This window comes from Euprymna scolopes, chromosome 15 (assembly GCF_053919585.1).
Source record: "Euprymna scolopes isolate OS-2025 chromosome 15, ASM5391958v1, whole genome shotgun sequence".
NCBI lineage: Eukaryota > Metazoa > Mollusca > Cephalopoda > Sepiida > Sepiolidae > Euprymna > Euprymna scolopes.
The window spans coordinates 130,521,566-130,593,654 of NC_136496.1; the positions used below are offsets into that span (position 1 = coordinate 130,521,566).

At 38.4% G+C, this 72,089-nt stretch overlaps 2 protein-coding genes and 1 long non-coding RNA gene across 3 annotated transcripts; all 3 read right to left on the bottom strand.

The window, feature by feature from the left end:
* Positions 1-10,168: 10,168 nt before the first annotated feature.
* LOC145294146 (general transcription factor II-I repeat domain-containing protein 2B-like) lies at positions 10,169-45,604 on the bottom strand. Its single transcript, XM_080141251.1, has 2 exons — positions 45,528-45,604; positions 10,169-13,071 (listed from the first exon to the last, which is right to left on the bottom strand). Exon 2 carries the CDS (start codon positions 12,321-12,323, stop codon positions 11,337-11,339), a length of 987 nt encoding a protein of 328 aa, XP_079997377.1. The 5' UTR covers positions 12,324-13,071; positions 45,528-45,604; the 3' UTR covers positions 10,169-11,336.
* Positions 21,913-25,648, bottom strand: LOC145294144 (general transcription factor II-I repeat domain-containing protein 2-like). The gene is made up of 2 exons (XM_080141250.1): positions 25,229-25,648; positions 21,913-23,969 (listed from the first exon to the last, which is right to left on the bottom strand). The coding sequence occupies exon 2, from the start codon at positions 23,948-23,950 to the stop codon at positions 22,094-22,096; it is 1,857 nt and encodes a 618-aa protein (XP_079997376.1). The 5' UTR covers positions 23,951-23,969; positions 25,229-25,648; the 3' UTR covers positions 21,913-22,093.
* LOC145294145 (uncharacterized) lies at positions 28,689-31,720 on the bottom strand. The gene is made up of 2 exons (XR_013869828.1): positions 31,073-31,720; positions 28,689-30,961 (listed from the first exon to the last, which is right to left on the bottom strand). It is a non-coding gene; the product is annotated as an uncharacterized LOC145294145 (long non-coding RNA).
* Positions 45,605-72,089: the final 26,485 nt, after the last annotated feature.

The window sequence follows — 72,089 nt, forward strand, 5'->3', positions numbered from 1 at the left end:
AGGCTGGACAAAACTTTAGAAACTAAATAAAAAATAAAAATAAAAATAAAAAAATTTTTTTTTAAAAAGTAAAAGTAATTACACACTTTTCTAAGACATTTATTTTGAATAGAATTTAAAGATAATTTACAAAACTTTAAACGTCATGAAATGATAAAATCTTTTTTTTTTCTTTTTTTTTTTTTTTTACTATGTTGATGTTTCATTCCAATATTTCGCTAAAAAATTAACCTCATCAGGGTTCTAGGTCTAGTCCGTTTTTTTTTTTTTTCTTCATTTTGTTATGAAGGAGATAAGTCCAGTCTGTTTTTTTTTTTTTGTTTTTTTTTTTGTTTTTTTTTTTTCATTTTGTTGAAGGAGATAATTCTCTGGAGAAGAAGAAAAAAATGTTTTCCAAACAAAATTATCGACACAAATTTACTCTAATAATATGTTGCTCTCCCCATTTGTTAATTAGAACTTCACCAATTCTGCCTTTCATACTGGAAACCAGACTTGCAAGGTAATTCGTTGGCATGCTCTTCCATGCATCAAATATTGCCTTAGTTAGGTAATCAATGGAATCGTATTGTTTTCCATTTTCATAAACAATTCTTACTAGATATCCCCACAAATTTCTGATGACATTCAAGTCGGGTGAACATGCTGGCCAAAGCAAAACTGGGATCTCTTCATCATGAGCAGTGTGGCTTGGGGCATTATCCTGCTGATAAATCCAGTTTTCTCAACATAACCTTTCTCCTTCATCTTTAAGAGATGCATCGTATCCAAATGCATGAAGGTGTATCAGGAAGATAGTTTTGCAAGGAAAAATATTAATTCTTGTTTGCGTGAGTTTCATTGGTAAAAGAACGAGTAATTTATCCGGTGCAGTTTTACATCTTTTAGATGGCGTCAGATACGTGTGATAATCACGGGCAGTGGCAAAGTAACTTACGGAAACGTTGTCTGGAACTGATTTGTTTTTGGCACGTCGGGCCTTTTATATTGGTTTTCTAGAATGTTCCAGCCTGTTCGCTGTCTATAGGCACAAATAGACAAAAATATAACCCTATGGTTTTGTGTATAACAAGGTTGTTACAACGACGATTCTATAGCGCTGATAGAATTGCGTGGCCGTATGGTGACCAAACCAAATTGTTTCTGAAATGAATACATTCCGGTCAAATACATTCCCCTGATTATTTGGTAAGCGATTTAGTTCAGCTGGTCACTACAACACTTTCAAAGCCTATAAAATATGGAGTAGACTAATGGACAGCACAGTGAAAAAAAACGGAATGCAAGCGTGAAAGTTAAAGTTTATAGCAACTTTATTATAAAAAGAGGGGGCAGTGAGATAAAAAAAAAATCATGGGAATGGAAAGAATCTTACGATAATGTTTTTAAAAAAAAAAAAAAGGTTGAGCGAAAAATATCAACAAACAAAAAAGGCAAAACAAAATGAAAGTGAGGAGGGGGGGGTTAGATCTACAATTAATTTCTCTTTGTTTGCATTTGCGTTTGTTTGATTTTGATCATTTTTTTTTTTTTTCGGTACTTGTGCAGTTTACCAAAGACATTAAACAATGAAAATATAGAAATAATAAATTTGAAATAAAAAATATATTGTATGTACTTTTGGTCAAAACTACCCGCAGGAGAGAATTATTTTTTTTCCTTTCTTTGTTTCGCCCCTTGATTCTAAAAATAAAATTGACGAAATCGTATTCTAATTTTTTTTAATTATGTGTCAACGGTCTAATAGAATATCATTAAAGAAGGAATTCTTAAAAAATTATAAAAATTTAACATTTTAGAAGGGGGATCAATTTCGTATATAAATTTATGGTAAAATGAGCACCTAGTTCTTGGCCACCTAGCGGTCAACGACACATGTAATTCGTTAGCATTTTTTTTTAATTATGGCAGAGGTTTGGAGGCACACGATAAAACATTAACAAACATGATAAATTCAATTTTTTTTTTGGGGGGGGGATAAAAGTGACCAGGTTGAATTGCTGAAAAAAAAAACATGCAGAAGTTCCAAACAATTTTAGGGGGCTTTTCTTTTTCTTTTTCTTTTTTTTTATTAATACGACCACATGTATTACGCCTTTTGGGAGGTAGAGACTGCCAAACGATTGTGAAGATTGGGCCCGCATGTTTCCGTGACGTCAGATTTGTGTTAACTATACGAACTATGGAAAAGCAGAAGCGACATAATGTTTTTTTAAAACCTGTTAATCTACTCCAAACTGCAATTAATAATTAATCTTTGTTATAATTTTGTTAGGTGTTAAGATTTACACAGTTTAATGATTAATAATATTATACACATTTGTATATTAAATCTGAAATACGGTTTTACTGAATGTTCTTTTGGTTACCTACGGGGTTCGATATTTTGTTCGGTAAAAAGAGACAAACAAAATATGAGGGGGGGGGGCTACAAAATGCTTAATATTTGTGCAATATTTTGAAATTGGTTTTAATCTGGCGATAAAATAGCTGACAAGAGTCATGTTTATATTAAAACTTAATATTCAAAAAAAATTTAAACACAATTAAAAATCTATGTTGTAACAGAACATTTTGAAATAATGAAATTTTAATCGTTTTAAAAATTAATTTTTATGAAGTTTCTTTTTCTTGGCAATTCGACTGATTATTGTATATATTAATTCGAAAAAACGCTATTAAAAAAAACATAAGTTTATATCAATTTTTTAATTGCAACTTCAAGGTAAATTTTTGCTCAGTATGTGTATTTAAATTTTTAAAAAATAAATATTTTTTACTTATTTGAACTCTTATGTTTCATAATAAATAGAAATTTCGATAGATTTAAATATATTTTGTTCAAATTTTGAAAAAATAAAGGGGGGGGCACGCACTAAAAAAATATTTCCCCTCATATATTTTACGAAAACTGCATTTTATATGTAATTTCATTCTAAAATGGATAAGTATCGAAAATTTCACGAAAATCTAACTATTAGTTGATTTTTGCTAGATTTATTAAATACGGGTATGGGTTCACGTTCGGAATGTCTACTACTGTGAGAATTAATTGTCTCACACGCTTTAGAACTTGGCAGAGTACAGAAAAAGGACAATGGATGAAAGCAAGTCTTACCTGCGATGACGAATTTCAGCCTTCTTGGTAGGTTTGCGAAAAATATGCCCAATTTCTCGCGTCTCTGAGAGTCTGGTAGTTTTGCAGAGTTAAATTGCTTCTCTTCGGAGAAGCTAGTAAAAGGGAACAGAAACCATTTAATTATGGTATCTGGAAGAATAAAACTCCATAAACGGAGCTGAACTATTTTAGTTCTAGTAAAGACGATATTTGTCTAAAAAATTCCTATCACAATAGGAGTAAATACTTGGTTAAAGGAAAAAGGGGGGTGATGCTCCAAGCACAGTTGACCTCGAGGCTGTGCTTTTTAGGGAGACACTTATTTTAACGTCTACACTCGAGTAGAGTTTTTAGCAAAGAGAGCAAAAATGTTTTTTTGTTTTAAAACTGCGCGCGCAGGAAGTTTTTAGCGGTCCAATGAAAGTCCCTGAAAGAGAAATCATGGCTTCAGTGCCACAACCAATAAGGCTCGCCCTTCCATGTACAATTTCCAACAATAAAGGCAATATTATCTTTTAAAATATTATTCTCTGTATAATGTCTTTATCCCCCTCTTCTGATGAAAAGCGTTTCGCTTCGAAATGCCATAGCCTAAAGAGGTTTCCCTATCCCTAAATATTGTATTCTATTTTGAATTGATAGCATAATAAAATTTAATTGTAAACTTTTTATCCCTTTGTTATCTAAACTTATTCTATAAAGCTGGTTGAGTTTATATGTGAGTATATTTATCATACAAGTGAATGTTAAGCGTCGAAAATGATATACATGAAAAGTAATTATAAAATGCTGAATAAGTGTGGGAGGCTGGTATATGGATCTGCAAAATAGATTTTCACATAGGGTCAAGGAGTCCGGAGTTGGAGTTGAAAATATTAAAGGAGTTGAGTCGGCATCCTAGTAATTCTAGGAGTCTGAGTCAGGCTTTAACCATCCGACCCTGCAACCCTGCTTGTAGGTCAGTAACAATGACACTTGGCTTTACCTGAATCCTCTTGGCTCTTTGAGCTGTAACCTCCCTGAGCTTCCTCAGGTGATCAATCACCAAGGGGCTGAAAATTTTTCGAGGTGACTCAGCTGGTGTTTCCTTTTTCAGTTTCGCTATTATGCGATTTCTGTCCAATGGGTAAATGCCACATGCCTAAAATCACTTTAAGCAGTTCCGAAAAATTTCCCATCCTGTCTAGTAGGTTATAAAGCAGACCTGAAAATGCATGTTTTGGTATGTTGCAGTATAATGCTTCCCTTGCCCCTTTTTTTTCAGTGTTTGAACAATACACAAGGAAGATTAAAAGAGAAATCGATTAAATTCTTACATCGTTCATTGATAATAATTATAAGGAGAGTATTTACCCTAGTTCGCCTGCCTGGCCGTGTACAATTTAAACTTTGCGGTCTTCTCCCATTCGACCAGTCGCCGTCGTGTCTGCCATTAAGGATTGCACCTTCTCCTCCCAGACCGATCCCGCAGAAAGCAGGTTGGTCACGTGGCCGTTCAATTTAAAACACGGATTGTTCAGCTCATTTCTAACCTATGTTTCAACTAAGAAGCAAAAATAAAATAAGTGATATTTTTTCAAGGAAGGGACCCCCCCCCTCCCCTTTATTCTTTGAATTACCGTTCACATTTTATTTTTTTAATGTGGCTCGCCACTGAGCAGTAGCTGCCGGCAGTTACACAGCAAGTCTTTTGATCCAGTCAGTGAATAAGTAGTTATCAAACCAACCAGATTTACTTCTGTTATATATGGCATGGACTGGACCACCTAGAACCTAATTATCCATGAGGCATTCACCTTTATAAACAACATAAGGTGTCAGCACACTTCCACTGGCAGAACAAGCAAACATAACCGATATGGAAGTCTTTGAAACATTCATTACCCTTTCAGCATGCTTATTACCCTTTCTAAAAATTAGTTTTTTCCCTTAGGGTTATTATCCAAATTAGTTTCATCATAATTGACAACGTTTTCAGGTGGAATACCCTTAAGAGACGCACTAAGATTATCAAAAAAAGTTACCCACTTTACTTACACTAACTGCTGCCCGCTTCCTGCCAATATTTTGACAAACACGATGTGTCAGTTGAATATGTCTTTTCATAAATCCATCCACCCAATCCATCCCAGGCAAATTGTCTGTAAATTCGACTACATTCCTACCAGCTTTATCTAAATAGGATTTAACAAAATAACGTAATTCAGTCTTGTCAAAAACATACCCAAAGTCACTAAGGGCAGCAGTATGACTTGCTATACAATCCTCTTCCTCTGGAAGCAAGGCTCGTGGTCTTCCAGTAACATTACTTTGCCGAGCACCACTAATCCTGTCACGTAATAATCTCCCGGGTATGCCCATTGTTGATTGACTCGTCCCCAGACCCCCTCCTTAATGCCTCTTCAAAAGCCTCATCTGTATACGGCTTTTCTCTCACTGTGCTGTGACGGGGCTTGTAATTCCGCACCATTTTAGTGGTTATGACTCAAATTTTCTTGAAAAAACACTTTAGAAATTTCTTCGTTTAATTATTATAATACATGCATTATTATCATGATGTAAAAATGGCACAATCACCCATACAAAGATGGTGCAGTTACATATCGGTCATTAGACAATATATGCTTCAGGCTGTTATCTCAAATGTTTGCCGGAACATACCTTATACTGACCAGAACAAGTGATAGTTTTTTGAAGTATGCAGCTTTATTCATATCTCATCAGAGCTTAGCGTTTGCAGCTAATAATAATGTTGCAAAAAAAAACACAGAAAAGTTTCCTCAAAATAGAATACATAAAATTCATGGACCACAATGAAAATTAGGGATTCTGGAGAAAAATGACTTGTAATATAATTCCAAGTGGCTATATTTTGATAACTGCTCAAATTTTTGGCAACAGCACATATAAAGAGCATTTTAAGTTAGTTGGCGCAATTGCCCCAGACTTGGTACAATTACCCCAAAGTATGGTAGGTTTTTGTGATTTTTTACAGAGGAAAATCAAATTTTAATGAGATCAATCGTATCACAGCCATCTTGGCTATTTCCGTGGATAAAGTGTGGGGGGGGGGGGCAGGAGATGAAACTCCATCACCGCTTAAAGTTTGTCAAAATTTGATGAGATTATTTTGAAACATGGACAGAAAAAAAATACCTCGATAAATATTTGAGTTTTTTTTGTTTTGTTTTTTTTCACTTATTTTACAGAATTTCTTTTTTTAATTCCTTTTTCATTTTGTCCCCTTTTTTTTTTCTATTTTCGTTTTGTTAACCTACGATATGAAAAAAAACAAAACAAAAAAGCAGTAAAATTAGAACAGAAGTGAACATAAAAATTGAACGAGGAATATTTTATAAAGACAACACCAGTAAAAAATGAACGAATATGCAACCATGTTACTCTTCTACCTACCTAGATAAATATTTTAGTTTTTTTTTTACTTTCCAAAGTTTCTCTGTCCTTTTTAATACCTTTTTTTGTTTTGTTATCTTTGCTGAAAAATGCCCTTAAATATTTTGGTAGAATGTTGGGAAGGTAACATAAGCATACTATATCAGATACAAAACAGAATATTTTATTAAATATTCTATAAAAAGAAACAAAATTAAACTGGATACATGTCAGCTATTTGTTGAAAAAGACTTTTTAGGGGGGTTGCAGAAAACTTCTGCTGCCACTTAAACTCGGCCAAGTACAAGGTTGTCACATGTATATGGGTACCACACTCTTTCTTGTTGGTTTTGTGGCTTCTTGCCACATTCTCAACGTGATTTGTAGTGGCACTCATTGTTGGATCCACAAAATTGTATTTATGGTTGACATGCAAATGGATTAAAAAAACAGTAAAATATTAAGAAAATGTTCTTGTAATTTGTTTCTTCCACTCAAGCAAAGAATATCATAGCGTGGCAGAATAAAGAAGGCAAGTTCAACAACCTTGAACAACCGAAATTAATTAAAGGTCTTGGAGCCCAAACTTTTGAACAATACGCTGGTTTCATCCGTATCGTTTTGGGTCATCAAGACACCAATGAAGATTCTGAGTGAGAATGAATGACATGTCCTGTCGTGTGCCAAAAATACCTTCCATAAAATATTAAAAAAACGTTCTCCTTGTAATTTGTTTCCATTTAATTGGTGTATAAGGGACACACTGTCCACTACATTCCACCTACTATAGGTTTCTTGATAGCAGAATTGTTTTTATGACTTTGGCTTTGTTAGTTTTCGCCAGCAATCCTTGTGAAGATGCAAAGGATAATGGCAATGAACCTAAGGAATACGATAGAAATTCTTGAAGACTGCTTTTACTGATTTTACCAATCACAACCAGCTAAAACCTTGGACTCTCCAACCCTAGTTTCAGTATTGCAGTGTTTCTTTTATTCGTTGCTTGGTATTTATCATACATTCCTCAGCGTTCATACCTAACCAACTCGAGAAGAATACGTGTAAACAAAAGCATGTGTAAAATTGCTGTGATTACAATCATACATTCCTATGTCTGCCGAGTGGTGTAAGAGACAAAATTCAGTTCTAAGTGACCTTCTGGAGATTGAAGGTTCAATGACGTAAACAACACTTTTCATTGCAAGTCACAGCCCAGTTGAGAAACTGATCGTTCTTGTTACATAAGAGTTACGTCATAATGGCGTCTCTTTTGGTTATTGTTTATTTTATGAGGCATATGGCTAAACCAACCCTGCAGATGTTGAACGAATTGAGCTTCGAAACTCTGCCTCATTTGCCATACTCTCCAGACCTCTCACCTACCGACAAGCACTTATTCAAGCATTTTGACAACTTTCTGCATGAGTAATTCTTCAAAAGCACAAGTGATATCAAAAACTCCTTCAGCGATTTCATCGCCACCAGAACGCAAGATTTTTACGTTACTGACATAAATACACTTGTTTTGCATTGATTCCGATAGTGGTTATTTCAGTCAATAAATTTTTGTTTGAGCTGAAATATGGACATCTGAATTTAAGAGTTAAAAACCGCAAAGACTTTCTTGTCAACCTGATATGTTTTAGAATAAACATACCATTTAGCAAAGACCAGTACATGACTTTCTGTAGAGATTCGATGATAAACATCGGTTTTGTTTGTATCACTCAGAGGGGCGATCACACTATTATATTTATTACACCGTGAATATATCTATTATATTATATATATATTTTGTATTAGTTTCTTCTGCTACGGTTACTTTGATTTCATGATCATTTATTTCATCTCGGATGCATCTATTTTTTGCAATCTACAATTAGGTTAAATTAAGAAGTCAAATCCTAACAGTGACATCAGTGATCACGAAAATTCATTGGAAAGATCTTCACAAACACTTTTTTTTTAATTTCTAAATTTGTTCGTCCATGGCATTTTTATTTTCTCTCCACTAACACTCGAGATAGGAACAGGAGTGTTGCGCGACTACGGGTGTCGATGTTAGTCCCGCAAACTCAAAAAAATGAAAATAAAGTATAAAATAAAGTTGAACAATCAAATATCACTGAGGCTGATGAATAATTTAATACAAAATTTATTTTTTAAATATCGTAAATAAGTGCACAGAGAAGACAAAGTTTCTTCTTTGGTTGAGTCTTTTCCCACGACTGGGGTAATGAAATGTAGAAAATGTTCCCACGACTGGGGTAATGAAATGTAGAAAATGTTCCCACGACTGGGGTAATGAAATGTAGAAAATGTTCCCACGACTGGGGTAATGAAATGTAGAAAATGTTCCCACGACTGGGGTAATGAAATGTAGAAAATGTTCCCACGACTGGGGTAATGAAATGTAGAAAATGTTCCCACGACTGGGGTAATGAAATGTAGAAAATGTTCCCACGACTGGGGTAATGAAATGTAGAAAATGTTCCCACGACTGGGGTAATGAAATGTAGAAAATGTTCCCACGACTGGGGTAATGAAATGTAGAAAATGTTCCCACGACTGGGGTAATGAAATGTAGAAAATGTTCCCACGACTGGGGTAATGAAATGTAGAAAATGTTCCCACGACTGGGGTAATGAAATGTAGAAAATGTTCCCACGACTGGGGTAATGAAATGTAGAAAATGTTCCCACGACTGGGGTAATGAAATGTAGAAAATGTTCCCACGACTGGGGTAATGAAATGTAGAAAATGTTCCCACGACTGGGGTAATGAAATGTAGAAAATGTTCCCACGACTGGGGTAATGAAATGTAGAAAATGTTCCCACGACTGGGGTAATGAAATGTAGAAAATGTTCCCACGACTGGGGTAATGAAATGTAGAAAATGTTCCCACGACTGGGGTAATGAAATGTAGAAAATGTTCCCACGACTGGGGTAATGAAATGTAGAAAATGTTCCCACGACTGGGGTAATGAAATGTAGAAAATGTTCCCACGACTGGGGTAATGAAATGTAGAAAATGTTCCCACGACTGGGGTAATGAAATGTAGAAAATGTTCCCACGACTGGGGTAATGAAATGTAGAAAATGTTCCCACGACTGGGGTAATGAAATGTAGAAAATGTTCCCACGACTGGGGTAATGAAATGTAGAAAATGTTCCCACGACTGGGGTAATGAAATGTAGAAAATGTTCCCACGACTGGGGTAATGAAATGTAGAAAATGTTCCCACGACTGGGGTAATGAAATGTAGAAAATGTTCCCACGACTGGGGTAATGAAATGTAGAAAATGTTCCCACGACTGGGGTAATGAAATGTAGAAAATGTTCCCACGACTGGGGTAATGAAATGTAGAAAATGTTCCCACGACTGGGGTAATGAAATGTAGAAAATGTTCCCACGACTGGGGTAATGAAATGTAGAAAATGTTCCCACGACTGGGGTAATGAAATGTAGAAAATGTTCCCACGACTGGGGTAATGAAATGTAGAAAATGTTCCCACGACTGGGGTAATGAAATGTAGAAAATGTTCCCACGACTGGGGTAATGAAATGTAGAAAATGTTCCCACGACTGGGGTAATGAAATGTAGAAAATGTTCCCACGACTGGGGTAATGAAATGTAGAAAATGTTCCCACGACTGGGGTAATGAAATGTAGAAAATGTTCCCACGACTGGGGTAATGAAATGTAGAAAATGTTCCCACGACTGGGGTAATGAAATGTAGAAAATGTTCCCACGACTGGGGTAATGAAATGAATAAAGTGGAAAAAATGAAAGTTCTCGGTTAGAAATAACCAGTCTTTTTTTTAGGAATGATTAACCAATATAAAAGTCCATTTTTTTACTTTAGCAGAGAGATAGAAAAGGGTATAAAATCCATTTCCGTCGAAAATTATCGTTTGCATGCACGTTTAACGTCCCGTGGACGGAGTCGATGATCATCTCTATAGCATGCTGGTTGGGGGTCAACTAATTGGTTTTGGTGCAAAACGCACTATTTATAGATTTCAAGCCGGCTCCACAAACACTGTCAGAAAAAAATATTTTTGAAATTTGTTTTCTTCATAGTCCGAATGGATGAAAAATAAATCTTTGTGATGCAAGATGCTTTCAAAGACGTCCGCATTAAAAGGCCGAGTTTAGTTTATATGCCCAAAGAATTTGCGTCGGTGTAGAAAGGCGATGTGCACGCAGCTGAAATGATCTCTGAAATAGGTACGTATTTAGATTGTCTTCCTGATTTCGTACGAATGACTGGCCAGGTTTCTTCTTCAGCTATCTGTGTCGACAGGTTCGTTTGGAAGAAATCCTCTTCGATCCAGGTGGGTTTAATGCAATCGATAGAGACTGTGTCTTTGTTGTTGTTCCGCATTATTGTGAAGTATTTCTTGGCCCCGCTGTAAAACTTTGAAGGGACCCTGGTAATTTAGTGTGAGTGGTGTGTTAACTGTATCATTTCTGATGAAAATGAATTCGCTTTTCTCCAAGTTTGGAGGCAAATATGATCAGGATTCCTGCTAGCGCGGAGGGGTGTATGTAAGTTTCGCCAAATGAACTTGTTGGGGTTGGAGCGTTGTTCTGGGAAGTGTGGAAATATTGGCCCGGTAGGGAGAGAGGCATCCTGTACACTGGGCAAGATCAGTAGACCAGGAAACCTTAAAAATAACTGACAAGTATGAATAAGAATAAACCATAAATTTATTTGTAAAAAAATATTTAAGGAAGCACGTAAAACAGTACAGTTTACTTAAAATTCAGTGAGATGGGTGTGCCTGCATTTTGGAAGCCAACTCCTTTGTGTCAATGTCAACTGAGGTTAAGGTTAAACGAAGGCAGAGATGTTTGCTTAAGTAGATTCCTCTCTTTGGATTTAATCGACTTCATTGCGGAAAATGCTGCTTCACAAAGGTAGGTACTGTCAAACATTGACAGCAAGTGCAATCCAAAACGGCGTAAATTAGGATAATGCTTTTCAGAAAGAAGAGGCCAAAATTGAGTGATTGGTAGTGTAGCTTTGCTTAATAAAAACTGGTCACTTTGCAAGTCACACAATTCAAGCTGCAAATCTTCATCGGCTTCTGATATAGTTATAGTCAGTGGAGCATTGAATACATTGAAGTTTTTCTCAAGGTGCTGGAAATCTTGAAATCGCTTGTTGAAGTCTTCAATCAGGGTATCAAGAGTTTCAACAAAGCAGCAGAAGTTATTGTCCTCTATTTCTTTAGAAATAACATCACAACTTGGAAAGTGAATCAGAATGTTACTTTGCAGATTACTTTTGAAGAGACTTAATTTTTTGCGGAAGCCATCTATGAAACCATACAGAGAAACAATTGTTTGATTCCTACCCTGTAAACTTAAATTGAGCTTATTCAGATGCTGAGTAATATCCGTGAGGAATGCTAGACCTTTCAGAAAGTTGACGTCTTGCAATAAACCTTTAAATCCATCAGTGTCTGCATTCAGTTCTTCTAAAAAGTTTAGAATCTCATTACGCAAACTGAAGAATTGCTGCAGACATTTCCCAGCACTAAGCCAACGAACAGTAGAATGGAGTGAAACGTCAGAAAATTCTGTATCTAAATCTTTCAAGAAATCAACAAATAGACGATGCCTCAGTGCTTTATTACCGCCTCTAATGAAATTAATAATTCTCATTACATGCTGCATTACATCAGATAAACGTATACATCGACTAGATAACGATTCTTGATGAATAATGCAATGAAACATTGGGCAGTCGACTCCAGCATCTCTCAAGTACGCTATAACCCCTCTTTTAGCTCCAGTCATTGATTTGGCACCATCTGTAACGATGCAAGAGCATTTCTGAAATCCACCATACTTGCTCACTAAAGAATTCAGATCCTTTTGGTAAAAAGTGGGAGTAAGCCGAGTAACTCCTCACTGACATTAAACTGTGAGTCAATACTTCTAACAAAGACAAGCACTGGCTGACATCCCTTATATCTGTGCTTTCATCAAGAGCGAGAGAAAAATAAACACACTGCTGAATTTGATTCATGACCTTCTCCTGAACGAAATTGCTAAGCTCTTCAACACGTCTAGCAACAGTTTGATGCGAGAGTGGAATTTTTTCAAACCCAAGAGCTGCATCGTTAAAGCCCATGGCCTTTCCCATAGCTATTGCACATCGCTTAATGAGATCACCGTCAGAGAATGCCTTTTTGGATTTAGCCATCAAAAGTGATACATCATAAGAGGCTATGGTTGTAGAAGACGAAGGCTTCACTAATTGAAACATCTTTTCTTGACGCTTACGCAGGTCTCATTTGAGATCATTGAGTAGGGCTCGCCGCGCCTCACCAGTGTATTTATCATAGCCAGTGACATGAAGAGTGCTGTAGTGTCGTTGTACATTGTACTCTTTCATAGCAGATATCATTTCATTACAAATTAAACATAAAACTCAACCACTTTGTTCTTTCACCAGAAACCTCAATTCCCAACTATCCTTGAATTGACGCCTTCATCAGAGATTTTTCTTTTCTGAGCCTTCGTAAAAAATGTGGTACTAAGTCTGAAAAGAAAAAATAGAACAGAATGTAATGGAGGATTAAGTAAAACTGAAATTATAAAGAATAATAATAATAAATGTTTATTATTTCATCAAAATGAAAATCACAATTTAAAACAATTGTATGCTTATGATGGTGTACTACAACTATTAAAATTCTGTATACAGTACGGAATAAAGGTGTTTGAGTTGAATTATTCCAATTCAAACTCAAATAAAGTTTAGTAAAAAACCAACTTTTTTCGAAATAACTCAATAGATGTCTAAATAATACTAATTTTTAAAAGTTTTCTAGAAGAGGCTGAGGGCCGCATGCGGCCCGCGGGCTAGGCTTTGAACAACCCTGCCTTAATATGTTCAACGCCGAGTAACTTAGAGAATTGTTAAACAGTTCCGATTGAAATTGTAGTCCATGGTTTTTCATGAGGACCTGGGGTACACCGAAATTCGCTTTCCAGTTAGTGAGTATAGTTTTCATTACAGTGGTGGCTGAGGTATCTTTGATTGGGACAGCCACCGGCCATCTGGAAAATCGGTCTACGACTGTTAACAGGTACTGGTATCCCTGGCATGGTGGGAATGGTCTGATGATGTCTACATGAACGTTCGAAAAGCATGCATCTGGAGCGACGAATGCTCTGATTGGTGATTTGGTGTGCTTGAGGATCTTGCATTTTTGACATTCTATATATGCAGAGGTCCACTTCCTGACGTCTACGTTCATGTTAGGCCAGACGAAACGATCAGCTATGATTTTAAGTGTTGCTTGCTTGCTGAGATGAGAAAAGTTGGAGTTGGTCGAATACTCTCTTCTGAAGAGACGGAGGAATGTATGGTCGTGGCTTTTAACATTTTATCACTGAACGCAATGAGTTTTGCTTTAGAACGTCAGGTTGAGTTGGTGTTTTGTTTGTCGGCGATCAGGTCCTGACTCGATAAGTTCTCATCCGTTGACGTACGTTCTAGACAATGTATCGGCGACCGTATTGAGTTTTCAACTGACATGCCGTATATCCGTGCTAAATTGAGATATATAGTCCAGGTGGCGTGTCTCACGGGATGCGTATCTGTCTGCGCTCACATTCATTGTCTTGGTGATTGGTTTATGATCGGTATAGACGGTGAAATTCCTCCCCCTCTAGATGTCGAAAATGTTGTATGGATAAGTAAATTGCCAGGAGTTCACAGAAGAAAGTGCTGTATCTCCTCTGGGCGCTTGTTAGCTTAGTCGAAAAGAAAGCTATCTGTTTCCGTTCAGCGTTCACCAGTTGTTCTACGACTGCTCCTACTCTGACGTCAGATGCATCTGTTCTGAGGAAGATTTTGGTGTTTGGGTCGTTCTCTGTGAATGAAAGTCTTGTGAAATTGACCAGGGTTGTCTTCGCTGTTTCAAAGGCTTGTAGGGCATCTCCTTCGAGTGTAACTTTCCTATTCTTCTGCTCGATTATGTTCGTTAAAGGCGAAAGTATGGTAGAGCAGTTGGAAATAAACCTCCGCTAGAAATTTATCGACGAAATGCCTTATTTGTCTTGTCAATGTCGGCGTTGGGATTCCCTGATCACATCGATCTTGTCAGCCAGAGGGGTGATTCCATTTTCATTGATGCGATGACCCAGGAAATTCACAGTGGGTGCTCCACAAATGCATTTCTCAATGTTTATGTGTCGACCATAGTGGGATAATCTCTGGCGGATCTCGTCCAGGTGCTTCCTATGGGTGTACTCATTTTCACTGGCTACTAAAATGTCGATATAGGTGTATGCAAAGGAGAGGCCATGCAGTACCTCATCCATAAACCTTTGGAAGGTCTGGGGCGCATTCCTGAGTCCAAATGACATCTTGACGTACACAAACAGGCCAAAAGGAGTAGTGACGGCTGTCTTAGGGATGTCCTCAGGGCCTACTGGGATTTGTTGGTAGGTTTTTATAAGATCGATTTTGGAAAAAACCCGTGTGCCTTGAAGTCTTGGTGCGAAACCATGGATATGTGGCACCGGATATCGGTTGGGGGTAGTTAAAGCATTAAGCCATCTTTAATCCACGCATATTGGAAAATCTGTACCACCAAGTTTCAGTACAAGATGTAGAGACGAGGCATATGGGCTATTAGACAGTCGAATCATGCCTTCCTTTAGCATCTTGTCAAACTCCCATTTAGCAAAATTGTATTTGTGTTGGGACAGTCGTCATGGATGTGAAAATGTTGACTGGCCCAGGGTCTTGATGAAGTGTTGCATCTGGTGTTTCACTGCATCAGCAGTTGTTATCGGCTGTGTAATTTCAGAATATCTTGCCAAAATTTTAGTGTATTCCGTTCTGTCATGAGTTGCAAGACTGATCCCAGTTATATTTAACCACAACAAAGTTCCTACGACGTTGATGTTTGTTGTATTGTCTATAAGAGTTCTGGAGTGCATGTGGACAGACATTAAAATGTGCTAGGAAGTCTGCGCCGAGGATCGGTGTTCTGACGTTTACTTGGGTGAAGGTCCAGGTAAACTCGCATCGCATGCCGATGTTGAGGGTTAACGTTTTGGTATAGTACGTATCAATCGTAGAACCATTCGCTGCCTGGAGTTTGAATAAGGTGGCTTTTGCATGCCTTTTGTCCGTTGGGAGTATGATGCTTATTGCTACACCAGTATCCACCAAAAACCTCATGCTGTTTTGTCTATCAAAGATGAAAAAGAGGCAACATAGCGTGTCTTTACTGGTGGATTTTGCCGTTTTTATCCACAGGCTAGTTTCTCGAATTGGATTTGGTTGTGGCTTGTTTGCAGGGTGGCCTGCATTTTCTTGTGGACGGTCCGGTGATACCAGCATAGGTCCGGATTCTGCTACCAATCTCTGCTCATACTTCACCTGCGTGGGCATCTGTTGTCGTAGTAGGGCTCTGGAGTCCTTGAACGGTGCTGTAAAAGCAGTCGCATGTCCTGGAGTTGTTGCTGCAACTCGGCCAATATCTTCTTTAGGTTGCTGTGGTTGAGGGGCGTGCAGTTTTGCTCATGGACTGCATATATGCTTTGATCCAACTTTGCAGATATTCGGTCCGCCGAATCGGCTAGCTGGTCCAATGGTGTGCTATCTTGCATGAGTGCCAGGATTTGTGTCACTGTGGAGGGTAATTTGTCCATTCATAGGCCACACAGAATGGAATCAGCCATGGAGTGTTTGCCGAGTTGGCTCCTCATGAACCGCAGGAGCTGTCACACGGTTCGGTCTCCTCTGGTAATGTGGGTGAACAGTTCCCTGAGTGGGTCTTCGTTGATCGTCCGGTACATTTGAGTATGGCGTTTTTCAAGCTGGTGTATGGATCATGGTCAGGAACGTTTGAGTATGTTGGCCACTTTGTCGACAACAGCGGGAGGTAATGTCTGGACCACGTTAACAAATTTTGATTGCTCGGACGTGATCCATCTGTGAAAATTGCCTCAAGCTCAAGGAACCAATTCTTCGTGTGGTAAATGCGTTAGGGCACAGCAATGCTGATGGAGGGATCATAGTGTTATCGCTAGCCATCTTGATTGATTGAACAACTCATGTTGGATTAATCACTTGTTGCGGGCCTATAGGTGTTGTAACTGCCGACCACTTCAAGGAAAAGAAAACGCCTCGACTGATGTTAATAAATTTATTGAACACCGTGAAAACTGAAAAGGAAAATATAGCATTGAACAAATGAAACAAAATGAATACATTTCAATATCAAATTGACAAGGAAATTTAGTGAGTTCTTGGAATGAAGTGAGAGTGTCACATACCATGTTGTCTCTCCGGGGTCGGCAGTCAAAAGGGGTCTGAAGTAGTTTTTTGCCCCTTTCCCCACTACCGCCTGAGTCCGCAGTAAATAAGGGGACGGCAACAATTGGTCAATAAAGGATTGGAAAAGGGGCTATTAGCGGCAGCTACACTCCCACCAAATTGCCATCGAATATTGATGAGCCGTTACTGAACGATGACAATTTTATTACAATATCAATATAATTGCTACTCTTTTACTATATTCATTGTATTTATGTATCGTTATTGTCTACTAGCACAACTAACTTATGGATTGGACGATCAATGCAGCTTTCAGCAGATTCAACTTTTTGACCCATCTTGACCCAGTTGGAGTTTAACTTTACGCACCAAACCGTCTTTGTCCTTTGTTGCCTCCACCACCTTAGCCATTTTCCATTCATTCCGAGGGAGATTATCTTCCTTTATGAGTACAATGTCTCCAATTTTTATATTTCTTCTGATTGCATGCCATCGTTGTCTGGTGCTTATGTTAGCCAGGTATTCTTTACGCCATCGGTTCCAGAACTGTTCAACGAGGTACTGAACTCGGTGCCATCTCTTCCTAGCATACAAGTCTTCCTTTAAGAAATTACCAGGTGGTGGAAGTGGTTTAGTTGTCTTCATTTGTATTAAATGGTTTGGTGTTAGGGGTTCGAGACTCTTAGGGTCATTAATTGTGTCTACTGTGAGTGGACGACTGTTCACTATTGCCATTGCTTCATACAGAAATGTTCTTAGGGTGAAATCATCCAGTCTACCCGTGGCTGAAGCTAATACAGTGCTCATTACGCCTTTTACTGTGCGTATTTGGCGCTCCCATACACCACCCATATGGCTAGCCCCAGGCACGTTTATTTTGAAGTCGCATTGCTTCTCAGCGAGAAACCTTGCTACTCTGTCGTGATCCAATTCTGCGATGCCCTTTTCAAGCTGACACTTTCCGCCTACAAAATTGGTTCTTTGGTCGCATCGTATTTGTCTTACTGCACCTCTCAGGGCTATAAAACATCTCAATGCGTTTAGAAAGGCATCAGTAGAGAGGTCTTCGAGCATTTCTAGATGGACGGCTCTGGAACTAAGACATGTGAACAGGAGGCCATACCTCTTTATGTCCTTCCGACCGTTGGGTGAGATTGTTGATGTTGCTAGTGCACTAGCATGCAACCGAGTTTGTGTTCTTTCCGAGCTCCTTTCAGTTTGATTTAAAGCATGAAGGGAGGAAATTGGATTGCATGCTATTCGTGCTTCCTCCGACACAAAATCAGAAAATTCCTCAAAGCTTGGGTATGGCATGTTCTTATCTAAGGCCCTAGTGACATACCTATTCCAACGGTCTGTGACCCAACCAGGAAGTTTACGAAGTAGCTTTTGATTTTCTTCGCAGTCGTTCAGTACCTGCAGACCGGATATGTGTGGCATTGCACTGCTGCATGTTATAAGGAAGTCGCTGAAGTCCCTGAGCTTGAAGGATTCCCTAGGTCCGATTCTTGGCCACCCTTTGAGCTTTTCTCTAAATGCTCTTTGGATGACAAAGGGATGCCCATAGCGCTTCTGTAAAATATCCCAAGCTTGAGTATATGCCTCTTCATCTGTCCGATAGAACATACCCTGTAATGCTGAAAAAGTTTCACTGCCCACATTTTTTTAAATAAAATAATTTATGTGCTGAGCTCTTACAGCTCTCTTCTATCAATGATTTGAAGGTGGTGCTCCATTCAACAAATTCAAGTGGATCTCCTTTAAAAACGGATGGTTCTGGTGTGGGGAGTTTGGATATCAGTAAGGACTCCCTTAATACCTTAACAAGTGCATCCTCTCTTTCAATTTTGGGTGTGATTGGGCCACAGGCTGTCTGGAGGGTCTTACTTCTGGTTTTACTGAGGATAGATTCGTCTACCTGCAAAGCATCTTCCCCTTCGGACTTCTCCAGTATATTGCTGCCATCTGCTTCCGCATAAGCGTTGTACTCTGCCGCAATTATTTCCAGGTCCCTTTGGTTTTCAAGCTCTCTGAGGGTTTCCTTTAATTTGGAGATTTCCTGATTTCGCTGGATTTCCACTTGCTTAGAAGCCAGGCGTGCAGCTGCCTCAGCCTTTCTCAGCGATATTTGTGAACTTTGGCCAGAGCTTCGACTCAGTCTGGAAACAGTGGAGCCATAAACTGACCTAGCATCTTTTCTCTGTAACAAGTTCGAGAGAGATTTTTTAACTCCAGCAGGATCGAACACTTCTTCCGAATACCGTTCCTCAATAAGTGATATTACTTCAGAGGTTACCGAAGTACATGTGTCCATTTTCCTCCTTATGTCTGGAAGTGGTGAAGTTAATTTTCGTACACCTTCATAGGCTTGTTCCACTGTTCTCCAGTTTTCTTCATAAATCTGGGTGAAATTCTCTAATTGCTGCATTGAGCACTCTGATTTGAGCTTTATCCTGACAAAGCTCACATCGTCCTTAAACCTAGAATAAACATTGATAAACTCCCTTTCTTTCTTAGTTGTTTCCTCTCTTTGGAAATCCATTTTTTCTGTCTGGTATCTTTGTCGTCCAGACCGCCTTACTTCTTGAGATTGTGTCTCCTGGGGATCTGCATTATTGACTTCAGACAGCTTTGAATGTTCCATATTAGAGTTGAAGGGAGTTTAGATGTTGAATGGTTAAAGGGAGAAAACTCACTAATTATTGAAATTAATAAGTGACAAGTGTGCGTCGGTTGATGAAGTCAATCCTTCTAGACTGGGACACACCCTTTTTTTTTTTTTTTAAACAGGAAGGAAGGAACGACTATGCTCAAGACCGTCTTAAAAGACAAGATGGCCGGTGGGCAAAAATAATTTAATCTGCTGACGTCATCACGGATAGTCCATACCGGTGACACCGGTAGTCACCGGTAGGCATTCGTAACGTCTTGAAGTCAGTGTAATATTTCTTTTTTTATTAAAATGCCTTCACGGTGCATCGTTCCAACTTGCTGAGGAAATTATCGTAAAGGACCAAAAAGTGACAGTATTTTCATTTCCGAAAGATAAAGAATTATAATGCAGTAAAAAAAAAAAAAAAGATTTTACACCATCTCCATTCAGCAAAGTAAGTTTTAACGTGCTCCCCCCCCCTGTATTTAACACGATGTAACTATAATTTAATTCAATATTATCATCCTAAATGTTCTACCATTCAAAAGAAGAAGCTTCAAATAAATTGCTAATATTAAAAAAAAATTTTCTTACAGCATACAAAACTAATGAAAATGCGAGACAACATCGACTCTTTAAAACACGATTTTTTTAAGCTGTTGACACACGTTTTATAAATCTAACAAAAATTAATTTTCCTGACATTTTTCAATATTTAAAAATAAATTATGCCGGCTGATAAAATTTTTAAACTTTTTTTTAAAGCTAGAAAGATAAAATTTAAAAATACTTATTTTATATATATATATATATATATATATATATATATATATATATATATGAAACTAAACTAAAAAAATAAAAAAAAAAAACACGCGTTCACTCGTGGTCTTAAACAGTCTTGGCCTTCGGGACCAGATCAAAGTGTAGTATCTGTCCTCCAGATGCTGCATTCTATTTCTTGTTCTCTTTCGGTGGAGGAGAAATCCTTCACGACTGAGACAATTTTTATTTTTGTACCTTTTCTCCACGTTAAAAAACGACCCTGGTGTCTAACTCTGTCCCGTGGGGAGGCATAGTAAATAAGTACAATTCATTTCATTAACGTAATTGGGTTTGTATTACTGTACACATAGATTCGAAAAAGTTGTCAAAAACAAATATATAACAAATAAATGTTATCAAAGGCAAGATAAGTTACTTTTCTACCAAATATTTTTCGTGTTTTTATTCAATGTAACATGTTTATTCAGCTCGAAAAACATAGTGTTTACCGATGTATTCGAAAATTCAAGATGGCGTCTGATTCTCTCTTTAACACGGTAAGTTTGGGATAAGGTGTTATAAATAAAAAACTATACAACATACTATTAAAAACCCGCCGAATATATGTCAACCTATGTCACGGTAACATATATTGAGCGAGTTTTTAACAGTATTTTATCCGGTTTTGTATTTATAACACCTTTTCCCAAACTTACCGTGTTAAAGAGAGAATCAGACGCCATCTGGAATTTTCGAATACATCGGTAAACACTATGTTTTTCGAGCTGAATAAACATGTTACATTGAATAAAAACACGAAAAATATATCCAGTTTGGCAGAAAAGTAACTTATCTTGCCTTTGATAACATTTATTTGTTATATATTTGTTTTTTGACAACTTTTTCGAATCTATGTGTACAGTAATACAAACCCACGTATTTTAACAAACTGAAAATATGGATATAAAAAAATGATTTTGCATGTTATTTTTGTTATGTGGTGAAATAATCTTAAATAAGAAACATGATTTTTTCTTTAGGTTAATTTTTTTCATGTATTTATTAAAAATATTGTTTTTGATTTTGAAAAAATATTGTGGTTCATTTTTGATTAAAAAATATTCATTTTGATTAAAAAATATTCATTTTGATTTAAAAAAAAGTTTAATTTTAATATTTGTTTATTGTCTTAACTCATATCAAATGTTTTGCTTGTGTTCTGCTTCAAATATTCATAATCTTACATGCATAATTTTCATTTAATTATATTAAATAAACTTCAAGTTTATTTCAAATCAAATCGTGTTCCTTCACTTTTTTAAAATGTAATTTATAAGTAATTAAAGAACGCATTCTAATCTTTAAAATCTATAATACAACGAAATATTCAATTGCTTATAATATACTTAAACAAATAACTTGTGTTTTTTTTTATTTTTTTATTATTAATATTAGATGAGTTTCAGTATAAATCGTGTTCTTTCTTTATTTCTTTATTTTAATCCAATTTTTAAGTTTTGTAACGCTGTCTGTAAAAATTACTGTTCATTATTGACAGTCTAAGAGTTCCACATATCTTGCTTGTTGGGACCTCGGCGATGACGTCATTTTTTCAGCTGGCCGGCCATCTTTATAACGAAGGCCACGCTATGCTAGACCAGGGGTCGGCAACCTTTTGTTTAGCGTGTGCCGACTTAGGGTTTCAAATTATTCAGCGTGCCAACATTTATTATTTATAACGATCAAGGTCAATATACCTGTTCTCTATATTTATTTCATAAAATATATAATAATGTCAAAGTTTATAAATAATGTGAAAAAACTGTTTCTGAAAAGTTTTTATTATTAATGGGACCCTTGTCCTTGCATGGTCTTTGCCAATTCCTCAATGTCGGGAACATACTTTGTAACTTTGAGCTTAACACAGTTTTCTGAATGTTCAGGTGTTAGACGACTTCGACGTGGAGACAACACTGCTTTCATGTGAGAGAAAATTTGCTCACAAGAATAAGTTGAACCAAAAGCTGAGAGAAGAGCAAAAGCAATTTTCTTCAAACAGATGAATGAGCTTGGGAGGGAGATCCAACAGTTCAGAATAGCACCAGACTTTTCAAAATTTTCATCTTCCAGAGACTTTCTTAGTTCAGCAAATTTTAATGTCCATATTTCTGAAGACCTAAATTCAATCTGTTGCATTTCAAAATCATCAATGTCCATCCAGCTAAAAAGTTCCAGTTGGGCATTTGTCAAATCAAGCATGTCGGGCTTAATCAGATATGAAAATAAGGATCCATGAATGTAGAAGTCCTGGCTTCGTTTTTCGAATTCTGCTTTGAGTGCTTTCACGTACTCCTGAAGCTCATCTGTGTTCACTTCGAATTGATTTGCATGATTTTTCACATTTGGAAAGTACTTAAATGCTTTGATGTTGATGTCACGGGTAAAAATGTCAAGTTTCATTGTAAACGCTTTCCAATAGCTGAAAAGATCAAGGACTGTTTGTCCCTGTCCTTGTAATTTCAAATTAAGCTCATTCAAATGTGTGTTTATGTCGGTCATAAACATCAACTTCAACAACCAGCTTTCATCATTCAGCTGAGGGAATCGTTTCTGTTTTTCATCAAGAAACATCTTAATAGCCTCAAGACAACAAACAAATCTAGCTAAAACTTTGCCTCGACTAAGCCAGCGAACATTGTTGTATAACAGAAGATCTCCATATTCACACTCAACTTCTTGTAGAAGCGATTTGAATTGCCTGTGAACCAATGAAGAGCGAGAAATAAGAAAGTTGATTATCTCAACAACAGTTTTCATCACAGAGACCAAATCCAAAGACGAGGTCTTTGCACATAAGCCCTCCTGATGTATAATACAATGAAAACTTAACAGTTTGCGTCCAACATGATTTTCCAGAAGTTTTACAAATCCTTTCTTCTTGCCAACCATTGCAGCAGCACCATCGGTTGTTACGCAGAATAATTTGTTCAAGTTAATGTCTTGTTTAGAAAAATAACCAGTAAATGCACACAAAATATCTTCTGCTTTGGTTGTATCATGAAGGGGTAATAAACAACACAACTCCTCATAAATGTGATTATTCTCGAGATATCTTGCAACCACTGCTAGGCGAGACGCATCGTTTACATCGGTGCTTTCATCAAGAGCGACACTAAATACAAGGGATTGCTTTAATCCAGTTGTTTGCTTAGTTGTCACATTTTCAGCCAAGTCAGATATGCGCCTCTCAACTGATCTTGCAGAGACTGGTATTTCTCTAATTCGAGAGAGTATAATGTCCTTATTTTTTAAATCACGAAACAAAACTTCAGCACCACTCAAAAAAGCTTCTTTGATGTATTCACCATCTGTAAAAGGTTTACCATTTAAAGCCACACACTGGGCTATTTTGTAACTACATTCAGTAGCTTTACTCTTCATTCCAACAGCTTGGCTCAAAATAACAGTTTGTTTTTTGAAACCAGAAATAGCTTTTTTGATGGCTTCACCTTTTTCTTCTGAAGTTTTAAACTTAGATTGATGTTTGGTTTGAAAGTGCCTTTGTACACTAGATGTGCGACACACAACACTTTCGCAACAGAAAGCACAAACAGCACGATCCTTTTGTTCCACAAATCCATATTCTATTGTCCAATTGTCTTGAAATGGGCGATGATCAAGTTTTCTTTTCTTTTCAGTCATATCTAACAGCAGGGGTATTCTGAAAATATAAATAGGCCTAATTACGTAAACATCAATTATGATATATATAAAATACCAAACAAATTATTCTTGCCTTTGCTGTGGGAGAACCAGGATACATTTTAATAAAAATTGTGGAGAAAAATTATGTACAGGGTGTCCCAGAAAAAGTCTAAAGGTTTTGATTAGCTCGAGCTAGGATCCTATTCGTGCGTGGCATTCACAATTTTAAAAAAATATTTCATCCACGTATTCCTCCAATCATACCATTTTGTTTAGTATGAAGATGATCGAAATTGCTCATCTCTTCTAATCCCAGTTACGAGCTTGAAAATTAAAAGTACAATTTCAAGAATTTGAAAGGCAATTATACCTTATCTTGTATTCATATTCTGACCACTGAACAATTCTGTAACTCTAGCACCCTTCCTAAATTTAACACCCCTCAATTTCAAACAGCAAATAAAATGTTTAAAACTAATAATTTTCAAAATTTTTTTAGCTCATTGTGTTTAGGAAAGATTTTTCTTAAAGAAAAGTAAAACTTTTTAAAATAAAATCTCATATAATTAATTTTATCGTAAAAAATATCACAAAAAAGTCAAAGCTTCCTTACTGCGCGTGAGCGTTTTCACGTAATAGTTTCAATTTCAATTTGTAAATTTGTAAATTCTTGAAAATTTTCTATGATTTTAAAAATCGATAATTTTTTTTCTATTCATCAAATCCTTTTCATTTTTTCAGATTTTATGTAAAATTCTACGCTCTTTCGAATGGAAATAAAATTATTTTCTGAAAAATTCATTTTCATACTTCTTTTATTTATTTTTACCCCCCCTCTGTCTAAAAGTATGAAAGTATGAATTTCTATTAAAAATTCGTCTCGGAACACTCTAATTTATATCTTTATTTAAAGATCATAAAAAAATGAATAAAATAATGTGTTGTTTTTTTTTAAACCTTTATCCCTTCATTTTGAAAATAAACGCTAAAGTTTAAAATATGTACATTCTTTTATTTTTTAAAAAAGATTTATGAGCTGTGTAATTTTTTTATTTTTATCATGCTAAAAAAATTAAAGTTTCTTTAGTCTTTCCCTTAAAATTAAATTTGCTCTTTCGAAGATCTGCTAAAATAGCTATTTTATCTGTATCGGAACACTTAGTAAATGTTACGAAAAAAAAAAACCATGTAAAAATATTTAAAAACAAAAAAAAAATATAAACTGAAAGTTATCCCTTCTATTTATAATCATTATTTAAAGCTTAAAGTACTCACAACAAACATTCTCCTTTTTTCAAATAGAGTCCACGTGTTTTTAATCTCTCTTAGAGCTGATGACAGATTTATGACAAGCTTAGTGAAAGAAAGGGTAAGTGGTAAGTTAGAGAGTTACAGTATAGGGAGATAACAAAAATGGAAGTTTGTTTTGTTTTGGTAAGCTTTAACCCCAAAATGACCCATTGCCAGTCATCGTCTCTTCACAAGGGATGGTAAATAGTGTCATTTAGTGTGAAAAAAGGAGGGGTTTTACATATTGTTCCAGAACATTATAATCATTTCTCACTCTTTCTCTCTCTTTCTGCTAAACGAACGACAGACAGACAGCCAGACAGATATTGAAAAAAAAATGACTACCAAAAAATAATTTGTTTCCTAATAAGGTTTATCATATTTTGAATATGGTAGCATATACTTAGTTTCATAACAAAACTTAAATAATAATAAAAAGCTAAAAACAAAAGTTTTATAATTACAAATAAAAATTTATATACTTTTCTTAACTTTTTTTCCGGCATTGTTTTTTTATTTGTATAAATATTAAAATAAATTTAAACAAAAACAAATAAACTCCATGTTACACGTGTTGTTATTATCACTGGTAAGTGTTTTATTTTAATTAAGATAATCATAGTCAAAAGATTTTTTGGTTTACATATACACTTTTTATAATTTCAAGTTAAATTTTATATACACTTCAAGGCATCCGTAGATTTCAAATGTCAGCGCTGCTGCTGATGTAAACAAAACTTCCGGCGATTCGTTGAAATTTTGGGCGGATTTTATCAACCTATCTCTGAAAATATTGCTTTAATTTCCAAATTTATGAATTCTTGATTATTTTTATTGTTGATTTTTGTAGAGGAATCATTCATTTACTTAATGGTCATTTATTTTCGTCTGATAAGTTACTTTTTATATATTTATTAGATTTTTTTATTATGATTTTTGACTAAATTTTACATTTGCAACTCTCTCACGCTACGTTGTATTTCATCTGGGTCGGTGAGACTGAGTCACCAGACTCAATTCAAAACGCATTTCAAAATTATAGTATCTGACAGAACATACTTTGAACGAGCATGGAGCATCTAACGCCTACGGTTCGCACGGACAAAAATAAAACGCGTTTTCTTGTTGTGGGCATGCACTTAGGTGGCAAGAGTACGCAAGAGATCGCAGATATCCTCATAATTCCAAGGAGAACTGTTTCCTTTTGGCTGTATGAAGTTTAAAAGATTTGGAGGCTCGGCGTGCCATTAGAATTGCTTGGCGTGCCACCTGTGGCACGCGTGCCGTAGGTTGCCGACCCCTGTGCTAGACTATATAATGATAATCATAGACACAAATATGTCCATATATTTGTTGTTTGCACCCGACGTTATTTATTTTTTATTTTTTTACGTGAAATGAAACCTTTTACGTTTTGACATAACGTTGGCCGTTTGTTCTTTGTCTTGTATTTTCGTTTACAAAACAGCGCCGTGTTAACGTCGACGTTGTTGTTATTATTATTTATGGTCGACGAGAGTACCTAAAATGGCCGACCAGGACTGAGATATGACACGTGACCGGATGTAATGGAAGAAATATCTCATGTATTTAATTTAAGCCGTCGTTTCGTATCTTACAACATCGTATCTTACAACATATACAACAAATACTTTATTGTAACTTTTTCTTTAATAATCTATATTTAATAAATATTTATATAAAATTATCAGAATTGAAAAAAAAGCCAAGCTGGCAACCCTGATAGGCACTTGAATGTACTTTGGCAACACGGCTCTAGCTGAAATAATTTATTAAGGAAACAACGTAAATAAATAAATTAGAGAAAAGGGGAAAAAAACAATTTGCAACTTACCTGCATGGCATCGTCTGCTGAAATTTACGGCAAATGAGTCGTTTATAAGATATGCATTTTTTTTTAACGGTAAATGTTACCTTACCAAAACAAAACGAAGTAAAAAAAAAAAAAAAAAAAAAACGGAAAATTCATCGGCTCTAGATGAAGGGAAAAAAAACATAACGAATGAAGGTTTTTGTTCATATTTTTTTAGACAGGGTATTTATTTAGAAAAGGAAAAAAAAAAGGTTTTTGTCCATATTTTTAGACAGGGTATTTAGAAAAGGAAAAAAAAACATCACGAATGAAGGTTTTTGTTCATATTTTTAGACAGGGTATTTTTCTGTTACGTGCGTTAAGAACAGATTAAAATTTCTTATTGCTGTGTCTGTTTTCATACCATACGCTTCCCTATACATGGCCTCGTCCACATGTGACCATTTCATGTTACCTACCGATCCAGACACATGCTTAACCTTTCTTTTAATACGGGACCAGTAGCCCTCTATACTGTTCGTACACACACCTGTGACGGGGTCTACGAAATGTTCAGAGTGATTTACTGTGCCGTGTTGGTAACCGAGTGATGTAAGCCTGCTATAACTCCTCCATTCATCTGTGAATATGGTAGACCCCGGTTCCACATTTTCTAAAATAGCCGCTTCTAGGGTGACGGCCGTCCGGTCGGGTATTTGACGCAAAAAAACGAGTTTCGCTGTTCTCTCATAAAACCCTATTACCCATTCTTGCCTACTAACTCTGCCAACGTTATTTTTGCGTTTGAAAAGTAAACTTTCGTCTACTTCAACTATGTGTCCCGTTCCGCCCAACTTTTTTTTATCTTTTAATAACTTGCTCGTGCATATATCTCTGCAATACTCAAACCATTGAATGGCGACACCCGTAGAAACCCCACTGAAATTTGCGGAAGTAGTCACAGGTGTCTGTGAAACAAAATCGAACATAATTTGCAGTATAGTGTGAATATGGAGCTTTGACTTCTCGAAAAAGGTGCCCTTCCGCACCGACATCCTTGTACCACACATAGTGCATCTCCAACAAACTGTGTCTAGTTTAAACGCTGCAGATGGCCTGATACACATTGAATGTCCACAATCACATATTTTCTGGGTGGACACGAGCTGTTTACTTTGGGCATACTGTAATCCTTTCTCCTGGGTAAAATTAAGGAGAATTTCCATTCTTGGAGAAGTAGCCATTTTTTACAAGCGATACGGTAGAGAGAAGAGCAGTGTTGCCAAAGTAAATTCAAGTGCCTATCAGGGTTGACAGCTTGGTTTCTTTTTCAATTTTGGCTTCAAATTTGGCGTTTTTCTGATAATTTTATATAAATATTTATAAATTATTAAAGATTAAAGAAAAAGTTACAATAAAGTATTTGTTGTATATGTTGTAAGATACGATGTTGTAAGATACGAAACGACGGCTTAAATTAAATACATGAGATATTTCTTCCATTACATCCGGTCAAGTGTCATATCTCAGTCCTGGTCGGCCATTTTGGGTACTCTCGTCTAGGTCGACCTTATTTATTTATTTATTATTATTATTTTATTTTATTTTATTTTTTTTTTTTTTTTTTTAACATGAAATTAAGATTTTACGTTTTGACATAACGCGTCGTGTTTTTGTTTTGTTTTATATATATATACAATATCGACTACCATGCCGGGCTGTACGTTGATAACCAAACACGCCTTTTTTTTTTTTTTTTTTTTTTTTTTTTCCGGGGAACCGCGTGTCGATAAATTAGTTGTTGTTTGCAAAGGCGACTATCGTTTAACGCCGACGCTGTTATTGTTATTTATTTTCATTTTTTGCTTGAAGATTATATATATATATATATATATATATATATATATATATATATATATATTTATATATAAACAATGAGAACCACCACGCGCCGAATATACACTTGTTGCTGTGAGGGCGAGGGCCTGAAGGTGGTTAGCCAACTGACCGTACAACTAAATAATTGTAAGAAATATTTCCATTCTCTCCATGTAGCCCTTTTTTGGGGGCGCCTAGCAGTGCATGAAAAAATATAAGCAAACAACAAAATTACCTTAAAATTGAACAGACGTCTTTATTAATGTAATCCTCGAGGTTGCAAAAAAAAATGCTACACTTTTTTCAGCTGCACATAACTGGCTCGGGTATAATAGGATCTTATGATCCAAAAGTTCCCTTGGGAGTATCAGAGTTCGATTTACAGAGTTAACAGTTTATCCAGAGTTAAAGTCCATCTCCTTCTCGTTTCAACGTAAGTAGTCACTGTCGACAAGTTGAGAAATGTTTAACTTAGACTTTTCGTCTAAAAATGATTCGTTAACATCGGCACGCTGAAACACGTTTAACTTAGATTTTTCATCATAACGGTTCACTCATGCCTTGTTGGACAAACAAGTCCGAAAATTAATTAAACCCATTTTTTAGGGTTTTTAAAATCCCCTCGTGGGGAATATCTTGAGGCAAAGGCTGCCATATGGTGCGGCGGGAAGGGTGACGTCTCCTCCGTTCGCTGTCTTGTCGAAAACTGTCTCCTGAAAAACAAACAGACACAAATTTCACGCCCAATCTCTTCCGAGTGGCGTGACAAATTATTAACCAATGATAACTCCGCTGCTACTGCTATAATTTCTCACAATAAACGTCAGACACAAGGGCAAAGAAGACAACAGCAGGACAAAGAAGAATGACAAATGCGGGTAGTTTAGGTTAAACGAAGTTTCGCCTTTTATTTAGGCAAACAAAAGGGTGGTAAATGTGAATTTTCCGCTGGGCGACGTTGGTCCGGGGTCTGTCGCCGGAGTATTCCGTCAGGGGGATGCTTGTCGGTTCGCCGTGAGCTGGAATGCTGGGATGACGTCGGAGAAGTCGGCGTGGTAACTGGTGCGGGTGATCGGTCGACTTGGGTCCGACTGGGACTGTACTGATGTGTAGGCGTCAGATTATGAGAGGAATAGACGGACGAATTGGCAACACTGAGGGTTCAGTGTTCATCAGGTACGGACGGGCGCTCGGATCAGACAGACACTGAGAAGGAGGCGTCAGTGTATACGAGATACGGACGACATGGAGATCGGAGTCGTGGTGATGAGGTGGACTTCTACAGCTGGAGACCGGAGCCACGGTAGTGGTGGTGGACTGGACTGCTCTGCTACAGTGAAGAGACTGGAGTCACAGTGAATGCGCGAGCGTCGAACGGTGAGGAGACCGTGAGCAAGTGCAGAGCTTTGCCGAGACCAAGCTCCCGAGTGGTGGAAAATATCGCCGTATATTCGGGGGACTGCTAGTCACATGGAGTGGGCCGGACGTTGTTTCTAAACAACAGTAAATATCAATTCTAGGATGTGTTCTTTACAAACAGTTGATGCTGAAGGAGTTCGTTGTTTGTATTTAACGAAGTTTTTCCAGGAAATTAAAGTTTGTTGTTTTGTTTTTGTTGTAGAAAAGATGTCTTTTTTAAATTTCTTTTCTAAAACGGGGCTCTGAAATCACGTGACGGCTGCTGATATTACTGGCTACTGCTGATTTCGGCCGAGGCTGTCAGTGGCCGGTCGTCTGTTGTTGTTAGCGGCCGAGCCGCGACACACTATATATATTTTTTACAAAGTTCCGTTAATATTTTGACGCGGCGTCAACCACGTGTAAATTTTTTTGTTTGTTGTTTTTTTTTTTTGTTTTTAAATTATGACATTGGATAAACAAATATAATTGTGGCAATTATAGCCTAGAAAATTGCATTTTCTGACCTGTAGATCCACGAAAGCATGTTTTCACTGTAACTGCCGACCACTTCAAGGAAAAGAAAACGCCTCGACTGATGTTAATAAATTTATTGAACACCGTGAAAACTGAAAAGGAAAATATAGTATTGAACAAATGAAACAAAATGAATACATTTCAATATCAAATTGACAAGGAAATTCAGTGAGTTTTTGGAATGAAGTGAGAGTGTCACATACCATGTTGTCTCTCCGGGGTCGGCAGTCAAAAGGGGTCTGAAGTAGTTTTTTGCCCCTTTCCCCACTACCGTCTGAGTCCGCAGTAAATAAGAGGACGGCAACAATTGGTCAATAAAGGATTGGAGAAGGGGCTATTAGCGGCAGCTACAGGTGTTGTTGTTAGTCTCGCAACCCGCATGTTCAAAAAATAAAAATGTGTGTAAAATGGGGTTGAACAATTAAACAAAGATCACTGAGGCGGATGAATAAATTTAATACAAAATTTATTTTCTCAAAATCGATATTAAGTGAAAAGAGAAGACAAAGTTTCTTAAGTGAGAGTCGCTTCCTGCAACTGAGGTAATGAAATGAAGGAGAAAAGTAAAAGATTCTCAGTTAGAAATAACCAGTCCTTTTTTTAGAAATAATTAACCAACAGAAAAGTCCATCGCTTACTTTAGCCTCTGTGTCTTTTAACATGTGGGAAGAATCTTTTTGGTTTGAAAAAGTCACACAGAGCAAGATCAGGTGAATAGGAAGGTTGTTTCAGTCAGGGTTGCAGAATCGGATAGTGAAATTTCCAACTCAGACAATTCCTAGGATTGCAACTCCCTTCGAACTCCTTAACTTCTTGACCCCTATGTGGAAAATCTATTTTGCAGATTCATATACCAGACTCCCACACCTATTCAACAAGCATTTTATAATTATTTTTTGTGTATATTATTTTTTATGCTTAACATTCACTTGTATAATAAATATACTCACATATACACTAAACCAGCTTTATTTATATATGTATACAAGCATGTATAAATATATATTAATTATATAATTATATTATTTATACTCATGATCATTTACCAGCCTATAAGCACTTTCAAATCTGCCGTAGCAGAGTTGCCACTTCTTTTAGCCTTTGTCCCCCCCCAATCATCTGTTATTTCATTTACCCATTCTCATAAACCTTCTTTCACAATATTAGGAAAAAAAGTTCAAATCTATAAAACTTTTAAAAGTAGGTTTTATTCATAATTATAGAACTTATAGACTACTCAATAGAAAGTTGCAAATAAAAATTTAATAATTTGCTCTCAAAAACAAGATGGTTTCAGTGAGTTTCTCTTTCATTGCAGAAATTTCAATCCTCTTGCTTCTCTGTTAAGTCATCCCAGTCAATGTCTGGATTAGCCTTAGCGCTGAAAACAGACGTTCAACGCTCACTTGTTGGATGAAGTGCTGTTGCCAACGTTGCACACTCTTTCACTATATCCGAGTATTGCTTTATATCTTCATAAACATTTTACTTTGGATTTTTATCTATTTGTTCTACTTGCTGTAATGCAGCATGGAAGACTACCTTGAAACTTACTAAGGCTTTATTCACTGAAAGTGGAGTTTTAGTTGTTTCCTATAGCTGACGCCACTTTGACCTTGCTTTATGATCTTGTTAATTATCATGGCAAGGTCACAAAGTGCCGATTTTGCTTCATCTTTCTGTGTTTCAGATAACAACACTATTCATTGGGTCTACATTTACTGCCGCCAATAGAATTTTATTTTGAAGTAGTTGTACTTCTCTTTGATGCATTCACACATTGTTCCTGCAAGCAAACCATCATGGATTTCAAGAACATTCCAGGAGTGAGATCCTCTTCTTGAAGCTTTTTTGTCACTTGAAAGCTTTAAGTCTTCCAGTTTTTCAAGTTGCATCCATTGTGCTTCTGAAAGATTGACATCTGGGTTTGCCATATCGATAAGAACAGGCTTCAATTCAACAAGCCGTTTTACCATGTTTTACCAGCGAGTAACTTGGTCTATAATAGCTCCTTTTTCAATTCTTCTTTTAAGAATGGTGTCAAGCTTTGGTGTTCTTGCTGAAATAGCAACTCTTCTGCTATAAGATTACTCGAATGATGCTCTTTAAGAACATCATTCACTGCAAGTTGGTGTGTATGAACACAACAATGCTGGTGTTCGATTTCTGAAATGCAGGCTGCTACATCACCAAACACATCTAATGAATTTGGTGTCTCTTCAAAGAAATTTAAATCCTCTTATTTCTCTGTTAAATCATTCCAGTCAATTGGCTGCCTACTGTGATTAGGCCCAGATTATTCTTCCAGAATTTCTGCTGCAAATTCTTGTGTAATATTTGAATCTTTAATTTAGTTGTTTGACAATAATCAGCATGTTGGATGCATTGTGACAACGCATAGTACATGTCTTGCAACACTTTTTTTTACCAATTGTTTTAAGAAATTACTGGAATATTCAGCTTCAGTGTCTTTAATGGCTAAAGATTTGGTCATATTTTTCCCTTCATCCACATCCCTAACACTAACAGCAAAATAATTAACACTAACAGCAAAATAATTAACACAATGGCGTGTGTATTCATCCATTTGCAAGTATACGAACTTGTTACTTATTTTTCTCTTCAGCTGTTCCTTTTGGTTTTCATATTCATCAATTACTATTTTCCTTATGGAATCTCTGTTTACAGCCACTCCTAGTTTTCGTGCCAGTTCATCAATCAGTGCTAAGACTTCAAGAAATGAATTTCTAGGAAATAATCTTAACAATGTTCCTTTTGAATTCATCTGGAGTCATTGATATAGTCACTTTATCACTAACAAAAACTTGTCAGAGATGCTGTAGCATGTTCCTTTTGAATTCATCTGGAGTCATTGATATAGTCACTTTATCACTAACAAAAACTTGTCAGAGATGCTGTAGCATGTTCCTTTTGAATTCATCTGGAGTCATTGATATAGTCAATTTTTAGATGTTTAATTCAAAATATAAAAATTACTTTATTTCAGTAATCAATTTTTGTAAACTTACAAAAAAGTAAATACATATTTAGAGTTTTCCGGACTATTCCGTATACCAGTACAGTATTATTTGTCATTACCAAAGTCACATTACGCAATGTACAAGATTTAACCTAGATATTTCTTTTTACTATTATGGTTCTGGGTTAATGCATAAATATCTTGTACACTTCGGTCAACTTTGCAATTTTCTTTATAACATAATCGGTTTTTAATTAGATTAAGATGCTTCGTTAATTTCTTTACTCTGATTCCTATTTTTCATTGCTTTTCTTGTAAGCCTATCACTAGCAACCCGTTTTCTAGTTTGTATATTTCAAGCCACTAAATTTCTTTGATAAATGTACGATTTTCATATTCTGAAGTAACTTTATCATAATCTAGCATATTTCTATCAAAGAAAAATGTGATAAACTATTGAAAATGAAGGAAAAAAAAAATCACTGGGAGACACTGCTTCAGTCAGAATCAACTGTTTATTGTTTAGATTAGTTAGTCGTACACAGTGCTGTCACATGGTGGCAGCATGAATTGATTTAGGCCAGTGTTTTTTGTTGGGTTTTTTTCCCCCCCGTCGGAAGGTTGTAATTCCGGATCGATACTGGACTAATCCAATTGCCAAATTCCATTTGATTCAGGCACTTGATAACTTTTGGATTACAATCCAGTGATCTCAATCAAAGACAGAATTTTCATTAATCCTGTGTGACATCACAACCAAAACGAAAACAGCTGTCCAAACAGGATTTGCAGCGAAATAGTGTCAACATATACACTGCACACACTTACTATTGTTTCAAAAAATATAAGCAAAACCATACAAAAATTGCTAAATTGCACAATGGGTAAAATCGAACTGGAAAACCATGTAAAAAAAAAAAAAAAAATGAACTTAATTTTAAAATTCTGACTACTTAAAAATTCAACTCATATTTATTCTAAAACATCAGGTTGACAAGAAAGTCTTTGCGGTTTTTAACTTTTAAATTCAAACATTTCAGCTCAAACAAAAATTTATTGATCGAAATGAGCATCATTAGAGTAAACACACTGAGGGAGTTGGAGCTCTTAGCGCGAGTTGACAATCTAGCGAACTTCACTTAACAGACTTAACTCCCCTGCCAATGATCTAATTATCATGGAAGCCCCCCCCCCACTCCCACCCCTTGGAACCTTCTGATCCCCAAACAACTTAATTTTCCATAGATCATAAATAAAAATTTTTCCCTGATTAGTAACAAGACACAAGGATGATTTTAGAAAACTGCACTAAAATACTGCGATTATCAATATCAGGATTGACTACAGTGAGCACAAGGCTCACTGAATCTTGCCGTTGGAAATAAACGCAGAAAAGAGAAGCACTCCCATCCTCAATGATTTCTAACTGCAAATTCTCATTATTGGAGTTAAAAGATTGCAATTCAAAGTTTCTTTCAGCTGGTCACAAACAGAACAATAGACTTGAGTGACTCGAAATCACTACTGGTCTTGACTCGAAATTGTCTTGACTTGAAATTGTTGACGTAAAAAATCTTGGAAAGCACAGTACCTGCTTTAATATAATTTAATATGTTTATCATGATATTTGAGTATGAAATTCAAGATTAATGAAATGGCATTAAAGATAATTATAACATGATTCAAGGGTCACAGGATTACCCATAAAAACAAGCACAAAGGGGAAGGTGCTTTTGCATCTGTTTCCCCAAATCAGAGGCCATCGACATTTTCTGATACTGAAAAGCATATGCCTATTAGTACTTTTGTTTTAACAATTTTTTGTATTAAATTGTTAGGTGAAAGTACAGACTATTAAAAACAGAAAACCCCTCTCCTCCACATGTTATGAATGGCTTTCTAAATACTAGAGTTAGCTGCACAAGTACTATTATTTTTTATTGTTTTAACATTTATTTTTTGTATTTTATTAAATTTTTAGAAAAAAGTTCATAATGATTAAACAAAAAGACACCCTCCATTCCCAATGTTAATTTTTTTTTTTTTGTATTTACATAAGACTCGTTTTAGTTTCATTGCCATTGTTTTCCTTCTAACATGTAACTGTCAAGCCAGCTGCTTGACAGTTTTTTGTGTTGGCCGTTGATTTTTAACTATTATCAAAAATTATTTAATTAAACAAGAGTGGGGAGGGGGGCTTTGACTGGTTGTAAAACACACTTAAATATAATATTTTGTTTCGTCCAGATTTCATATTCTAAAATTTCTAGTCGTGATTTCAAAAGTAAAACAAAAAGTATTTAGGTGCCATCAATTAGAATCAAAACCGAAAGCAAAACTGTAGCATTCAAAGCTGGTGACGTTACCACTACACAAAAGTGACACACATATGAACTGGATAAAAATTAAAAATAAACTAAGATGAATAACGATTTTTTTTCAATTTTGACTCCTTTTTAAAAACTATTTTAACCAGCTAAAGACCCATAAAAGAATGGTCCATAAAAAAAATCCAATCATTTGAGGCCCCTGGTGCTGCTCTGCAACTTTTATTTTCGAAAAAGATAAGAGTTTGAAAATATGGAGTTAGACATATATATTAGATTTTCAGCACTTTTGAATCTTGTGATAAGTGATTTGATTTATAAAATCTTAGGGATTTTTTTTTAAGTTTATAACAAAAAAACAAAAGAATTCCAAATATCGCTCATTTGTTTACATTACATTTACATGCTGAACACGTGCTAATCATGTTGCATTATATTTCTGGTATTTTTACGAATTGGTGTACAAAATTGATTTCTTATCATTTATATTAAAACTGAAGCATTATAGTTACCCATTTGGTGGAAGACCAAAGCCGAACAACTTTCATCCATTGACTTGCTAATCTTCTCTCTGTTCATGTTTTACACAGTTTTGTTCAAAACGCTATGGGTATGAGTATTTTCTTTTGCTTGACGCATTTACGCGAATAAAGCTAGATCCAATTTTTTAGCACCATTTAATAGGACATTGAATGAACTTTAATTTGATATCATATTTGCTATGGTTATTATGACTAGTGAAGCAAATTAAATGAAAAATAAATTTTGGAAACAAATTACACACATTTCTTTTTGTATATTTGTGGCAATTTTTATACGAGAACAAAGATCATTCTTTGCTTAATTTGGTGCTTTTTTTTTTGCTTTTTTTTTTTGTGAGTGGCAGAAATGCGCATGAGTTTTAAATAAGGTGTATGCTTTTCTTGACAACGTTAAAAAGGATGTCATTGCCTTTTTTCTCATAACATTCTGAGTCATTAGGATCTGACCCATCACATTTGGTACATTAGGATAATTTCAAGATTTTAACTAACAAGATGTTTCATATTTTACTCTGTTCTTCTGGAATTTAATACCTTTACTAACTGTTTCTATTTGAAATTTTTTTTACTGTATGTACTTTTTTTTATTTTTTTCATTTTGAATTGCCATTTAAAATTTTTTATCCTTTATGTATTTTCAACAAGATACAGTCCCAGTTAAGGTTTTCCAAACTTCATTATAGCTGTTCAATATTTGCTCCAAACTAGTATAATTATTATCAATTTTATTAGTTTATTTACTATTTTTACACATCATTATAATGTGACTAATTAAAATATTTCCGGAAGATATATGTATGATAGTGAAAGAATGTAGATTCATTTACATAAATAGATATGTGAGGGAATTGGTATAGAGAAAGTAAGAATAAGAGTTCGTTTAGAAGAGAGTAACATTACTTGCGGTTAGTATTTGATGATAGGCTGACGGGTTAGTTAGGAGAGTTGGTTGGGTGGCCATGCCAACCAGAGCGCTTTGTTACATGTTGACTGGTTGCGAGTTCAGCGAAAAGAGAAAGAAGTCTATAAAACTGAAAATGACGTATGGTGGCCAGGCATGTGTCACAAGCTTTTTCTTAATACATCCCTTCTGTTCACTTTCAAGGTAATCGCCAACAGCCAGATGGTTGTATGTTTAAAGTTCTGGATGCCTAGTTCTTCCCTTGTATCCTGTACAGTGCCAACAATATCCGCACGCTCTAAGGTGTTAATAGTTATCTCGGTTTCTTCTTTCCACTTTTTTCCCCTCCTAACTTCATGTGGATCATCTTTAATCGCTAATAAGTTGTCGAAAAAATGAACACCATTACTGTCCTCACTTTTGATGTCTTATACTCTTCAGCAATTGATGCAAAAGGTGAACTCGGCTGTCTGTCTCTTCCAAATGTTTCAGCCTGATCTCCTGACATCTTAATTCTTAGCTGCGTTGGGTTTTGGACAGAATAAGTTTTTAGCTTCTTCACCTTGTTATTCAGTTTTTTCTCTGTGATTTCACAGGACAAAAATGCAGATATCTGAGGAGTTTCCTTTTAGAGTTTTTCTATTTTTTGTTGGAGTTTTCCTTTCCAGACTGGTATATATGATTTGGTATTCATGTTTCCTCCTGTATTCGTGTTGGAGTTTTAACTGAATAAAACATGCTGCCTCATATGTTGCATCATTGATTTTTGAAACCAAAGTTTTGAAGGTTTTATTCATATTAATTTTTCCCAGTCTGGGTCGATTTCCAGCAGTCAGACCTCATGCCACTTCTATCCTGTTTGCTAGCTCTTTTTGAGAGATATTTATGTACTTGAGATACAATTGAGAGTAAGTTCTTATAGTTTTTGCTGTTTTTAATTTTAGTAAGGGTGAAGATTTTACTTGAGCCTCGAATATTTTCTTTTTCTTCCCATCAATAGTTTCTTTTCCTAGTAGTCTTTGTTTGATCTTGCCGGTTTTCTTTGTGAGGCTTTGTGAGGAGGTCCTGACAACTCTGACGTAGGAATGCATTCCCAAGTCCTTAACAACCCTGCGAATGGTCTCCTCACTTATGCTTTTGTATTTGGCAAGCTTCTGCATTGAGATTGTTGGGTCCTGTTTGATTGTGGCCTCCATGTCCTTGATGAAGGCCTATGTCCATTTTTTTGTTGGCTGAAGGGGGAGCCAGAGACCTCAATGTTGCCTGTGACCTTAAATTTGGTCCTGACATTGTAGATTGTTGCCAAGGACACTCCAACAATTGCAGCAATGTCCTTGGGGCGAGTTTCCGTGCGAAGATCCAGCACTCTCTGCCTTTTTGCTATTTCTGATGAGATTTTTGGTCCGATTGAAACAAACAGTGGCTCAAATGACAGCTGATGAATTTCTGTGTATCTTGGGGGGGGGGAATTAAGATCACATTAATCCATTGGCGGGAAATTTGAGGTCAAAGTCGATTCTAAATTCCACTTATGCACACTGTAAATAGATTTTCCAACGGTAATTTGAAAACTCTCATATCGGATGGATAAAGTTTTGTGGCATTTTTAATTTGTGCAGGGTGTCCAAAAAGTCACTGAAAGATTTCAAACTTAAATAGATTCTTTTTGATATCTTTCTGTAATTTTAATCCGATTAAGGCTTGGGAAATAAAAAATTTAAAAAATGCAAAATTCAAACAATTTTTATTTATGAAAAATAATGTCTTTTAAATGTTGCCCATTTTCAACTTCACATATTATCTCCCCAGACTTAACTAGCCCCGACTTTTTCTTGTGGGGATATCTTAAAGAAAGAATCTATGTTAACAAACCCCAACCCCTGCAAGAATTGAAGGAGAACATTAGGAACAAAATAAAGGAGTTAAATTAAGGGACCCTGCAATCTGTCATGAATAATTTTTGGAAAGAGCACAAATATGCAAAGTTGAAAATGGGCAACATTTACAAGACATTATTTTTATCGATAAATATTGTTTGAATTTTGCGTTTTTTCAAAAATTTCCCAATGTCTTCGATTGTGTTAATATTACAGAAAGATATCATTTAAAAATAAGAATCTATTTAAGTTCAAAACCCTTCAGTGACTTTTTAGACACTCTATACCATTGAAAGGGTGTGGTTCTGGGAGCTTCGCAGATATTGGCCTGCGTTCACTATAGTTGCTCTATGTTGGTAGTTGATCACTGAGAGTCCCAGTCCACCTTCTCCTCTGGCCAAGTACAATCTTGATAGACACTGGTTTCTGTTGTAGGGGATGGATGTACGCGTTTCATTTCACGGTCGGGTGTCACCAATTGTAGGGGTTCAGAAATTTAAGTAAAATTAAATTTCTTTGCCCCCCCCCCAAAAAAAAAGGGAATGAAACAAAACGACTCCTACTGATTTAAATGCACCACATTTATTTTTTTAACAAAATCAATAAAGTCCAATCGGTGAAAGTTCTTTCAAAGTCATTATGATTAAAATGTTAGGTGAAAGTCCTTTGTGGAATTAATGAGTTTTGAAGGTTAAAGTCCTGTGTGAAATTAATGAGATTAATTTACATTATTGTAAATAAATGAACAGAACAGACAGGATTGTTTTCTTTGTGAACGGTGACTGAGGTAATTAAATGATTTTTATGTAAAGAAGAAAACGGTTCTTTTTTAGGAAGAATTAAACTATATAAAAGTCCCTCGCTTATTTAGCAGAGAGATAGAAAAGGGTAAAAAATCCATTAGGGTAACAAGGTTCATCTCCATGTTGAGGAATTAATTATCGAGCGTGCACGCGTGTTTAATGCCCACATGGGCGGGTCGATGTTGAAGTCTACGCCATGCTGCTCAAAGGTCGACTGACTCGTTTGGACGCAAAATGCCCTTTTTATAGATCCAAACCGGCTCCAAAACACGATAGCTTCTGCTGATATTTTGGCTTTTGGAAAATCGCTAAAAAGATAATCTTTTTAATTTTCTTATTGGTTGGTTATGTCACGTGATGGTGCTTTCAACTACGTTTGCCAAAAATGTTGTTTTTACTTTTGTTGTTTTGAGAAAAGTGTGTGAGCATATTTAAAATTGTACCATTGCTGACCAGACATATTTTTTTGCAAAATGTGTGTGTGGGGGGGGGGGGCTGTATTGAATAAAGGTTTGTTTATTTGCGTGTGTGTGTGTGAGTGACTGCACGCTGTATATTATTTTACAAAGTGTTAGCATCTTTCGTGTCTTTACATCTGTTCATGTGTTGAATTGAGGATGCCAAAGCTGTATGTTATTACTGGCAAGTTGGTTGATGGCAGGTATTTTATTTTTATTTGTGAGCTGTGTTTTGCAGATCTTCCTTACATGATGTACACGCTCTTTGCCAATCTTTTCCACCATATTGACATGTATGTTGGTGTTTGCGTCACTGCCAAGGTATTTGTAGAGTTCGTCCTCTTCTACATCTCTGATGTTGGTGTCTTCGTCTAACTGCATATTTTCTTCCCAGCTCTGAGGATACACTTGACACACTTGGGCTAAACTTTATTCTGATGTCCTTGTGTGTATTATCTGTAGAAGCTAGTGCAGTTCAATGGTTTACTCTTTTATTTTGCTTCTTCTGCTCATGCTAAGATTGTTTACTTAGTGGATCCATTGTGAGGCTGAAAAGAAGCCGTGAAAGGCTGCCTCCCTGGAATATTGTTTGCTGAATCTTAATGTTATCATTCCTTCTGTATGCTATAACGTAATTGATGTGCACCATTTGCTTCCGAACGAATGATGTAATATGTGCACACATTATACAGCTCCAAAATTACTTTACTGAGCTACTTTCCAGCAGATAGCTTCTTTGGTAATTTTTACAGCTGGTATCTTTCCTTTCTCCTTGTTCTCCTCTTTGATGGTGTTTATCCAATCTTTTTCTTCATATTCATAGTGTGGCCTTCAGAAGTTTTCAACTTGAGTTGGTGAAAAACTCACCTTTATTTCTTCTTTAATGTGGCTCCTATAAACCATTCTTAAGTTTGAAGCAGAAAGGATAAACTCTTTGCTTCAATGTTTTTGTTTTTGTTTTGGATTTGTGCAGCTAAGTAATTTGTATGCACTGCTCACAGTGCACAGCAGCTGACAGCTCCACAATCAGATCCAGTGCCATGATAATAAGGAGGAACAACTTCGCAGTTTCTGCCCCTACTCCTCTACTGCATTTTTGAAGTGTGCCCCCACCCCAACAATTTGGTACTGGTGTCAGTTACTTTCCTGATCAACATTTATTTCTTTTTAACCAGATCCAGTACACTGCCCTCTCTGCGGCCTCGTGCATGTCTGTCACAAAGTTTTTCACTTTGTGCAACAAAAACGTTCTCGCAGTATGTTGATTAGCTTTCTATCAACATATCCCAGAGTTCCGACAGTGAAATCATAAAATTCCCCATTCCATCCATTTTCCTAGTACTCAATCAGTAAATCCGAGGAGTTTACTTTCAGAGTTTTTCTATTTTTTGTTGGAGTTTTCATTTCCAGACTGGCATATATGATTTGGTATTCATGTTTCCTCCTCTATTCACTTTGTGTTGGAGTTTTAATTGAACGTGCTGCCTTATATGTTGCATGGTTTGGAGTGATTCTTGTGAGAGCATCATTCATTTTTTTTAAAACAAAAGTTTTGAAGGTTTTATTCAAATTAATTTTTCCCAGTCTGGGTCGATTTCCAGCAGCCAGACCTCATGCCACTTCTATCCTGTTTGCTAGCTCTTCTACCTCAATTATATGCATATATGCAGAGCTCCATTTTTCTGCTAGAACTTTGTCCTCTGGGGCCTGCCAGGTGAGAATGTGTGCATGCAGCAGTCCTATCTTTTGATATTCAATGCTGTACAGGAAAGCCCTCAACCTGCCAAATCTCCTTTTCTTGATAAATCCAAGTAACGTTTTAGCTTCTGTCTGAAGACTCTGGCAACAATATCTGGACGATCCTAAGGTTCTTGTCCTTGAAGACAATTTTCTGTAATTTCCGTCCACTTTGGATTTGTCTTGAATGTGATGAAGAGATTGGCTCGGCCCATTCGCTGAACATACGCCATGGCATCACTTTGGCGCTCAAACATGTATCGAGGGCCTCCTGTGTAAGTACATTAAAGTATCGTAGAGGGGATGTAGTTCGGGGATCCGTTTTAATGTATCAGTTTTAAATGCAAGATAATATCGGTTTGCTGTCGATTCGTTCTCCATTAATATTCCAATCTCATACATTGTTGTTAGAGCATTGAATCACCGTGGGTGCTCTTCTTGCACCTTTCGATCTTCCCTTATGACAATTTTGTGCTCCACCAAGTCTTCTTCTTCAACCCTCTCCTTTGTTTTCAGCTGACAAATTCAGTCAACCTTTGGAGAATGTCTTGATTGAGTCTACTATCACGTCCCTGACTATGCAGTTTCTCTTCCAGACTTGAATAAACTTTGCTGTTGCATCTTCAGGTGGCAAAAGACTCCCAGTTTTGTGACAAACTTGGCCTCGAATTCTAAAAGAAGATTCCACCCATGTATCGCTGCAATTTTGTGACCAAATGATGTCATTGCAAAACAATTGTTATAACTGCGTAGATTTTGCAGAAACTCTTTAAGAAATGGGACCGTTACTGGAGGGCAAATCTTGCAGCAACTGAGGCAGTCGTGGAAAGCTGTCAAGCACAACCTTGCCAGAACAACAACAACCAGGGATTTCTCCTTTAAATTTCACAGCTGAACAATGTTGACATACTTTGTCCATTTTTCCTATATCGGCTGTAGTGAGTCATTTTTGTTGTAGAGCAATCCTTTTCTATTGCAGTGTTCTATTTCATGTTGTCTCAAAGCAATCATTCGTTGTCTAGCTGCCTCTTTTTCTGTCATTTGCTGGGGCAAAGTCCTACTCTCTCTCCTTGCAGCCCCTCGCTCTTGTCCTTGGTATAGGCGAAAGCTTCGTTGGGTTTCTGATTCATTCTGTCGTCGTTGAGCCTCTTTCAAATGACCTTGTGTACGTCTACTTTAATTTAATCGTCGTATTGCTTCTCTTTCCTGAGCATTATTTTTCCTTTCTTGAATTTCTTCTTGTGATAAATTTAATTGCCTTGCAGCATGTCTATTTCTGTCAGCCTCACGTTGGGTTGCTCTTTCCAAATCGGACAGTCTTGCTCTCCTTTCTCTTTGATGTATTCTGTTGAGTTAGTCTTTCTCTACGTGAAGTGGTTTCATTGGATCGAATTGCAGCAACTCTTAATCTTTCCACTCTTTCTTCCTCAGTTTCGTTTCTACTTCATTTGGTTGGCATCATTCCGGTTTTAAATGCAACTGTTGAAAGATATTAATGACTGTAAATTTATTAAATATAAACGAAGTATATACTAACTATACATAATATTTCTAAATAGTACAATTACAACAACGCCACAACCCCCCCCTGCTGCGGCCGACATACCTACGCCCCAATGTAAACAAGATGTTGGGGGTGTGGGTGCTCATTTTAGGTTAAATTATTATAGAAAAGTGATCCCCCACTTTATTGAAACTAATATTTCCTCAAAAAGTCCCAGGGTCTAGGAGTTCATACCATGCAAACAGTAAATTTGCGACGGGTTTGATTATCAGATTTGATGTCAGAAAAAAAAAATCTGTTTGTGTCAAAAAACGAAAATAAATGTTTTTTTTTAATCATAAAAATAATTATTTGTTTAATCATGAGAAGTGTGTGATATATCTAAATTGATGAAATTAAGAAAGTGAAAGGAGGGGTGGGGTCATTTTTTGGCTAGTTTGGCTCTTTTTGGTGTTTTTTCCTAAATGCACGTGTGGCCATCTTGCTTGCCAAACTGTAGTGATTACGTTGGATACTGAATATCTTCAAATATGAATAACTACTCGTTTGCGATATTTGTTCTCAGCGTACCCAAAAACCTATAAAAGTCAACAATTCAAAGGTGAATGCCGAGGGGTCGGTAAACTAAAAAAAAAATACCGATTTATGGTAATAATTACACCATAGCAATGTATGTGATATTATATATGGTAAAAAAAAATTATATTTTATATAAAATAAATTATAAAGAAAATCTGTTTCGCAGTCAATTAAACACACTTGCTATGGTATAATTATTATGATAAATCCTGGACTAAATTTTATAAGCAAAACCCCCAAAAAATGGAGCAGATAATGTATGGGATGATGGATTTTGCTCACATGGAAAATTGGCTCTGTGTCTGACTAACTCTGCCCTCGTGGGGATGCAAGTAAATAAGGACATTAGTTTTAATCATTTTTCTCTAACCCTATACCCCACCCTTCCCTCAAGCATCGGCGTTGAAAATAAGGAAAAATGATCTATTCTGGAACAGAAGTTTAAAAAAAAAAACAACTTATGAATTATATCGTCGTACTTATAGTTTACATGACCAAAGAAAACTACTAAATACAGTGAAAGAAATGGATAACCCAACAATAAATAAAAAAGGTTACTTAAAAATAAAGAATAAGCGAAAAAAAAAAATTACCTCCTAATTGTGACATTCGCTGTTGGGTATGTTGCAAGGCTATATAATGCATGTTCACGACTTAACAATAAAGACAACCATGATTATTACACCGATATATAAAATACATTATTTATTTAGAACAAAACAAAGTAAAGTTTATACATCTGTGTAGTAATTGGGTAGTCATGTAAGGACGTGTGTTTGTGGCTTGTACGCGTTGACCTCTGTGGAAGATGCATAAGTAGAGGTTACAGTTCATATTTTACCCAGTGATATGTTGCTTAAATATGACAGTCTTGAATTGTTCATATTGTGTGCTCTATGTGTGTGCATCTCACAAGTAACAATATTTAAGAGAAAAATATACAAGCCTACCTCATGTTATTGCTGTTGCTCTCCTAGTGCACACTTATGAAGCGCGTGGTTTACACGTGTGCATGGCTTGATGTCCAGCGAAAAAGAGAGAGAAAAAGGGACGTAAACGGAAGGTTATGTCAAAGGTCACCGGAAATATATGTGTGTCAAAGTTATGTTATGTTTGCGCGTGCTCTGCTCTATGCATGTGTGCTACTGCACACAGTTTGTTCTGTGTCTGTGTGTTTGATCCAGACAAAGCAAATTTGGCAGGTCTAAACGGCTCACTATAGGTATGTATATAATTAATACATACGAGTCTCTGGAAAGGACCGATCAATGAATGCGCTAAGCTATGGTTCTCCCTTCGCTGTCAAGGTCAACAACAATAGAGATTCGAATATATTTATTTTTGTTGTCTTGTCTCGACTAGAATCCAAAGCGCGCTGAGGTTATGCGGAATTATAAATTCCGTTGTGTGATATTTTATATACGGCAAACAACAAAAAGAAAACCAAACAGCGGATTATATTTTAATTCCAAACCACGGGTGCATCACGCACAATTTTTTTATTATCCAATATAAAAAAAATAGGGAGATTTCTCTTGTTTGTTTTTTTTTTTTTGTTTTTTTTTATAAAATGAAAAGTCACATTGCACGTTCCTATATGTGTCAGTTCAATATATTTATATGCTGAAATAATAAAACAATTATTCATACATTAAGTTTGAATTTGATTTTTTTGTTGTTTTTATCACTTCTTCAAAACATTCGATCCTTTTTTCTTGTATTTGTGTCCATAATGAATCTGCATTTCATGGTAGAGAAAAGAGGAAATATTGTTGCGGGGGCCGGTCGTCCGGAGACAATCGACCCAACAACTAAAACAGCATGCAAGGCAAAGAAGAATGACAGACACAGGTTGTTTGGTTTAAAGACGAGGGTTTACCTTTTATTTTGAATAGAAACAAAAATCGTTCAATCCGGGTGCTGGTCGCCTGGAAGGTCGCACGTCACTGGAGGCAAGGTCTGGAGGTCCGGACTGGTATTCTGTACGTAGTGTGGTTCAAAGGGTGCTCGCTGGGTATGGAATGGTCAGCTGGGCGTCAGGGCGATCCGGAACGCAGGGTGAACACTGAGAGCTCGGGGGTCAGTGTTGAGGAACAGACAACACCGAGAACGGAGGGATCAGTGTTCGGAACGGACGACAGGTAGGGAGCCAGGTAGCGGACCAGAGGTGCAAGCGAGGTAGCGGACCAGAGGCGCGAGGTAGCGGACCAGAGGTGAAAGGTAGCAGTGCAGGAAGCTGAGGCTGCAGGCAGGAGATGCGGGTGCAGTGCAGGAAGCTGAGGCTGCAGGCAGGAGATGCAGGTGCAGTGCAGGAAGCTGAGGCTGCATGCAGGAGATGCAGGTGCAGTGCAGGAAGCTGAGGCTGCAGGCAGGAGGTGCTAACAGAGTAAACAAAGTGGTAGGTCTTTCGTAGGAACCTAGCCCTGAAAAGGGCTCTTTGAATTACTGCTGTCGCTGCTTCGGCACTGGTTCTGGTGTGTTTCCTGACCGCTGCTGCTACCGCATGAGATCCTTCGGCTAGTGAGTGGATCTCCAATTCAGGGGACTCGTAGCCCCCTAGCCGGCTTGATTTATTTAGTGTTCTGCCCCGGACCTGGCATTATCTACTGCCAGGCCTTCATTTGGGGTCCAGAGACACTTATGCATGAAGCCCGTAGGGGGAAGTAGGGATCGAGGGTCATTCTAAACTAAAAGCTTTGAAGACTTTATTAAAATCCCTATTTTTTATAATATCATTCTTAGCATGGAGTTTATCTACTTAAAAATCTCCCCAGCGTATGAGTTGGCATTTTAACTGAAAGAAATAAATGTTTTTATTCAACAAAACAAAATAAGGATTTTTTTTTTAAAAAAAACTAAAATACTAAAATGAGGGATGAGATGATGGGGAGGGGGGCAAACTAAGATACACCCAAAAAGAAAGAAAAAGAAAACAAATTAACAAAATGCCTATGGGGGCGGGTTAGTAAGGGATCCCCCCAACCTATTTCTAAATATGGAGCGCCTACTGTCTTCCGGTCCCGAAGGTCGAAAGCAAGCCGGTCATTCCCTAGTGGGGAGTGGGGGACCTAGGGATGATGTTTGTAAAATAAATTAGATAGGGATGGGTAACATAGGGACTGGGCGGCGTCTTCCAAGATAAATGTACGTATAGGGGCAACAGACCGGGGACAAAACAAAGGGTGGACTGGGCATCTTTGGAAGCTCTCCTATTGCCGATAAAAATAATATCAGGGACGGGATCGACTTTCATACTTGCCCTAGTCTAGCATCTAATAAAGAATTTTTCACTCGTAGTGATTAGGACCTAACTATCCTACTTTATGACTTTGTTTGGGGTTGGGTTCCGTAGAACCTTAGCACCGCCTGACAGATACTACTAGGGTGGGAAAACAAACTTGAACCTAGCGCCTCGTCGGATGCACAAACTAGTGTTGTGCACCCATCTCCTATCAAAGTCTATGCGGTGCAATCTTTTCCAATCGCATCTGATCTTTACTTTAAGTTGATGTTTAAAGCGACCAACCAGATCCCGATCCGAAACAGATTGCTCCTCATAGACAATGTCAAGACGTGAAACCCACGTCACTAATCTAGCTACTGCTAGGATCGCTAGAAACACCAATCGTCTCTCCCCAGTAAACGGCGGATTCATGTTGCCAACGACGTACGTCAAATCAAGTGGCACCAACCGCTCGGGGTCGATGCGAGCCATTACCTTTCCGACGTACTCCCAGAGCCTCCGAACTCTGCTGCAAAGAAAAAAGGCATGCTCCCTCGTTTCATCTTCGTCTTCCTCGCAGCGGGGGCAGTAAGGAACGTATTCATCCCCTCTGCAGTCTCCGGCAAGTACGCCGAAAAGTGGCAGCGCATTCCGGACTAGCCTCCATGTGATTGAAAACTCTGAATTATTTAAAAAGCTACTGGCGCCCAATTCCACTGAGAGAGGACCTCCTCCCTCGACATGTGCAGCCGCTCAACCAGCGGATCTTTTGCGGTCCCCACCACTAAATCTCTCCTCCTAGGCCGTGCTAGGTCACTGGACCTCGGCAATGCCCTAAGGGCGGCTCGGCATTCGGAGAGGAACTACTGTTCCCCCACCGGTCTTCTGCGACCTTCAGTGGCAGGGGAGGGTATGAGCTGTGGGAAAGCCTGCTCCACAACTGGTACCCAGTGCAATTCCTCAAGCAGTGTCCGACTTAGGAACGCCAATCTTTCGGCGTGCTTATGACTTAGAAAGTCAGGCATTCCCAAGCCTCCATCGCTGAGTTTCTGTGTACAGACCCGTCTATGGACATACGGCTTTCCCCCTTTCCAGAGGAGTCTGAAAAGGAGTCGCACCAAAGCCTTACAGCGGTCCGCAGGCAGAGGAAGTACTGACAAGCGGTAAAGGATCAACGGAAAGACGTAAGTTTGGCACGCCTCCGCACGACCCTTCAGGGACAAACCCCTGCGAATCCAAGTCCCCACTGACGATTCGACCTTTGTCTGTACCTCCGACCAATTTTTGTCCAGCTGGAGCCCAGGCCCGAACCAGATTCCAAGAATCTTTACCGGGCCATCCGTCCAGCCGAACTCACCTGGAAGCGAGTTTACCCCGGTCCAAGTGCCCAACCGTAGGCCAACGGACTTGCTGCGATTGACTATGGCCCCTGTGACACTTTCATACTCATCGACCGCCTCCATCACCGCTTTAATATCGATCCTTCGCCCTACATAAACGGTGACATCATCAGCGTACGCGGAAACCCTGGCGAACTTGCCGCCAGGTAGAGCTATGCCGCGCAGGACTGGTCTCGTCGTCTCGTCCCTTGACTTGCGAAAGAAGGGCTCCAACGCCAGGACATAAAGCAGAGGCAACAGCGGACACCCCTGGCGCACCGACCGAGAGACCCCAAAGGACTCCGACAACCTACCATTTACTTGTACCGCTACCATGGGGTTACGATACAAAACGGAAATCCACTTGCGGAAGTCCGGACCAAAACCGGCGGTCTCCAAAACAGATTCCAAGAAACCATGGTCGACCCTATCGAAAGCTTTGGACTGATCTAAATTGATCAGCGCGGCTCCTGTGTCGTCTTCTAACCCCTCTATGATCGTGCACACCAAATGCAAGTTATCTTTAATCGTTCTCCCCTTCACAGAACAAGTCTGATCATGTTCGACAGAATCGCCGATGACAACCTGCAGTCGGTTTGCAAGAACGTGTGCCAAAATCTTCAACTCTGTGTTTAGCAGAGTGATGGGCCTGTAATCATCTAAATCCTCCCAACCATGCCGCTCTTTCTTCTTCAGTAGTGTGACCACTCCTTTGGTTACCTGCCCAGGGATGGATCCCTGGGAAAACCAGTGGTTAAACACACCCGTCAGAAGAGGAACAAACATGGGCGACAGCCTCAAATACAATTCGTAGGGCAGACCATCGAGCCCTAGAGATCTGTTCCGGCCAACCTGCTTCAACGCAGTAATGACTTCACGCTCTGTAACCACCCCATCACAGCTAGCTGCTCGGGCTGCAGTAAGGCGGGGCGAGCCGGCTAAATAGCTGCCAAACTCCTGACCGCGGAGTCTGGGTAGTTGGGTAAAGCGTTCCTCCAAATGTTGACGGAACCCATTGCAAATCTCTTGAGTCGATACGAGGGTATGTCCTTCCAGGTTTTTCACCTTCCGAATGTACCCGTCCGAGCCACGTCTTAAGGCAGCCTTACGCTCAACAGCGTCAACGTTCACGGCTTCGTTAGAGACTCTTTTTAACCTAGCCCTAACTACTTGACCTTCGTAACGCTCGCTAGCCAAGCGCTGGAGGTCCCCCTTAACTACGTCTATCTCTAGGGGATCCCCACCAGCCACCGCCCGGGTCAATCTATCATCTAGCTGCCTTTTGGTCCGTGCCCTAGTTAACGCGAGGCGTTGGCTATATTGGACACAAAAGAGCCTAATGGTAGCCTTAAGTCTAATCCACCAGCTACTCCCGGTAACCGCCCCCACTAACTCCCGCTGAATTAGTGTTGTCAGCTGCTCCCGAAAGTCGTTCATCTCCAGTAAGGAGGCGTTCAACTTCCAGTAGCCAGCCAACCTAGGCCTATTACCTAATCTCAAACGGGCCATTACTAATTTATGGTCCGAATGACCTAGCCAGTGGAACGTGGGACACGATAAGAAATCTATGTCGCCTCTTCTAATTAACATCCTGTCCAAGTAGGTACTTGAACAGGAGGCGACACTACTTTGCCACGTCCACATCTCTCTCCCCGGGTGATCCAGACGGAACCTGTCGACAAGATCGCACAAGACCATCAGGTCAGACAGGCTGCTTTCACACCGATCCGACCCTCTATTCCCCCCGACCTTATCTATCTTGGGGTCCAGGATGGCATTCCAGTCCCCCATTAAAACTACTCGCTCCGGACCCGCCGAAAGGAACACCTCCACCTGCCGAAAAAAGGAAACCCTCTCCTCAGCGAAATTGGGCGCGTAAACTGCCAAAATCCGGAACTTACTGCTTTTAACGGCAACATCGACCACGACCAGCCTTCCATGAGCGCACGCGTGGACTACAGTAACCGCCGCACCTAGGGTGCAACTCATTAACACAGAAACCCCACGGCTAGTGGAATTGCCGTATGCTGAATAAACGTCAAATTCGTCCACCAGCACACTGCAATCCCCGGGCCCAACAAAGTGGGTCTCCTGAATTGTAGCTATATCTACCTCCAGGGCTATGAGATCCCTCAGTACGCGAGCAGCCTTGCTTCGAGATCTCATGCCCCTCGCATTTAAACTAGCTAGGTTCAAGTTTGCCATAATTGCCCTAACTAGAAGTATTCATCAAAAGCGGGTCTAAAGTCCTCGGGTGTTAGAACGCCGAAAGACTGACCGATGCTGCCAGTTAGCAACTCTGTTGTGAACTGACCTCCTCGGACCAGTCCCCCCACGTCTAAGGGAAAGGTTATTTTAAGAGCTCTATAAAGGGATGAGTGAACATAAATGGGGACCCTCCCTTCGCATTTAACAGCTATTTGCATTAATGACGGGTGTTCCTCATCCACAATCTTCAGCCCCGGAAAAGCCAGTCTAGCTTCGGCAACCATCCTTCATAGCGCTTTTACTCTGGCCCCCTTTTCCTTTCTCAGGAAAGTGATGAGCATCGGTGCTTCACGGAAGTTGGTTGGCTTCTCCACTTCCTTTCCATCCACCTCGGTGAGCTTTTCCAGTTTCCTCACATTCTTCTTCTGGCCTGCGTTGAGGTCCACCGGTCCCTGGCCTACATCCACCTCACATATCCTCTCCCCGGGTAATAAGGGGCGCTTCCGTGTCCGCTCGGTCCGGACCGGGGCTACCGTGGTGGTAGTGGTGTTGATCGTCTCTTTTTCTTCTCTGCTTTCTTTGGCTTCCATGTCCTCTGAGGACCTGGCTTCTGTGTCTTCAGAAGTCCTGGCTTTTGAGGTCTCCTCGTTGGTGATAGGAGTAGTAGCAGTAGTAGTAGGGGGAGGGGTGTTCTGCTCATCCATGGGGTCTGACGGTTGGGCAGGGTTTTCTTGGTCGTCTTCCTGGTTTTCTTTCACCTTCTTGCTCGTGGCTGTCAGGCTTCTGTCTTCCGTCTTCTTCTCCTCTTCCTCTTCTTCTGATTCAACTCTCGACTTTTCTTCCTTTGTATTCTGGTCCTTTGGCTTTTCCGTGGGGTCTGACGGTTGGGCAGGGTTTTCTTGGTCTTCTTCATCGTCTTCCTGGTCTTCCTTAACTTTCTTGTTTGTGGCTGCCAGGCTTCTGTTTTCTGTCTTCTTTTCCTCTTCCTCTTCTTCTGATTCGGGGGCCAACTTTCGTTTAACTCCTGACTTTTCTTCCTTTTGCTTCTGGTCTTTTGGCTTTTCCGGGGCCACTGTCTTTTGTTTTCCCTTCTTGGCTACAGTACTCCAGCTGTTTGATGTCTCCGCTGTTGGTGTGACTGCTTTTTCTGCCACTTTCACCGGGGGCACCGCTGTCGGCGGGGGTACTGGATCCTTCTTCGGGCAGAATTTTGCCATGTGATCTGGCATCCTGCAGCTCCAGCAGTGTGGCCTTCTGCCCTCGACGATTATGGACATTGTCCATTTCTCCCATGTTAGTTGGGCGGGGATTGCGTCGAATCCAGCTCTGTTCACCCTCATTTTCAGTCTGTAGTCGCCAGTCATTATGTTTTTGGGGCCGCGTGCTGCATTCACTGCTTCCACGTCTCCGTATTGTGACAAAATGGCTCCGACTTGTTCTTCCTCGAAACACTATGGAACTCCCAGTATGGTCACCGTCGTCCGTCTCTTCTCCAAATATTCCGGTTTGCAACGGATCCCCTTCCATATAGTGTCACTCTTGGATACTTTGATGGCGTCTTCTTCTGTGGGGAGCAGGACATCCCACATTGCGTAGCTTCTACGTACTATGTATGTCGCCGGAATATTCGACTCGACCAGCAGGCTTATCATTTTTTCCTTGTTCAGTCCAGTGAGTCCTTTCTGCTTTTCATCAAAAGTGCCGTGCTGCCTCAAACTCGAGGGAATGCCATCTTCTCAGTGCAGGCTCCTTCTTTTTCGGGCTGTTGTTCACAGACCTGACCTCTCTGCTTGCTCCTTCCGCGAAAGGGTGCGATTTGCTGATCGGCCTTTGTGGTACAGTCCAGCCTATTTTGTTCGCTCGTTTTGTTCTCTCTTCCCGTGTTTTCGGTTTTTCTTGCGGTTTTCCTCCCGACAACTACCCATGGGTTGAGGAAGTCTAGGTCGCTCTTCTCCCTTTGCTTAGCGCCCCCGGACATAGAGGTTCCCGTCTTATTTTTGCCCTCTACTACATATACTGAAGGTGAGGGTGAGTACCCTGCGGTGAACGACTCTATTTCTACCATGAACGCTGCAGGCGACAATGGGATTTCACTGGGTGTGGCATCCCCCGACAACGATGGCACTGAGACTCCACCGGGTGTGGTGTCTCTCGACAACGACGACGGCACTGAGACTCCACTGGGTGTGGTATCTCTCGACAACGACGACGACGACGGCACTGGGATTCCACCGGGCGTGGCATCCCCCGACAGCGGTACTGGAACGTCACTCGACAGCGGCACTGGAACGTCACCCGACAACGGCACTGGAATGTCACCGAATGTGACACTTCCCCTTCTCGGCACTGGAACACCACCGGGTGTGACACCCCCCCTTCTCGTCACCGGAGTGTCACTGGATGTAACACTCCCCCTCCTCGTCGCAGTGGTGGTTCCTACACTAGGAGCGTCCTCCATGGTGGCAGAGGCCTGCCTCCTCTAGTGTTGGCTCAGAGTCCTTTCCAAACCCGCCGATTCGGAAGCCAGGGGGGCCTTCGCCTAAAGAGGCACGTCAGCCGTCCCCAGTCCTGCCAGCTGCTTAAGTCGAATCAGACCCTGAGCGGAAAAAAAAAAGACCCTTATCTTGTCCAAAATGGTCAAGAGGGTGAACACCCTGCCTTGCCGGTCTTCAGCAGAGTCAAATGAGCACAGATACTACACTTTGAGATATTAAATCTTTTATTCGTGTTAAAAAATACAGAAAAAATCAACGATGAACAAAAAACTTGCGCACATGGCCAACTCAAAAGGGGGATTTTGGGGGTCGTTGGTCATCCTTGTCACTCCAGAACTAAACAAAGTCAAAAGTTTCTCCCAGCTAGTATCTTCTTTCACCATAATACCGCATTCACCCTTTCATATTGGGGGACGTCTTAGTAACTCCCAATTTTTAAAACATTTTTTATTGACGTGTAAAAACAAAAAAGATAACAATAAAATGGTAACAATAATTCATTTGTGTCGAGGGCGGGGGAAGAAAAAACAAAAGGTGATTAGTAGGACCCTCCCAACCCCGTCTAGTTGATAGACTGCCCGTTCCACTAGGTTTGTAAAAGGAACCTCGCTTCTGCGGGTCAGTCTCTAGGTGGGGATGCCCTCTAGATGGGGGTGAATGGAGAAAAGAAAATTTTTGTGGGTAAGGGATGGAGGTTAGTTTGTATTTCTTTTTCTCCAAAATGGGTAAAATTTAGAGGAAGGGGTGAAAACAAAAATTGCAGGTAAGAGGGGATGGGGATCTTGGAGGCTTCCTAATCGGGGAGGGATGGAACACACACTCAGCTAGCTGAGAGACTACTTGTTTAATTTTACTTTACAGAACTGCGTGTTCCACACCTAGGCGGGGAACACGTATTCAAATTTGGCTCCTCTTCGTACACACAGACTTGCCACATGTATCCATCTTCTGTCAAATGCCGCGCGATGCAGCCTTCTTCTATCACATCTGATCTTCACCCGTAGTTGGTGTTTAAAGAACGCGATCAGATCTTGATCAGAAAAAGACAGCACCCCCCGGCAACCTTGCAGACGCGACGTCCAAATCACCATTCTCGCCACGGCCAGGATCGTAACGTAGACCATTTGTCTTTCCCGGTCCCACGGCGGCCTAATGTTGTCCACAACATTGGATACAGTAATTGGGCGAGGATGCTCAGGATCGATGCGAGCCGTCACTCCGCTGACATACGACCAGTACTGGCGGAGTTCGCGGCAATCGAAGAAAGCGTGATCCGTAGTTTCTACTGCCGTTGTCCCACAACGGGGACAATCAAGCGACTCCAAAAACCCGGAACTGCATTGTATGTTGTTGAGTGGAAGTGCATTTCGGGCCAATCGCCAGGTCAGAGAGAACTCCGAATTGTTCAGATGACTCGAACCTGGCGCCCAGCTCCACGCGGAGCGGATCTCACTCTGCTGCCACCCTAAACGCGCGCATAGCGGGTCGTCAGCGGCCCCCTTCACTAGATCCCTGTGGAGTTCCCTACGGGTAGCAGTCACAAGGTCACTGGACCTTGGAAGTCGTTTTAGCGCGGCTCGGCACTCTTTCATGTAGGCAGATTCTCCCCGCGGCCTGCGACGGCTCTCGATGGAAGGGTCGAGAACGAGGTCAGGGAAGGCGGCAGTAACCACGGGCTGCCACGGTTGGTCATCCTGCATATAGTGGCTCAGGAAGGCCAGCCTCTCAGCATCTCAATGACACTTCAAGTCCGGCATTCCCAAGCCTCCCTCACACGGACGTTGAATACAGACCTGTCTGCTCACCCAGTGTCTTCCTCTGTCCCAAAGGAGCGAGGACAAGAGTTCGACAAGAGCTTTTAGGTGTTGTGCAGGCAGGGGAAGTACGGCCAGTCGGTAAAGGATGAGAGGAAAGACGTAAGTGGCGCACGCCTCAGCTCTACCCTTTAAGGAAAGTTTCCTAGGAAGCCACGAATTGACTGCAGCCTCCACCTTTGACTGTACCTCCAACCAATTCTTGTCAAGCTGGAGACCCGGTCCGAACCACACGCCGAGGATCCGGACCGGGCCATCTGTCCAGCTGAAGGGCGCAGGGAGGTTTGCGTTGCCACTCCATGCGCCCAACCGCAGTCCTACCGACTTGTTGCGGTTTATCTTGGCCCCCGTGATTCTTTCGTACTGTGTGAGTGCCTCCGACACAACCTCAATGTCTCTGAAGCCCGACACGAAGACCGTGACATCATCGGCAAACGCGGATACCTTGGCAGCTGAGCCGCCAGGCAGAGCCATTCCGCGCAGGGCCGAATTTGCCTCCCCATGTCTCAGCTTGCGGAGAAGAGGCTCCAAAGCCAGGACATAAAGCAGGGGCAACAGTGGACAACCCTGACGAACCGACCGAGAGATAACAAAGGGTTTCGAGCGCTTTCCGTTCACTTGCACGACAGCCATGGGTTGTCAATACATTATGGAGATCCACTTGCAAAAGTCCGGTTTAAAACCGGTGGCCTCTAAGACAGATGCCAGGAAACGATGGTCGACCCTATCGAAAGCTTTGGACTGATCTAAGTTGATCAGCGCGGCTTCCGTGTCGTCATCTATTCCCCCCTCTAGGATTGTGCGGATCAGGTACAAGTTGTTCTGAATCGATCTCCCCTTCACAGCGTAGTTCTGTTCCGGTTCAACCAACTCGTCGATAACAACCTGCAGCCGATTCGACAGGACCTTGGCCAAAATCTTCAACTCTGTATTTTGCAGAGTTATGGGCCTGTAGTCGTCTAATTCTTCCCCTCCATGCCCGTCACCTTTCTTCAGCAATGTGATCACTCCCTTGGTCACCTGCCCTGGGATCGATCCCTGAGCAAACCAATGGTTGAACATATCCGTCAGAAGAGGCAGAAACATGGGCGACAGCCTCAAGTACAGTTCGTATGGCAGACCATCAAGTCCTGGCGATTTGTCACAGCTGACCTGCTTCAGCGCAGTAAAGATCTCCCGCTCCGTCACCCGGCCCTCGCAGCTAGCCGCCTCGAGGCGGGGAGAGTCAGCCAAATAGTCGCTAAACTCAAGGACCGGAAGATCGGGCTGTTGCGTAAAACGCTCCTCGAAATGTTCTCGAAACCCCTCGCAGATCTCCCGAGTCGATTCCAGGGTGCGTCCATTCGGATGTTTGATTTTCGCAATGTATTTGTCCGAGCCACGCCTAGAAACCTCACGGCGCACATCTGCATCAGAATTGACTGCTTCGTTGCCTATCTTTCTAAGCCTAGCTCTAACTACTTGGCCTTCGTAACGCTCGCTAGTCTCGCGTAGAAGGTCCTGCTTAGCTAGTTCCTGACTAACCCTATCACCCTCCCCCGTAGCCTGGGCTAGTTTCTGCTCTACCTGCTTCTTCGTCTTGGCCTTATTTAGTGCGAGGCGCTGGGCATACTTGACAGAGAAGCTTCTGATCTTGGCTTTGAGACCTAACCACCACTTACTCCCGGTAACCGCCCCCACTAGTGCCTTTTTAATCAATTCTCTTAACTGATCTTGGAAGTCTTGTATCTCCAGAAGGGAGGTGTTTAACTTCCAGTACCCCGCTAACTTAGGCCTATTTCCTAGCTTCAGCCGGGCCATAACTACTACACTTTGATCTCTCCCAAGATGCCAACTAAGGGCGGGGGTTGGCCGGGGGCCCCGGGCCGGATTGATTTTTTTTGGCCGAGACGCGCTTTCTTTGTGGAGACAGGGTGTTACATGTGACGTCGGTCTCGGAAAATGAATAAATGAAAGTCATTAATTCCAGACGAAATGTTTACAAATCAAACTTAGTTTGGAAGTTTGAGAGTTGTATTTAAATTCATTCCGTCTGAAACAAAAAGACAATCATTTAGCTATTAATCGTAAAAGATTAATTTTTATGTGTATTTCCTTTCACAGCGAGGATGCTGGGGGAAAGGAGACATAAGTAGGTCAGCAGCTGGCCTTGCCTTTTAGGTGAGGCTATTCGTCCATTCTCCTCTCTTTTCTTCCGTCGCTCATGCTAGAGATGACGCGTGCTTAAAAACAGTGGAGTGGGGGAAGGTAGTTTTTCTTGCCCCCACGACAATATATATGCAAACATTTTAGACCTCTTCCGAGACTCATATTTGGTTTCTTCTTTCTCTCTTTTTTTTTTTTTTTTAAAGACTATAACCCCGCTATGCAAAGTTCTTTCTTCGCATTTTTCATATTGCCTTCCGCATTAAAAGAATTGATGGGATTAATTCGGTAATCCTTTTTTTCTTACATCCCACGTGGCGAGTTGCATCTACATCATTTTAAATCTTCACACCAACTAAAACTTTTTGCCACCTCAATTATCTCCCTTCGCCCTTGCCCCTGCTGATATTTCTGCTATCTTCGTCTTTCCTTCTCTCTCTCCCTCACTTCCCCTTTGCTTCTGCTGATTTTCTTTTTCTACGTTCTTTCTTTCTCTCTCTCTCTCTCTCTCTCTCTCTCGTTGTCAATGTGCTGTTTCGACGGGTTTGTTTACCTTTTTTGTACGGGCCTGTCACATAATAAAAAATAAAAATAATTCAGCTAAGAAGAATATTTCAAAATGGAAACAAATCTATTACAGAAAATATTTAATAATGTGCTCAGTTTTAAACAATTTTTCAAAGAATTAAACTATCAGTGTTATTCCCTTTGGTTTTCTGGTTTGAAAATTAAACGATTTCAGATAATAAGTAAAAATAAGTTAAATCAAATATGAATTGAAATGAAAATGAACTAATTAAATTTTTTTTTAATAGTGCAGTTGAAACAAGGTTATTATGTCGAATAAGTAATATCATTGAGCTAATTATTTAAATACAGGGTGCGGCATAAATAACGCCCTTTCTTAATATCCTTTTTTTCTTTATAATATGAATGCAATTTAAAGATAAATAAAAGTAAAAGGTATATCTCAAATTTATTAAATATCTAATTCAATATCCACATTGGTGATCTTTACAGTAATGATCTTCTGAACTAAAAAAACGATTTTTGGGAACAAAATTAGTCAATAAAAATAAAATCAAAATAAATTTAATGAAAAAAAGGATACCAACTTTATTAACTTTAAAATTTAACTCAGACGTTCAAAATGTTCTCCATCATGTTCCATACAATTTTGAACTCTACCAGCGACACTTTTACAAACTTTTTTACACTCTTCAATGGTAATTTCATGAAATTTATCTGAAATTGCATTTTTTAATTCCTGAATTGTTTTCGGCTTAAGATTGTAAACTTTATCTTTCAATATACCCCACAAAAAAAAGTCTGGTGGCGTTAAGTCTGGAGATCGTGATGGCCATTCAATTAGTCCCCTTCGTCCTATCCACCTATCTTCAAAATTTTCATTTAACCTTTCCCTAACTCTTAACCCATAATGTGGTGGAGCCCCATCCTGTTAAAAAAAAATATCAGTCTGATTTTCAACTCTTGGCCAAAATTCCGTTTGAAGCATATGCAAATAATTATTTTGATTCACAGTACCCTCGAAGAATATTGCCCCTATTAATCCCATACAAGAAATGGCAGCCCAAACTGTTACTCCTGGCGAATTAACATCCTTTTCCAAGATGATATGAGGATTCTCATTACTCCAATACACACAATTATGGCGATTGATATGCCCATTTAACTTAAAGGTTGCTTCATCTGACCACCATATCTTTTCAAGGAAAGTTATATCTTCATTAACTTTATTCAAAAAGATTTCACAAAATTGTAATTGTCTATCTTGATCTCCATCATGCAAACTTTGAAGAACACGTGGAATGTAAGGTCTCATCTTTAGCTTCTTCAATATTCTGCGAACACTCCTATCACTGATTGCTAACTCTGTAGAAAGACGTCTACTGGATTTTTGATTCATTGGACTTTTCTAAGCTCGTTGCAACAACTGGCCTTCCGGATCTTTGAGCATCCCTTACACTTCCTGTGGATTCAAATTTTTTAATCAAGCTTTTGATATTTCGGCTTTGCACTCTTGGGATGTCATATTCATCTGATAACAATCTTGCAGTTTTAGCACCATTATTATTATTTTGATAATACAATTGTATTGCTTTTACTCTCTGTTCAATTGTTAATCTCATGGTTTAAAAAATACCTGAAAAAAATAAATGTTTAAGAATTAGTTAAAGAAAATATACATAAATATAATAAGATATAAAAGGGCGTTATTTATGCCGCACCCTGTAGATTTAATTTAATGTGGTATGCCAATGACTGTAACTCAATCAATGTAGATATGGTTTGAAGATATATCTAGAAATTACATATAAAATATAATGTCTCCTTTGACATTGTAGTATCTGTTCCGACAGATGCTGCAAGCAATGACTAGCAAAGACCATATGCGGGGGTAACCCAACATATCTGAACTTGGTCAAGGTAGAGATCACCCTACAGACCACAGTTACTATCCAGCTCCCATTTCCCACCTCTCGGGAGCTGGATCCCCCTTTTCCTCCCCCTCCCTCTCTCTCCACATTAAAAAACGGCCTTGTGCCTAATTTGCTTAGTGGGGAAGCAAATAAATACTGTCTCCTTTAATATTTCTTGACCAGGAGAGATGTACACACAAAATCGCCTTTATATTTCTTTGATCATGGGGAGTTATACACACAGACAAACACACACCCGAACTCTACTACTTATATATATATATATATATATATATATATATATATATATATATGCGTGTATGTTTCTTACTTGTGTCAAGAAAGCATGATATGAGTATCTAAAACGGCCCCTAATCATCAGGTTTGAAACCAACGGTATTGATGACATCTAAACTTTCTGTAAGCAAAACATGAATTGTATATGTGTACGTGTGCATATTTCTCATGAAGTTTCTTGGCGGTAGTAACCACAGGCGGACACCAGTCGCAAGTGTACACTGTGGGTGTGTGCCCAGGAACGAATATCCTTGCCGCTGATTGTCAGCAGACGCAGAGGGATAGTCCGACCATGGAGCCGCCGATTATCGACAGTCGTTCCATGGGTTTAAAGACAGATTGCCGCAAGTTCCTTGCAGACGCAGACTATCACCAGGCGCCGCCGGTTTCTGGCAGACGCAGCTGGATTTAAGAGCAGACGAACAGTTATAGCGCTGAACACTCGCTTGCATTCCCGCTCATTCGGTGTTAACCGGTCTCGCGTCGTGGACGCATGGGCGTGAATTTGTCTGTCAGAGGTTATAAGTGACACATGCCTTATGGAACCATTTTATAGAGCAGTGGGGGCTCATACCCATATGCCCAGCTCCGGCACAACAGACCATTTGAGACCCTACTGCGGGCCCGACGTCTTCGATGGTTCGGCCATGCCTCTCGCTGTGATGCAGGGGTCTTTATCCACGAGGCTATCTCCCCACGTCCTCTACCCGGCTTGAAAAAACGTGTCGGTGGCCAGCTAAGAACGTGGCTCGGGACTATCAAAGCCGACGCTGAGCTTATTTCGGGCCCGCTCATCTATGGCCTGTCTCGTTGGAGACGTGACTGGCTATCGCTCACTCGGGACCTTGCCTCCGATCGCCGGGCTTGGACCGCAGCGGTACGAGATGTGCATCTTCATGAAGCCGACTCAACTCCTCCAGGGTGAATGTCGTTTCAAGTACAAGTACAAGCAAATAAGTGTACGTGTTTCTTACTTGTGCCAATCTTTTAGTAGTGTATATCACAGTGTCTTTGCACATAATACCAATACTGGTTTGCCTCAGGCAGCTATTCACGGTTCACTCCTCATTCTGATATTCATCAATGATTCTCTAAAAATATTTAACATTGATGCAAATGACATCTTCCGGTCTGGAACACATGGTTAAATGAGGAAAAAGATAGCTGATTGCTTTTAATTTGTCACAACGAATGCCCTGATCCTAACTTTGTCTCAATTGAAATTAATGTATTTTACCTCCAGGAAGATCCTGCTTTGATAAACTACTGGATCTGATCTTCAATTCAAAGTTGAAACGGAAGACTTACATCAAATGCTCAGATCAAATATTCATTGTCATATAATATATAAGTATGTAAATAAAATGTTCATTATGTTGTGTGCCACTTCCTGTTAATAAAAGTATTACTTTGTTACAATTGTTAACCTTAAATGACTCATAATCAATGGCTGTTGGGGTTTTTTTTTTGTTGTTTTTTTATACATAAGGAAGGAGTAAAAATCCCATCGTCGTGAATTTGCTTTAAATAATTAAAATACGTTTTTTTTTTGTTTTTTGTTTTTTTTTACTTTTATTCGTGGATCTATGTCAATTAGATTTATAGAATAAAAGCGGCACATAAATCCAATACAATTCCAACCTTTTTTTACCGTACAAAATCTTCCATGTTTAAGCACTTGCCATACTTCAAGTAATGATTATTGTAGTTTTATGTCCTTTATTTAGTTTTTTTTTTTTTTTAATATAAAATTTGTTTTGCTGGTTTAAGGTTTTAATAAAAAAAATTAATATATTAGGATTTACATTAAAGTTTTACTGCATTAACATTTGTAAAATTTTACGAAATGAAAGCATTTTTTGAAATGTGTTTGAAATTAATTGGAACTTATATTTTCAAATAATTGTCTTAACACTTTTAAAAACAACCTTTGCAAAAGAAACAAAGACAAAATATTGTACATCAATCCCACTAATGATATTATATATATTATATACATACATCTAAACAAACGTACAGTAAATTACATTTAGCTGATGTTTCTTTTCTTTCGAAGAATGATTGTCATATTTTTTTTTTTTTTTTTTCAAAATGCTAATAATATGAAGAGATGTCATTAAAGCACTACTATTTGAAAGTTTTCTTAATTAAAATAAAAACGTCTGCTTGATTATTCATAAAAATAAGACATGTGCAAAAATAGCTTATTTAAAATTTTATTTTATTGCATAATATTATATTGAAAGAATATACTTAGTCTGGACTCCACTCTCCAAAAGACTTAGAAGCATTAGAAGAACTATTAAAGATTTCCCATGCCGACATGCCTTCATTGGGGCTGAGGACAAATGCAGCTTGGCTTTTGTCTGGATTAGAAGACCAACCAACCCATTTGTCACCAATTTTGTGCATGGCAGTTAGACGGTCTACCTTTTTTTTTTTTTTTTACAAGGGAAGGGGATACCATATAACCAAAGCCCAGAGGCCACTCGAGGATAAGGTTTAATGTGTGTATTGTAGTTATTGGGATAGTAGTGTAGTAATCGTTTGTGATGGAATTTTGGTATAATCAGATTATTTGTGAGGACAGTTTTGTAGAAAAACGAACTAAATAAAAAAAATTTAGATATTGTACAGATACACACAATTTGAAGAAGGTTTGTTTCTTTTTGTAATTTTTTTTTTTTTATTAGATTGTATATAAAAAAAAAATGTTTGTCTAAATATTGGATTTTTTTTTTTTAATGAAAATCTTTAACAAGCAATAAAACTGGAAGTCAAAAACAAAAAAAAAATTTGTTTCGACAAAATGTTTCCGTTTGGTGATTCTGACCGCAAATCCACTCGATCCAAATTTCTGATTTGTGATGAATTTCTTTTCCCAAACTCTTGATGTCATTTCATTTTGCTATTTTCATAAATGTTGGTTTATACAAAATTTCTTGTCACAAACAAATTGCACTTTTCTCATTTGTATATTGCACGTTTTATGTAATCTGCTATCCACAGCAAAATATCATATAACGTATTAAAAACAAATCTTTTTAATGCTTCAATGTATATGTGTGAAATAAGATTTTGATGAATAAAACTTATTTTTTTATTTTTGTTTTTTGTTGTTTTTGTTGGGGTTTTTTTTGTGCATGCTAGTTTCTGAATATTGTATATTTTTAAAACATTGGTTTAATTTCAAAATTTGTTTGAAAATAAATATTTCTGAGAAAATGGATTCAGTTTAACCCTCATTAGCTCCTGAGAATAGACATTTACACTTCCAAATTATTGTTTTTATAACCCAAAACATAAGTTGTTGTTTTTTTGTTTTTTTTTATATGTATATATATTTGCTTAATTATTCCTTTTTATATTTGATTAAGTGAATTAGAATGTTTTTTTTTGTGTTAAAATAAAAGCCCGATCAATTTAATTTCCTTTTAAAAAGAAAATGTATCTTTTGAGGTATCATGACACGCACCACTTTCTCTTTTCAGCTGATGTGATTTTTTTGTGCATGCAGTGAATGCATATGTCAGCAGTCATTCAAAATGCCCCAAAGATTTTTATTTTATTTATTTTTTTTTGTGGAAATTGCTCTAGACAAGGCATAAAGCCACTTGACATAAGGAACTAAAAAAAAGATCAAAAACTAATCAATCAGCAATAAGTATTAGGTGAATATTTTCTAAAAATATCAGCATTCATGAAACATCAAACCCCATCTTGAAATAATCTGATTTGCTCTGAAGAAACATTTTGAGTAAAAATAATTATTTGTATAAATATTCACCTGATAAATTGTCAGTTGCTTAATTTGTGGATGCTATATTATTGAAAAACGTATATAATTACTATAATTATTTTTTAATACCTACAGACACTAGTGTTTCATCCTTTCAGTAATCATCAGTGCAAGGATGTACGATTACAGCCAGTCAGGAGAGTCGAACCCGGATTTCTGACTCCATTATAGCAAGGAACACAACTACATGGCTACCGTTAATCACGAAAAATACAGTTTAAGTCAACATTTCTATGAAGTGGAAATGTCTAAACAGTGATCTCATGATGATATCATGATCTGCATATGTGGCCTTAAGTGACCGACTTTAATTTCAAGGAGTTTGGTAGAGTCTGCAAAGGTCAACTCTTTCAACTTTGACCTCTTGGCAGCCAAATTTTCGCCCCAAAACTGATTAAAAAGCTGCGTGTCTGAAAATCCTGTATGTAAAATTTTTAATGTTTAGACCAAAAATTGGCTGAGTAATTTGGTAGATTGTAGAGGTCAATTTTTTTAACTTTGATCCCAATTTTGACCCCTTAACATTTACTATTTTGGGCTCAAATCAAATTAAAAAGTTTGATCCATGTCCAAGTAACCTACATTTAAAATTTCAAGTGTTTAGACCCAACATTGTTGGAGGAGTTTGGTAGATTTCTTAAAGGTTAAATCATTGAACTTTGACCCCTTGACAGACAAATTTCTGGCGGAAAACCGATTAAAAAGATTTTCCCAAATCTCAATAACCCTTATGTCAAATCTGGAGTCTGTAGACTGAAAATTGACAGTAGTTTGGTAGGGAAATGTACACACACACACACACACACACACACACAGACAATTTCACTTTTATAGATAAGCATCTATTTGTTAATATTGGACTTGAAGACGACCATACTGTCGTCAACAGGGAAGCAAAGTTCGACAAAAGGTTTTTTTAAAGTGGGGAAAATATTGGGACAAAAATTTTAATTACCTCAGTCAAGAAGGATCTTCTTGACTGAGAACAAAACAGATACTACACTTTGAATTGTTAATTTACAAAAGTTTGAAATACATTTTAACAAATTAGGCACAAGGCCATCAAGTGTGGGTGTGAAAGGGGGGTCAATCTCTCTGTCCATCCTAGTTAACCAAACGAATTAGCAATCACCACATTTAACCTGAGTCGTTCTACCTAAAATATGCTCAATTATTAAAATTTAATTTATTTCTATTTGTATAAAGCTTAGCTATGTGTGTGTGTATGTTTTTTATTTTGTTTTGTTTTTTTTTCTTTTTGATCGGATTTACACCATGGCTCAATGATTAAAGGTGCTAATTAACAATCAGTTCCAAATGATATTCTTCTGGAGGTTGAAGTTTCAATCCTAACCACAGTCATCATTGTTTTTGCTTTAACATCCATTTTTTTTCAGACTAGTATATATTTGGTGACTTTAAGAAATTGACTTCTGGACTTACTATCTCTGACCAGGTCTTTATTTATCCCTCTTTATTTTTTTTTTTTTCAGCTCCAATTTTTATCACTTCTTCCCATGTTTTCGTAATGAAAATGGCGACAGTTTTTTTTTTTTTGTTTTTTAATTAATAATCGCCATTTTAGTAAAGTACTACTTTTTGAAAATGTGCATATGAATACAGTGAATCGGTTTAGGATGTTGTAATAATGAATTTAATGTTGTAATAATAATCATTTCTCTCCGATAGGCTCATAAGAGTGGTAGATGAACAAAAATCGGAGGTCTGCAATATAAATGCTGGAGTCCCTCAGGGGTCAATCCTAAGCCCAACTCTCTTCCTGATCTACATCAATGACCTCCCTAAACACATACTTAAATCATTCGTTGACATCTATGCTGATGACACAACCATCTATGGCAACACATCAAAGGCTGTAAATGACAACGTTCTCTCTGATTCTCTCTCCTCTGATCTCGAGCGCGTGGTTCAGTGGGGGAAGATGTGGCTGGTTAAATCCAAAACCAAACTCCTCTCCTTACATCATCAACGCTCTGATCCCCATCTGGCATCAATTGTGATTGATGGCTCTCGTCTGGGTGAGGCCCCGTGTTTTGACAAGCTTCTGGGTTTGACCTTTACTCCTGATCTGAAATGGAACACGTACATCAAGTCTGTTGCCAAGGTCGCTGGAAAGATGGTGGGATCCTTCTACCGCTCCAGAAGATATCTCACTACTGATGCAATTCTCTATCTATATAAAAGCCAAGTACGTCCAAGGATGGAATACTGTTGCCATATCTAGGCAGGAGCTGCAAAAAAACAGCCTATCCTGCCTTGACAGAGTACAAAATAGGCTTTGTGGCTTAGTGGGGGATGCCCTTTTCTCTACCCTGCAACGTCTCTCCCACAGAAGACGTTGCGAGCCTATCCTTGTTTTATCGTTATTTCCATGGCAAGTGCTCGTCTGAACTCCAATCTCTGGTCTCCCCTCGCTAATCTTTCACGAAAAACATCCGTCTAGCCGAATCCGCTGTGAAAAATTTCCCCCACTCTTTATCTGTGCCTAAATCCAAACGTGGATTCCATGAACAAAGCTTCTTTCTTAGAACTGCACGCCTGTGGAACTCTGTTCTGTCTGCCTGCTTCCCACCGGACTACAACTTGGATGTGTTCAAGTCCAACGTTAACAAATTCCTAATGAACCGCCCCCCCCTTAATGCAACATACAAATATCTGTGCATGAGGTCGCCAAGCTAATCAAGAACCTTGATTCCAGTAAAGCAACTGGCCCTGACGGCATTCCAATTATAGTGCTGAAAAAGCTCCAACCAGAACTTGCCCCCATACTTACAAAACTGTTTAAGCGTTGCCTTAAGGAGATGTGCTTTCCAACACCCTGGAAAACCATCAGTTTGCCCTGTATTTAAGAATTCAGGTGAAAAGTCATCTCCCTCTCAGTACAGACCAATAAGTCTCCTGTGTGTCATGAGTAAGTTGTTGGAGTCCATATTAAATAAAGAAGTAGTCAACCACCTCAACAGAAACAACCTTCTTAGTGACACGCAATATGGTTTCTGCTCTGCAAGATCTACAGCAGATGTGCTAACAGTTATATCACACAGGATTAGTGAATCTCTTGACAAAGGTTTCCTTTCCAGGGCAATTGCTCTTGACATATGGAAGGCCTTCGATAGGATATGGCATAAGGGCTTACTTCACAAGATTTCCAGCTACGGTATTACTGGAAATGTTTTCTCAAGCATTAAATCATTTCTCTCTGATAGGCTCATAAGAGTAGTGGTTGATGGGCAGAAATCAGAGGCCCACAGTATTAATGCTGGAGTCCCTCAGGGGTCCATCCCGGGGTCCAACTCTCTTCCTGATCTACATCAATGATCTCCAAAAACACATACTTAAATCATTCGTTGACATCTATGCTGATGACACGACTATCTATGGCAAAACATCAAAGGCTGTAAATGACAAAGTTCTCTCTAATTCTCTCTCCTCTGATCTTGAGCACGTGGTACAATGGGGGAAGAGGTGGCTGGTCACTTTTAATGCATCCAAAACCAAGCTTTTATCTTTACATCATCAACGCACTGATCCCCATCTGGCATCAATTGAAATGGATGGCTCTTGTCTTGGAGAGACTCCATGTTTTGACAAGCTTCTGGGTTTGATCTTTACTCCTGATCTAAAATGGAACATGTACATCAAATCTGTTGCCAGAGACGCTGGGAAAATGGTAGGATCCTTCTACCGCTCCAGAAGATATCTCACTACTAATGCAATTCTCTATCTGTATAAAAGCCAAGTACGTCCAAGGATGGAGTACTGCTGCCACATCTAGGCAGGAGCTGCTAAAAACAGCCTATCCTGCCTTGACAGAGTACAAAGTAGACTTTGTGGTTTAGTGGGGGATGCCCTTTTCTCTTCCCTGCAACCTCTCTCCCATAGAAGAGACGTTGTGAGCCTGTCTTTGTTTTATCGCTATTTCCATGGCAGGTGCTTGTCTGAGCTCCAATCCCTCATCCTCCTCACCAATCTTTCATGAGAAACACCCGTCTGGCTGAAACTATTGTCAATAATTTCCCCCACTCTTTATCTGTGCCTAAATCCAAACGTAGATTCCATGAGCAAAGCTTCTTTCTTAGAACTGCACGCCAGTGGAACTCTCTGCCGCTTGCCTGTTTCCCACCTGACTACAACTTGGACCTCTTCAAGTCCAACATAAACAAACTCCTGACAAACCGCCCCCTTAAAACACTCTATCAAAACCCCAATACTAATGATTACTACAATACTATCTCATTGATTACTGTACACGCAATAACCCTTATCCCTGAGCGGCCTTCGGGCCTTGATAAGTGGTGACCCCCATGTAAAAAAAAAAAAATTAAAAAACAACAAATGATATTCGATTTAACATACATTTTTTCAGACTAGTATATATTTGGTGACTTTAAGAAATTGACTTCTGGACTTACCTATCTCTGACCAGGTCTTTATTTATCCCTCTTTATTTATTTTTTTTTTCAGCTCCATTTTTTATCACTTCTTCCCATGTTTTCGTAATGAAAATGGCGACAGTTTTTTTAAATTAATAATCGCCATTTTAGTAAAGCACTACTTTTTGAAAATGTGCGTATGAACACAGTGAATCTGTTTAGGACTTTGTAATAATGAATTTAATATGAATTTTAAATGAGCTGAAAGCGTGTAATATAAATAAACGTTAAATTTAACAGAAAAAGTTTGAAATTTGAATGCGTACTGAAGATTGTGTAAAGAAGGAAAGGCGAAAGGTTTTGTGTCTGCCAACAAATGATAAGAAAGAGACTTGGATTTTGATGAGCATCACAAAGTCAAAGTGTAACAGCTGATTTAACAGCAATTCAAAGAAGGACATTAACATTTTAGTTTTCCTTGGCCTTCTCTTATGAACTAACCCTGCTACCCTAACTGTTCTACATCCACTACCCTTCACCCTAGATAAGTACAGTTTACTTTTTGGCGGGTCACAATAACCTAGGGTTTATTGGATACCTGAATAACAAGAAATACAAGAACGTGTTATTCACACGTAGCAAAGATATGCATGGCAAGCAACACCACACGTATTACAACAAAATGAATAATAGTCATTCTTTCAATGTGGCAATACTATTGGAGTCTCCGTATATTGTCGAGATTTTATTTTTCTCTCAACTCATCAGGACTAAGTTTGGCTTTAAGACCCACATTACACACCCACCATATCATTCTCAAATCATTTTTATCCACGCAACACATGTCCAACACCGGTTTTCACATCCGTACATCACCACACTGTAGACACATGCCTGATAGACTCTTTCCTTGGTCAATAGTGATAACACTCTGCCGGTTAGTAATGACAAAAGTTTTCTAAACTTACTCCATCCATTCCAGACTCTTGTAATCACACTAGCACCTGCATCATCAATGGTATCACCGAAGTAACAAAATTTTTGAACAGTATCAATAGCTTTGCTATTCAAATACATCACGACCTCAATTGTCCCACATCTACAAACCCAAAGCTTTCATTCATTCTTTCAATGTGACCATACCATCAAAGTCTACTCTTCTGCACACATCCCATTTAATGTTCAGATTTAATCTCCCTCTGAGGTCATCAGATCTAAACCTGCCTTCAAGACTCACATTACTCATGCATTGTATCGTTCTCATGTCTTTCCTCTTCATGCAATGCATGTCCTCAACCCTCACTGAGCAGGTTTCACTGACATAGATCATCACACTTCATACAGATGCCTGATAGACTCTTTCCTTGGTCAACTATGTTAATGCTCTGCTTGTTAATAATAACAAAATTCCTCTCAATTTACTCCATCCATTCATAACTCTTGCTCCACCCTGTGATCCAGTTATCTCATGAAAAGATAAAACTTCACAAAAATCTCAATGACTTCACCATCCAAATATACTTTCTCCACATCTGAGTTTTCATCCATTGTCTTACAATTTCTTGCACAAAAAAACTGGTTATCCTTTAAAACAGATCAATGTCAAAAGGCAATCAATTATGAATTTCTGAATTTTTGAGATGAGGATTGGTTATTTGTATCATTTGGATTCTTTGAACTAATGTTCTCATCGTGTCATTTTCATTCTAACCACGATGTCATTGGTCCTTGGTCAAGGACCTCATGGTGCAGTTATTAGAGCACTTGGAAAAATCAAAGTCGAAGGTTCAATTCTCGATGTGGAAAACCAAAAAATACAATTGCGAATTACACAGGCCCTCTATCCAGTCATGGCTGATGGAACGAGAACATGCTACTCCAGTGAAGTAAATAAAGGGTTCCGTTGGAAATTCTGTCCAAATTCCCAAGTTCGACAAAAACATTTTTGAGTTCAACAAAATACATCTGCAGAAGGTCGGAGGTTACATCGACCAAAACGTTGTGAAAATGACATTCAAGATGAGAACAGTAATCTGAAGAATCCAAATACGAATAAGTAATTCTGTGAAAACAAAGATTTTTAATCAAACATGTATCGTCAAATAACTAGGAACATAACTACAAATGTTGAAAGATTTAAAATTACATGAGGTCAAAGGAAAACACAAAGATGTGAAGCGCAATTGATTCAGATTCATCAACATGTTGTGCATAATTCATCAACATGTCGTGCATAATTCATCAACATGTCGTGCATAATTCTATTATGCACTATCCACCTGTAAAAAAAAATCATTTTGAAAAATGTATATCTATATATAAAGTTAGGTATGTGTCTACGTTTCTATGCACACAATTCACTTCTAATCTAATTAACCGATCATTATAAATTTTTTTTTTTTTTTGGTAGCAGGAAGTTAGAAGGATCTAATGCGTATCGCAATTCTACCAAAGACTTTCACTTCAGGATTTACAATTCAATTTGGATATGAAGTTCAATATCCTTTTCATTTTGAATCAATATCTAATTTCCCTTACTTCATGATTTAAAAACTTTTATGATTTTCGATGTTTATTGCATTTAGCAAATTAGGTATAAACCATTTATAATATTTGCTAATATTTTTTCTCTGAGGAGATGGATAAACATTGAAAACCTATAGTTTAAGGAGATATACTTATTGAAATGTATTCTTTGTCTTGCATTTAATAAAAAATTCTTGATTTGAAATTTAACCATTTCACATCATAAAATTTAAATTACTAAATTGATTTATTTGCTCTATCTGGTATATTGAGTAATTTTCATTTAGCTGGGATTGTCTTTATAAAATATTACAGCCAATAATATTTTGTAAGACCGAAAATCACTGGATTTCCATACCAGTAGATCTATTGCATTCCATTATTCTGAAGTATGTATATATTAGTGGTGAGGCGACTCCAATCCAATAACCAATCTAAATTTCCAATTCTGATTCGATTCCCGATTCTAATTCTTTTTATATTTATAAATATTTAATTAGAGATTTGTTTTTTTTGTAAATTTTCAAATTATTGCCTAAATCCCCGGGTAATTTCCGGATATATTTTTCTCAAATGTTTTCCTTGTAATGTATTGCAAATTGAAAGACAACAAAAGGTTTATTTTGATTTAAACAAAGCAAAAATGTATTAGTTCGTCGTTAGCGTACAACAATGCTACCTGAAAGTTTTTATAAACAGTTGAAAATAGTCGACGATTGGTAGGTAAAATGAGAAAAAGATGGAAGAACAAAATATTAACAACGCCTCCCCCCCCCCATTGTTACGAACAA

Excerpts from the sequence above, each read along its gene's own strand:
- LOC145294144 (XM_080141250.1), bottom strand. The coding sequence starts at position 23,950 with ATGACTGAAAAGAAAAGAAAACTTGATCATCGCCCATTTCAAGACAAT.
- LOC145294146 (XM_080141251.1), bottom strand. The coding sequence starts at position 12,323 with ATGACTGGAGCTAAAAGAGGGGTTATAGCGTACTTGAGAGATGCTGGA.